At 46.5% G+C, this 72,089-nt stretch overlaps 1 protein-coding gene across 1 annotated transcript; it reads right to left on the bottom strand.

The window, feature by feature from the left end:
• Positions 1-29,825: 29,825 nt before the first annotated feature.
• On the bottom strand, positions 29,826-38,537 carry LOC123068780 (tryptophan aminotransferase-related protein 2). The gene is made up of 5 exons (XM_044491434.1): positions 37,600-38,537; positions 36,943-37,246; positions 30,919-31,196; positions 30,533-30,828; positions 29,826-30,438 (listed from the first exon to the last, which is right to left on the bottom strand). The coding sequence occupies exons 1-5, from the start codon at positions 38,070-38,072 to the stop codon at positions 30,254-30,256; spliced, it is 1,536 nt and encodes a 511-aa protein (XP_044347369.1). The 5' UTR covers positions 38,073-38,537; the 3' UTR covers positions 29,826-30,253.
• Positions 38,538-72,089: the final 33,552 nt, after the last annotated feature.

Raw genomic sequence — 72,089 nt, 5'->3', positions numbered from 1 at the left:
TTTCTAGCTTACAATCCTACTGAGAATATTCTGCGGCTCATTTTACCTGGTCATATACTAGACTAACGGGAATTTATTTTCCATCTGACCCTAAAGGTCCGACCCGGGCCATATGATTCGGATCAAGCTTGGTATACCGTGTTTTCACCATGGCCCAGGCCACTCGCACACCTTCCCGACAAGTCGGTATCTTCCATAATCGAAAACGCCGCCGCGCTCCCTTAAATAGTTGTACAAGCTCCTCCATACTTCCTGGAGGGGAGGCGGATGGCCATAAGGCCTTGGCAACGCCCTGCATCACCTACCGAGCTTGCTCATGCAGTTGCAACAGCTCTTGTAGCAGATCGCCTGAGAATCCGGACATCTCCTTTTCGGGACGACCAATCAGCATACCTACAGACATAACTCTCTCAGTTCCTTTCCTTGCCGAATTATACGGAGGTTAGTTTGAGCACATACTAAAAATGCCGCCTCGGAGCCTCTTATTTTCCTTCACGGAATTAGCCAGCTGGGCCCGAACATCTTTCAATTCTTGGCCCAGCTGGGTATTGGAATCCTGGAGTTTGTTTTTCTCCTACCTGACCCATGTAAGTACACGCTCGCCAGCGGCCAGTTGCCTTTGAGCTCCTTGATCACCCTCTGTTGCGACTTCTGGAGTCCCTCCCGGGTTATCTGATGATCCTATCGTCAGATAGGCAATGGAGTTAGTACTACTGGTATATATAATTCTGTTTTTTCTTGATGGAAGGACACATTACCAGGCGATGCCTTCTTAGATTTATCCAGTTCGGCAGTAGCAGTCGCTAGTTGGGTCCGACACTTTTCCAGCTCTTGAGACAACAAGTTGTTTTTCTCTATGACCACTTGCTTACACAATGATCCTTAAATCACTTGTACCAACTGTTTCAAGTCTCGGGGCTACTAGTATATATAATTATCAGATTTGTACAAATATGTACTTACCAGCATATCTTTCAGATATTGGTTGGTGGCTCTGGTAAGCCCACCTTGAGCAGCTCGGATGTATGCATCAGCTGAGCTGAAGGCGTTGAATGCCTCTTTTGAAAAGCTGGGGTCTCGAAGAACGGCCCGCCGGTGTCGATGATTCATGGAGCTTTCCACTTCAGAGTTTGTAATGGATACATCCTCTGAATCCTATGCAAAAGGACAATCCGGCGTCACTCCTGCGCCGTCCTCTGCCTTAGAGGCAGAATCTGGAATCCGGCTAGTGGAGGCGTGATCGGCAGGATCCCCGGACATAGTCCGGCGAATGTTCTTCCTAGAAATACACGACAGACAATGTCACACTTTAATGTGACAGTCAAGGAGCGTATTAAAAAAACCATACCTCTTTAATGAAGGCTCTGCCGTGTTTCCATTTGCCTTCCTCTTTGAAGGTCTGCCCAACATAGGTGCCGCTCTCTTGAGAATCGCCTCATATGCAGTATGGCACACCGAGCGCCTCCCCTTTGGAGCATGAGACAATGCGGTGGGTGAGGCGTAACGAGGAAGCTCTTTTTGAAGAAATGTCTCCTGATTACTTACGTGTGAGGCAGGGAGAAGACCGGGATAGTCAGCGGTGATGGCCACTTCCGTGCCGTCATGGCTCGCCTGGTAGAATACCCCATCCTCGAGCTCCACGAATATGTCCAGATCCTCTTTGCACCCAGGGTCGAGGTCACGGTTGTGGTCCTCTGGCTGTGGAGCGGGGCTCTTGAGCTCCTTGGTGATTTTTCGCCATTCCTGTTACAAATGGACGGATTAATGTCCATAAAAAGCGACTCAGGGAGTAGAATGAGAAGAGTAGTGGGATTCGAACTCATCCATCTAGGAGGATTGTACATGGAAAATCCATCTCGGTGCTTAATACGAGTGAACTCCTCTTTATCCCCTTTGTATAGTTCGGCCAGTATTTTGGCCAAAGCGGCAGGGGTATCCGGACCCTTCCGACCGCAGCGGGTGGCGTCATCTTCCCCATTGTAGTGCCACATGGGATTCCTTCTCTATTGGAGTGGCTGGACCCCTCTCACTATGGAGGTCGTTATTACCTCAACTATTGGTAATCCAGACTGAGCGGGCGTCTTTATCTTGCTCGTCAACTGAAGGACCTCCGCGCTATCTTCCTCCTTGAAGCTCCGAGGGCGCCATCTATGGCGTTTCTTCAACGGAATGCTTGAAAATTCAGGGAGACCCATTCGGACTGGATCGGGAAGGGCGGCGTCCTCGATATAAAACCATTTAGAAAGCCACTCTTCGGATGACTTCTTCGGCGTGCCGGACAGGTATTCGATCCCGGTGATACGCCATACTTCAGCTCCGCCCACTTCAAATATTCATCCCCCTTGGCTATGAGGGACGAGGCAGAATAGCTTCCTCCATAATTCAAAATGGGCCTCACAACCCAGGAATAACCCGCAAAGAGCAACGTAACCCGCAATGTGCAGAATGGAGGCAGAAGTGAAATAATGCAGCTGGAGGCCATAATACTCCAGAAGCCCTCAGAGGAATGGATGGATTGGAAATCCGACGCCTCTCCACAAGTAGGGAACGAAGCACACCCGTTCCCCCTGGATGGATTGGGGCAATTCTCCGCCTGAGTCCCGGCGTTGAAGGAAATCAATCCCGCTCGAACAGGGACTAAATCCATGGGGGGAAGAAATCCCTGTGTTTGTAGCTCCACTAGCTGACTATGGGATATGGAACACTTCTCCCAATCGCCTTTTTGGGTGCCGTGGGGATGGGAGGAAGAGTTGGGAGCGCTAGCCATGTTGGAATGGTTTCTCCTAGCAAGCTCTACCGATTCCTCGCTGGGTATGAAATGGATCTGAAAATCCCGATCTCTTTAAATAGATGTCTTTCTTACGCGGTCAGGGTGGTATGTGTAAAAATACCCCGACCACTCGTATTAGCTCAACACATGGAAGCTGAAGTCATGAAGGTGCGGAAGCTGATGGGCGTGACATTAAATGGAAAGCCGAATACAGCTCTTCAAGTCAGGTACTTTGAAATAACTTGTGGAGGAACCCACCTTGCAATGCCGAAGACAATCTGCGTGTCGGACACATCGTTATTGGAAGACTGGTTCGGGGGCTACTGAGGGAGTCCTGGATTAAGGGGTCCTCGGCCGTCCGGACTATGTGACGTCGGCCGGACTAATAGGCTATGAAGATACAAGACAGAAGACTTCTCTCCATGTCCAGATGGGACTCTACTTGGCATGGAAGGCAAGCTTGGCATTCGGATATGAAGATTCCTTTCTCTGTAACTGACTTTGTACAACCCTAGCCCCCTCCGGCGTCTATATAAACTGGAGAGCTTAGTCCGTAGGACACAATCATAATCATGTAGGCTAGACTTCTAGGGTTTATCCATTACGATCTCGTGGTAGATCAACTCTTGTAATACTCATATTCATCAAGATCAATCAAGCAGGAAGTAGGGTATTACCTCCATAGAGAGGGCCCGAACGTGGGTAAACATCGTGTCCCCCGTCCCCTGTTACCATCAACCTTAGACGCACAGTTCGGGACCCCCTACCCGAGATCCACCGGTTTTGACACCGACAGGGGGCACCCCATAGACACACAAGTTGATCAAGTTGATCTTTTAGCCATGTGCGGTGCCCCCTCCACAGATTTCCACCTTGGTCATATCATCATAGTGCTTAGGCGAAGCTCTACGCCAGTAACTTCATCATCACCATCACCACGCCGTCGTGCTGATGGAACTCTCCCTCGGCCTCAGCTGGATCTAGAGTTCGAGGGATGTCACCGAGCTAAACGCGTGCAGATCGCGGAGGTGCCGTGCGTTCGGTACTTGATCGGTTGGATCGCGAAGACGTTCGACTACATCAACCACATTACAGATCGCTTCCGCTTTCGGTCTACGAGGGTACGTGGACACACTCTCCCCCATTGATGTGCATCACCTAGATATATCTTGCGTGATCGTAGGAATTTTTTTGAAATTACTCCATTCCCCAACATAAAAGATATGATAAAAGAGACTTTGTTGCTAGAAAACACAATAAGGAAAGAGAACCATGGGTTCAAAAACCTATGCCCTTTCCAGCTAAGTCAACTAAAAATAAAGATGATGAAGAATTTGAACGCTTTGCTGAAATGCCGAGGCCAGTCTCTTTGCGTACTTGCTTGACTGATATCTTAAAAATGCCTCCTTATGCAAAGTACATGAAAGACATCATCACCAATAAGAGAAAAATACCGGAAGCTGAAATCTCCACCATGCTTGCTAATTATACTTTTAAAGATGGAGTAGCTAAAACTTGGAGATCCGGGAATACCAACTATACCTTGCTCCATAAAAATAAATTATGTGAAAACTTCTTTATGTGATTTGGGAGCTGGTGTTAGTGTTATGCCTTTCTCTTTATATAAAAGACTTGATTTGAATAAACTCACAACTACTGAAATATCTTTACAAATGACTGACAAATCAACTGCCATACCTATCAGTATTTGTGAGGATGTGCCCATTGTTGTTGCTAATGTTACTATTTTGACTGACTTTGTTATACTCGAGATGCCCGAGGACGACAACATGTCGGTCATCCTTGGTAGACCCTTCTTGAATACTACAGGGGCTATTATTGATTGCAATAAAAGCGAGGTCACTTTTCATATCAATGGTAATGAGCATACGGTGCACTTTCCAAAGAAACAATTCCAAGTGAATGGTATCAATGTTATTGAAAAATCTCCGACAATCACTATTGGAAGTTTTCAGCTACCTCTACCTACTATTAAAAATAAATATTAAATGCTTATTGTTGGGGACATTCATATCCCCGTTGAGGTAACTTAGTGATTTACGAAAGTTCTTCAGTTTCATGCTAATCGAAAGTGGTTGTTAATAAGACTTGATCAACCTTATTAATGGATCATTTTTTAGAGGTATGAAGTTGATGAATTTAGTGAGCACTGCCTTCTGTCCCTACCTTTTGTTTTCTATTTTTATTATTTAAATAAAATAAAATTCCATGTTTTATGTGTTTTCTAAAATTCCCTTACAATAAAAAATGACCCAAAAATAAAATTTCTCAGAATGCTCTGAAAATTTAATACGATTTTTTTTCTAAATATTTAAGAATTTTTGGTGCAAGTAACATCAAAGAGAGGTGCACCAGGTGGGCACAACCCACCTAGGCGTGCCCTGGTGGGTTGTGGTCCCCATGTGGGCCCCCTCACTTATCTCTTCATCCCACATCACCACCTACCTCGAGAAAAATCACCATTGCTCTCTCTCTGTCTCGTGTTCTTGCTCCCGAACCCGCGAATTTCAATCTCTTTGCTCGAAGCTCCATTTCTGAAATTGTTTCGGGGTTTTGTTGCTTTGGTATGTGACTCCTCCATTGGTCCAATTAGTTTTTGCTTAGTGGTTTATATTCTGAATAATTAGTTACTCTTGGTGCTGCTGTAGATGAGCTTGCATGTTGAATTCTTACAGTTCTAAGTAGTTTGAATACTTGCTATGGCCTCTATGCATCCCTATGAGTAGTTTCTATCAATCTTATAAGGTTTTGCTGACAAAAAATAATTGTGACCCGAAAATTTTCAAAAAATTGTGCGAATATGATGAACCTCTTTGGAAGGAGTTCCTCGAGGCGGAGGTCCTCAGAGGCATCTTCTAGTAGCAGCTCCATTCGTCGATCTTATGTTGAACCAAGTGAAAATTCCATTCAAGATGCCACCACCAAATCATGTTTATGGTCATGCAATGATTATATGGTGCGTGTGGGCATTAAAGAAGAATTTGAGCAATATTTTCACAATGCCGATCTCGGTCCCTACATTGCAGATAAGTGCAACCAACACCTCAGCCTCACTGAATCATTTACCAAATAATTTAAATTCCATCCTCGTGAATCTAGAGTATCATTTAAGCTATATGACAATTCATTTACTATACCTCTAGAGACATTTTCTAATCACTGCAAAATTCCATTTTGGGGTTCATTGGACGATCCACCAAGGTCGGAGTTTGAGATATTCTTAACTAGCCTTTGCTATGGTGAGACTAGAGGAGTGACTCAAGGTAGAATAAAGAGCATTCATTTTCCCTCAATCCAATACTTTGCACTATTTAATGGAAAATGCATTGTAGGAAAACAAGATTGTAGTACACTTTGTGCTCCAAACTTGAGCCTTATCCGCACCGCTCTCACCGGTGACAAAACTTGTAACCTTGGACCGATAGTGGCATGTAGATTGCAACACAACGCTGGTAGTGGATATTTTTATGGTGGAGTTTATGCCACATGCTTAGCAAGAGAGTTGGGTGTTTCACCCTGGCCTTATGACCCCATCCTACCCATGCAGTACCTTGACTTTGATGCTATGAAACGTCATAAGATCCTTAGTGGTGAACCCCATAATTTTACTTATAACATGTTTGTTTAATAAAAGGTCCATGGTGGACACCTTTTTTGCCTGCACCTGCTCTCTTTGATGTTCACAGCAAGGGAAGATATTATGTTCTTGAGAGCGAGGCTCGAGCAAATAACTGGGCAGTTGTGGCTGCACGGGGGGCTGAGGCATTCGCACCAAGAGCCTCCGTGAGCTATCACTCCGACAACTATGCAGGTCACTAACGGATTACCAAGTTAGGCCAAAAGCCTAAGCTTGGGGGAATACGTATTTCCACCGGCATTACATTCATGTTCATACATTTCATTCCAATTGTCGGTGTCCACACTTTTTCATTGTATTATCCATGCTAGATTTATTTTCTCGCCTTCTTCTTGTGTATTTGAAAAACTTTGAGAAAATACAAAAATATTTCATGTTTTTGTTCGGTTTTTCTTCCTAATTTAAATTTTTGTAGTACTCAAAAGACAACTCAAAAAGTTTTCATTGTTCTTCTTTTGCTTGTTGGGAGGTTTCCCATGTAAATAGTTTTTCTCGTTTTTATTCTTCCCTTTTATTTGCTCATTCAAGAAAAAACAAAAAACTCCAAAATATTTTAGTTGTTTCTCTGAATTTCTTTTCTTTCTGTTGAGTCATACCGAGGAGAAGACCACGATGAAAATGTTGAGTGGCCCTCATGTGCATCGTTGTTTATCTAATAAAGATCCCATATTACCTTGTCTTCTCCTTTTGAATAAAATGTTTGCAGATTCCAGCTTAGTCCACAGCACTCTTGCACTGTTATTATTTTCTCGTCGTTCGATCGTGCAAGTGAAAGGCAATAATGACGATATTTGATGAATTGGTTGTGGCAGAGAGAAACGGGTATGAACTCGACTTGTTCTGTTTTTGTAAATATGTTTAACCTAGTATCCATGATTCAGCCTATTATGATCAAACATGTTTGTAATGACAATTAGAGATTATAGTTTCTCATGCCATGCATAAGTAGCTAGGAGTGGATAATGATTTATCTTGGATGTCAACATTGCATTAAAATGATTGTGATGTAGTATGATATATGGTATCCTCCTCTGAAAGTTCGAGTGGCTTGACTTGGTACATGTTCATGCATGTAGTTGAATCAAAACCAACATAGCCTCTAAGATATTTATGTTCATGGTGTTCATATACTACTCATGCTAGTATCCAATGTTACTTATGCATAATGCATGTTCATGACCTTTTTCGCTCTCTAGTTGGCCGCTTCTCAACCTAATTGCTATCATTCGCCTATACTAAGCGGGAATTCTGCTTGTGCATCAAAACCATGAAACCCAAGTTATTCCAGATGAGTCCACCATACCTACCAATATGTGGTATTACCCTGTCGTCCTAAGTAAATTTGCAGGTGCCACCACTACTAGGGAAAAGCCTAGCAGTAGCGTGGGTCAAATGCTTAGCAGTAGCGCGGGTGGTCGTGCTACTGATACGGTGCTATAGCTAATGCTTATCAGTAGCGCGGGTTGACCCATGCTACTGCTATCTACGGATAGCAGTAGCATTCGTCTGTAACACGCGCTGCTGCAAATAGCTGTAGCGCCCTACTATAAAGAGCGCTACTGCTAAGACATCAATGCTGCTAAAGCCAAACCACGTGCTACTATTATTAGTTTCTGAATTTTTTTCAGGTCCATATTTTGTGCTGCTAAATTTTGTTTAGGGCGTTATACAATAATGTTTAGCATATCATACACATACAAATGTAATCATAACATATACATACAAATAGTCTCATCAAATCATGTCATCATCATAATCATCATCTCAAAGATAGAGATACAAGTCTCAAATACTTGCAACTACATCGTCATCCATCTAAACAATGATATACGCGAGAAGAGCTATCACTATGAGTGAGAGCGGAACTATGCAGTACATGAGGCGGCGGTTATGAGTCCTCTCTTGCGCTAGCGTGAACCTCAAGTAACTAGCTTATGCTTCTTGTTTGCTTTTGAAGCCTTTATGGCTGGCGCCCGAGACCCCCTCCACTTGCGCCTGACACTCAGGCCACTCGTAGTACACTCTTGGAACCTTCCCTTTGTACATGAGATAGCACTGCTTCTTTGCCATAAAGAATCTAGGTACCTGTTAGAGATGCATCTTCATCAAGAGAATGTACAATCACATATGCAACAAAATATGCTTGAGCAACACGGAAAATAAAGGGATATCAACTAGATGCAACATATAGTAAACATACAAATAATGAACATAGTTTCATTGTACACAAACTAATTAACTAGACATATGCAGGTCATGATACCCAAACTAACAAAGTAGCATTACACAAGTTCGGCAGGGACCGTGGACATCACAAAGTTTCACCGCTACAGAAATTATACAAGTTGAGCAGACACATATCATCATCATCGGCATCGAAATCACTAGAATTTCCATCCTTCCATATCATCGAGGATGGACCCTAGCTTCTTGAATAGTGTGAGGTCCTGATGTTTCATGCCTATGCGAGTTCGACGTCAGCTCGTGATATAGGGCCGTGGTGGAACATCCCCTTCTCATCGATGACTTCTTTCATGATGATCGTCGCAATGTCCCTCTGGATGCGAAAGAAGTCATCTCTAAGTTTATAATCCGCTTCTCCATGAGATTCTACCCACTCGTGGATATGATCATCGTTTCTGCTTGTCATGCGAAGCTTTTGGTGATCCATGGTCGTGCAGTCTCCTGAGATCCCCTTATAGTGCCTCTAGCAGTTTCGGCGGTAGCATCGGATCGTCCATGACATGGAACATGGCCGCACCTTTGACAGGTACACGCTCTTCAAAATCCATTGTCTGGCTGCTATGTGCTCTGGCTTGTTTATAGGCATCAGAGCCTCTCTTCCCCAGTCTCTTCTTCTTCTTTTGTTGGGGCTGCCCTTCCGGACCCTTCCTTAACCCCTTCCCTAGTGTTGTCGGGCTAAGCACTGTATGAAGCCCGACTAGTTGAGCCTGTGTTGAGGTGGCATCTTCAGGCGTGTCTTGTGAGGATTGCATCTTAACGCTAGTTGAGCCTGTGTTGAGGTGGCATTTTCGAGAGACTTCTTGCAATCCCGGCTAGGACGTTCCTGCCTGGGCAGATCATCCATATCCCCATCAGCATGCTGATAGCCCGAGTCATCATATGGCTAACTCATCATACCTAAGTGACCGTCATAGGAGCCTGTATTGAGGAACCGAAGAGGGTCCTCCTCCATCTCATCATCCATTCTTTGTTCTACGGGGGCGATTACATCAGCCACTATTGGACCCCCTTCATCATGTCATCCGCCGCTCTCACCCAACACTACAGGCACTGTTAATTGCGTAGGCAGGGTGGTGGTGTCCATACCTGCTTGTTTATGTGTGGTTATTGGTGTGCTCTCGGCCGGCTCTAGATGAAGAAGATTCTTTGGCCATAGCAGCATCCAACCCTTGCAGCTTCCAATCCGCGGCGGGGTGTCACCGTCCTCTCCCCCTAGCCGTACTAGAGGAGGCAAATCCTCGTGCCCCAATTTCACACTCGACAAGGTAACCCAAAAGTGCCCACGGGGCATCGGCTGGCTGCGGAACGTGAGTTCCAAGGGCTTCGTTATCGCCCCTTTCCCATGTCCACCTTCTGGCCTTTGATCAAGTAGAGTACGGTGCACGGGGTTTCGTCGGCCTGGAAACACATGTTTGTGGCGTAAAACATCCGAAAGGCAACGAAATGGAATATTCTAGATATATGTTGGTGCGACATGTAATTACCGTGTGGGCGTCATGCTCAACCAAAGACGAAGGCCCACCTAGCATGCCAGAGACTGAGAACGGGCTGCTATGAGCGGGTGCGGGTGTCGGTGCGGGTGCAGGAGCAGGCCCGGTTGCATGAGTAGGTGATGGTGCAGTGGTGTTGTTCACCGAGTTGCTCCCGATGAAACTGGGCATGGGGAAATCATCTACCATCTTGTCTAGATTTTCCTTCGTCCAGTTGATGATAGCCGGGATCAAGTTAGTAGCGAAATCATTTCTACAGGCATGTACAACTGCATCGACTGCCTACTGTAGCAACTCATTTTTCTCCTCGGCTGCTTCGTTCGCGTCCTCAGCTGCTTTTTTCTCGAAAGCAAGCTTCACCTTCTCATCGATGTCCGCCCGACTAAACTTCTTTTTCTGCTTCTTGGCCTCCGGGCCCTGGTTGTAAAAGACCTTCCATGTGGCACCGTCTCCAGCACCGTGCACATGTCCATATTGCGGGCACTGGTCCAAATGGAGTCCCTTAAGTTCGTTCAAGGCCCGGTTGAGAGGGTGTCCCACTTGGGCCTCATCGGCGAAGTAGGGCTTTCGGCTGCAAGCTGGTGTTGCTTCTCCTGCAGAAGGAACGTGAAGTCGACTTGATGAGAAGCTAAATGTAAAGTTGTAAAATAATAATTACCAGTATTCTAATCAATTTCCTCGTGATCTAGTCCATTTAAAAAACCTTATTTTCCTTGTCCCACTTGTAGCGGGCCCTAATGAAGTCACACTCCAAGGGGTTGGTGAACTTCGCGAAGGGGTCTGGGAGACCCGTGGCTTCACATTGCGCATCCTCCTTATCCCATATGGGCCTTTTGCCAAGGTAGCCACGACTTTCGAGGTGATGCTTCCCCGTGTTCCTTTGCTGAAGGCTCTTGAATTTCACAGCCTTAGCTTGGCTGCCTCGGTAGCGCAAGTGTCCTTGAACTTTTCGAACTCCTCTTCCGTAAGTGTCGTATTTTCCTCCAGAATCTTGGGCAGGGGTTCCTCAGCCTCAATAGCTCGCTTCACCCTCCCTTTCCAGGAGGCCAAATCATTGTTGTACATGCCCATGGTGTGATTGTTAATCGTTTTCATCTTCGGATCATCCCATGGTTGTTCTATGCTATCATCCCGGTCGGGGAACTTGAATCTCTTGTGCAACTTCGTCAGGAGCAACTGCCTCAAATGTTCTTTACTCCATAAGTCATCGTCGTTGATGCGCGCACATTCCCGTATGATGCATCCTACTTGGTTCCCATAGCACTTTCGAGGTTCTTCCGGCTCTAATGGCTCAAACTTTCTAGGGCCATATTTGTGATCTACTTAGGTTTTCGTATCCTATGCTTCTTCTGCTTCTTCTTTTTGGTAGCGGCATTGGCACCGGTACCTTCCCCGTCAGTATCTTCCCTGCCGGTCTCAGCGCCACCATCGGGGCCAGCGCCGTCGGTGTTGATGTTGGCGTCTATACCATCATCGAGGTCGACCTGCAAACCTTGACTGTGCTTAGCAGACAAAAAGTTGAGGTACTGTTATTCACCCTCATAATCCATCTCGTCTGCATCTTGGTCAGAAGGCCTGATTTCTTCGTTGTTCGACATGTTTCCTATGATTAAGTCTCCTCATTTAATTCCAAAACTATAAAAAAAATGAGAAATGACATAAAAAAGGATCTATGTATGCCGGAATGCCATTTTCCGGCAAATCCCGGCACTTGATATGCCTACTTTCTAGCACAAGTCATGCCAAAATTCACGGAAATATTTGGCATCACCTTTGCTAAAAAGTGGACATATTGAGTGCCTGGAATTCACCGGAACAGAAATGAATCACCATTCCGGTGAAACATAGGCCACTCGGATCATTTATCCTGCACATAATCATCATTTTCCAAATATGACATGTCCAAATATGACATGTCCAAATTCCAAATATGACATGTCCAAATCACATGTCCACTTCAAAATTGCATATAAAAGGAAGAAAGAGTGATTTGCAACTAAAAACATTCAGCCTACCTAAATTCGAAACTAAAAAATTCCAAATATTACATGTCCACATAACATAAGTCATTTTTCTTCACAATATTTGAAACTAAATTAAGCCTACCTAAATTTGAAACAAAAATATATATTTGAAACTAAATTCAACCAAATTAACCTACTAGTTTGATACCTAGCTAAATTCGTAACTAAATAGATAACCTAATTAACCTACTGCCCTAACTAAAACCTAACTAAATTAACCGAAGAAACCTAGCTAGCAGAGAGAGGAGGAGAGGTGGGGGGCTTACAGAGGGTGCAGCGGCGAGGAGGCAGGCCCAACGACGGTCGAGGTTGGGAGGTCGGGGCGAGGGCGAGGTCGCCAGGGTCGGGGGTCGGGGGCGACCGCCGGGGCCGGGGTCGGGGGCGAGGGCGAGGTCGCCGGGGTCAGAGCGAGGGGGCGAGGGCGCGGCGAGGGCAGGGCTCCGGTGCCAACAAGGGGGGAAGAGAGAGTGGGGATTTGGGGGGAAGAAGCAGAGGCGAGAAGAAGCAAAGAGTGGGGATTTGGGGGGTTAAGTTAGCATAGCAATAGTGTGTTTCCGCAAAACGTGCTATAGCTAACTTAGCTATAGAGCGTTTAGCCAAAAAGTGCTACTGCTATCACAGGTAGTTATAGCGTGTTTCTATAGACGGCGCTACTGCTAGTTTGACTAGCTATAGCTCTTTTTCAAAAAAAAGCGCTACTGCTATAACCAGTACCTATAGCAGTTTTCATGTTTGTTTCTTCTATTTTCTTTTCCTTTATTTTCTCTTCCATTTGTTTTCTTATTTTTCTTTTATTTTCTTTTCCTTTTCTACGAGAGCAGGAATGAAGGGAAGGTGATACATTGTATATAACTAAGGCGATATATATTGCATCATTTGATGGTTAAGTATGTATACAAAATAGGAACATATATATTACATCATTTGACACATGCATAACGGTTAAGTGTGTACACAAAATAGGAACATATATATATTACATCATTTGACCGATAACGGTTCCTCAGCGTCGATGTTTTCGTTTTTGAGTGAGCTTATTTCCCTTCTTGTTAGTTGAAGAATAATTGAGCCCCTCATTGTGACTTTTCCTTTTCCATGTAGTGTGATCTTTCTTAGGTAATGTAGTATTGATTCTTCTTTTGACGTATACTTCATCATCATTGTCTTCTGTTGACGTATACCTCAAATCCATGATATACATGCAACATGAAGGAAACTACGTTAATCTCATCATATGAACACATAGCAACACAAGAGGCATAAATTCATAGTGCATAACTGCATATGGACGTAGCATCACAGTTCATAGGTGAGGGAGTCTTGGATTAAGGGGTCCTCGGTCGTCCAGACTATGTGACGTGGGCCAGACTGATGGGCTATGAAGATACAAGACAGAAGACTTCTTCCCGTGTCCGGATGGGACTCTACTTGGCGTGGAAGGCAAACTTGGCGTTCGGATATGAAGATTCCTTTCTCTGTAACCGACTTCGTACAACCCTAGTCCCCTCCGGTGTCTATATAAACTGGAGGGCTTAGTCCGTAGGGCATAATCATAATCATATGGGCTAGACTTCTAGGGTTTTAGCCATTACGATCTCGTGGTAGATCAACTCTTGTAATACTCATATTCATCAAGATCAATCAAGCAGGAAGTGGGGTATTACCTCCATAGAGAGGGCCCGAACCTGGGTAAACATCGTGTCCCCTGCCTCCTATTACCATCGATCTTAGACGCACAGTTCGGGACCCCCTACCCAAGATCCGCCGGTTTTGATCCCAAGTTCGGACTTACGAACACTAGGGATTGCACCTAAATTTTTATTGTCAAACTCCTATGGCTAAGTGAGGGTGATAAAGCCATATAGTCTGATTGCCTGGTTCGTTGCGCTAAACACCCCTTAAAGGACCAAAACTTTGGATAAAGAGTGTTTAGATTCATCCCAAACACCCCGCACTGCCTACGTGGGGGTTGAAGCCGACGATTGGCCAACTCTCAGATTTAAAAAAAGGCCGCACAGGAGGTAAACTTTCGAATAACAGACATTATATTACATAACGGATCTGTTTCATAGTACATGATAGGATAACATGAATGTATTCATGGAAATATAATATCCTTAGCATATTGCTCTGCCACAATGCGGGATCCTTCCAAGACATTGTCAAAATACAGTTCGGGCGTGCGGTGCTCCTTGCTCGCGGGCGGTCCCTCGATCACATGCTTTGCGGCGTCCATATTCACCTAATGCATCTTGACTCGGGCGAAGGCCATTCGCGCGCCTTCGATGTAGACCGACCGCTTGATGGCATCAAGCTGAGGGCAGGCATTGACCAGCCGCTTCACGAGCCCGAAGTAGCTGCTGGGTATGGCTTCGGCAGGCCATATAACCAGATTATTAAATCCTACATGGCTAGTTCGGCCGCCCTATGCAGTTTGGCAAGCTGTTTTAGCTGATCGCTAAAGGGCACCAGATGTTCTGGCGCAAGGTATTGCGACCAAAACAGCTTCTCCGTGGAGCTCCCCTCTTCGGCTCGGAAAAATTCCGCAGCGTCTGAAACTCCGTGCGGCAAATCCGCAAACGCCCCTGGAGAACTCCAAATTCGGGTCAGGAAGAGGAACCTTTTCTTCACATATTTGGTCTGCATAATAAAGGCCTTACATGCCGCGATTTTTCTGGCCTCCTGGATTTCTTGGAGGGCGCCCTGGGGCCTCAACCCGGGCATCGTGTGTGCTTTGGCAAACCTTGGTAAGTTCGGACTCTTGATCCGTAATATTGCGCTCGAAGGACACGCATTTCTTCACAGCATCCTGGAGCTCCTGCTGAACCTCATTGACCCTAGCCTCGTGCTCCTCACGGGCGGCTAGTTCCTTGGCGGCTCTCTCCTCGGCCTCGGCCAACGCCTTCTTGAGGGTCTCCACCTCGGTCGCTGCTCCTAATCAATATCATGGCACTTTAGTCAGAACAAATCATTCATCCTTCTTGAATATAGACAAGGTTATAACATACCTTGGTTATCCTCCAGCTGTTTCTTCACGCGGCCGAGCTCTTCCTCGGTCCGCTCCAGACTCTGCTTCAGTCCGGAGACCTCAGCAGCATGAGAGGTCGCAGCCAGCAACGACGCCTGCTTGTTCACATTGACTCATCTGGTTAGTCTCCTGCGAAACTTCTTTGATCCTCTGTCCGGCTTTTCTTTTCGAACGCCGGATAGTGTCTCGGGGGCTACTGTCTATAATGTGACATTCTTTTTATATAATTGTGTTGCTTACCTCAAAGCCTTGTTAGAAGGCTTGTGCAGGCTTCGGTCAGTCCTCTTTTCGCAGACTAGATCCTCTCAACCACCGTACCCATAAGGGTACGGTGTTCCTCGACAATGGAAATGCCTCGCAGGGCTTCCATCAAAGTATCCGGTGCCTCTGGATGGACAGAGGTCACCAGTGGAATAGGCGCACCTCCTTCTCGTGAAAGAGGCTGCTTGCCTGATTCTCGAGCCGTATGGGTCTCCGGAATTGTATTCGGCTGGGGGCCGAATTGGATATGGCCCCCATCGTCAGCGTCCATGGGGGTTTGCTCCCCCATGTGTCCGGCGGCCAAGGTTTCACCCTCCGGCGCCGCCCTGATGGCCTCCTCAGTCTCTCCCTGGCCTGGGATCCTTCCGGAAAACACCTCGGTGTTATCCATGGCCTTGGGAGAGGAGGCTGCCGGAAGGGTTCCGCTGTCCATCGCCTCCGGGTCCAGCGAATCCCCCGATGAGGATCGCTCGAGGTTGGACCGAGCCGGACTGCAAATACATGATTCAACACATTAATACTAAAAAGTAGTGAGGTCGGATATATGAATGTGTCCGGGTTTTGGAGTACTCACGATTTGGCCAGGGGCTTGACCCTGGGATGCCATTCCGAGCTGCTGTCGGTGGCCGCGGTGGAGTCGTCCGGGAGGGAAGCTTTTGTTGGGGAACGTAGCAGAAATTCAAAATTTTCTACGCATCACCAAGATCAATCTATGGAGATTCTAGCAACAAGAGAGAGAGGGAGTGCATCTTCATACCCTTGACGATCACTAAGCGGAAGCGTTACAAGAACGCAGTTGATGGAGTCGTACTCGCGGTGATTCAAATCGCGAAAGATCCGATCTAGCGCCAAACGGACGGCGCCTCCGCGTTCAACACACGTACAGCCCGGTGACGTCTCCTCCTTCTTGATCCAGCAAGGTAAGAGGAGAAGTTGATGGAGAGCTTCGGCAGCACAACAGCATGGTGGTGGAGCTTGTGGTATTTCTGCAGGGCTTCGCCAAGCTCTACGGAGGAGGAGGAGGTGTTGGGGAGGGAGAGGTTGCGCCAGGGACAAGGGTGCAGCTACCATGCGCCTCCCCACTATATATAGGGGTGGAGGGGGCTTATTTCTTGCCCTCCAAGTCCATTGGGGCGTTGGCAAAGGTGGGAGGAAAGAAATCCCATCCTTTCCTTTCCCCATCGATTGTTATCCCCCCTTTTTAGGGATCTTGATCTTATCCCTTCGGGATATGATCTTATTCCTTCTAAGGGGGGATCTTGGTGCGGCTTGACCAGGGGTGTGGGGCCTTGCCCCCACTACACACGTTCATGTGGGTCCCCCTTGCAGGTGGGCCCCAGTCCGGAACCTTCTAGAAACTTCCCGGTACAATACCGAAAAATCCCGAACATTTTCCGGTGGCCAAAATAGGACTTCCCATATATAAAACTTTACCTCCGGACCATTCCGGAACTCCTCGTGACGTCCGGGATCTAATCCGAGACTCCGAACAACTTTCGGTAACCACATACAATTCCCATAACAACTCTAGCGTCACCGAACCTTAAGTGTGTAGACCCTATGGATTCGGGAACCATGCAGACATGACCAAGGCGTTTTCCGGTCAATAACCAATAGCGGGATCTGGATACCCATGTAGGCTCCCACATGTTCCACGATGATCTCATCGGATGAACCACGATGTCGGGGATTCAATCAATCTCGTATACAATTCCCTTTGTCAATCGGTATGTTACTTGCCCGAGATTCGATCGTCGGTATCCCAATACCTCGTTCAATCTCGTTACCGGCAAGTCACTTTACTCGTTCCGTAATGCATGATCCCGTGACTAACTACTTAGTCACATTGATCTCATTATGATGATGCATCACCGAGTGGGCCCAGAGATACGTCTCCGTCATACATAGTGACAAATCCCAGTCTTGATTCGTGCCAACCCAACAAACACATTCGGAGATACCTGTAGTGCACCTTTATAGTCACCCTGTTACGTTGTGACGTTTGGTACACCCAAAGCACTCCTACGGTATCCGGGAGTTACACAATCTCATAGTCTCAGGAAATGATACTTGACATTTAGAAAAGCTTTAGCAAACGAACTACACGATCTTGTGCTATGCTTAGGATTGGGTCTTGTCCATCACATCATTCTCCTAATGATGTGATCCCATTATCAATGACATCCAATGTCCATGGTCAGGAAACCATAACCATCTATTGATCAACGAGCTAGTCAATTGGAGGCTCACTAGGGACATGTTGTGGTCTATGTATTCACACATGTATTACGGTTTCTAGTTAATACAATTATAGCATGAACAATAGATAATTATCATGAACTAGGAAATATAATAATAACTATTTTATTATTGCCTCTAGGGCATATTTCCAACAGTCTCCCACTTGCACTAGAGTCAATAATCTAGTTCACATCACTATGTGATTGTAATGATTCCAACACCCATGGGGTTTGATCATATCTTGCTTGTGAGAGAGGTTATTAGTCAATGGGTCTGAACCTTTCAGATCCATGTGTGCTTTACAAATCTCTACGTCATCTCGTAGATGCAGCTACCATGCGCTATTTGGAACTATTCCAAATAACTATTCTACTATATGAATCTGGTTTACTACTCAGAGTCATCTAGATTAGTGTCAAAGTTTGCATCGACGTAACCCTTTACGACGAACTCTTTTACCACCTCCATAAACGAGAAAAAATTCCTTAGTCCACTAGTTACTAAGGATAACCTTGTCTGTTGTCCTGTGATCCATTCCTGGATCACTCTTGTACCCCTTGACTGACTCATGGCAAGACACACTTCAGGTGCGGTACACAACATAGCATACTGTAGAGCCTACATCTAAGGCATAGGGGATGACCTTCGTCCTTTCTCTCTTTTCTGCTGTGGTCAGGTCTTGAGTCTTACTCAATACTCATACCTTATAACACAGCCAAGAACTCCTTCTTTGCCGATCTATTTTGAACTCCTTCAAAATCTTTTCACGGTATGTATTCATTTGAAAGTATTATTAAGCATTTATGATCTATCCTTATAGATCTTGACGCTCAATGTTCAAGTAGCTTAATCCAGGTTTTTCATTGAAAAAACACTTTTCAAATAACCCTATATGCTCTCCAGAAATTCTACATCATTTCCGATCAACAATATGTCAACAACATATACTCATTAGAAATGCTATAGTCCTCCCACTCACTTCTTTGGAAATACAAGTTTCTCATAAACTTTGTATAAACCCAAAATCTTTGATCATCTCATCAAAGTGTATATTTCAACTCCGAGATGCTTACTCCAGTCCTTATAAGGATTGCTGGAGTTTTGCATACTTGTTAGCATCTTTTAGGATTGACAAAACTTTCTGGTTGTATCACATATAACCTTTCCTCAAAAAAATGTCGAGGAAACAATGTTTTTTTTTACATCCTATCTGCAAGATTTCATAAGTAATGCAGTAACTGCTAATATAATTCCAACAGACTCTTAGCATCGCTACGAGTGAGAAAGTCTCATCATAGTCAACTCCTTGAACTTGTCGGAAAACATCTTAGCGACAAGTCGAGCTTTCTTAATGGTGACAATTACCATCATTGTTCGTCTTTCTTCTAAAATCCATCTGTACCCAATAGCCTTACGACCATCAAGTAGTTCTTCCAAAGTCCACACTTTGTTTTCATACATGGATCCTCCCTCGGATTTTATGGCTTCTAGCCATTTGTCGGAATCTGGGCCCACCATCGCTTCTCCATAGCTCATAGGTTCATTGTTGTCTAGCAACATGACCTCCGAGACAGGATTACCGTACCACTCTAAAGTAGTACGCGTCCTTGTCGTCCTACGAGGTTTGGTAATGACTTGATCCGAAGTTTCATGATCACTATCATCAACTTCTACTTCAATTGGTGTAGGTGCCACAGGAACAACTTCCTGTGCCCTGCTACACACTGGTTGAAGTGATCCTCATCAAGTCTCCACCATCCTCCCACTCAATTCTTTCGAGAGAAACTATTCCTTGAGAAAGGACCCGTTTCTAGAAACAATCACTTTTGCTTCCGGGTCTGAATTAGGAGGTATACCCAACTGTTTTGGGTGTCCTATGAAGATGTATTTATCCGCTTTGGGTTCGAGCTTATCAGGATGAAACTTTTTCACATAAGCGTCGCAGCCCCAAACTTTCAAGAAACGACAGCTTAGGTTTCTCTAAACCATAATTCATACGGTGTCATCTCAACGGAATTATGTGGTGCCCTATTTAAAGTGAATGTGGTTGTCTCTAATGCCTAACCCATGAACGATAGTGGTAATTCGATAAGAGACATCATGGTATGCACCATATCCAATAGGGTGCAGCTATGATGTTCGGACACACCATCACTCTATGGTGTTCCAAGCAGTATTAGTTGTGAAACAATTTCCACAAGGTCTTAATTGTGTACCAAACTCGTAACTCAGATATTCATCTCTATGATCATATCATAGACATTTTATCCTCATGTCACGATGATGTTCAACTTCACTCTGAAATTACTTGAACCTTTCAATAATTCAGACTTATGTTTCATCAAGTAAATATACTCAGCATCTACTCAAATCATCTGTGAAGTAAGAACATAACAATATCAACTGCGTGCCTCGGCACTCATTGGACAACACACATCAAAATGTATTACTTCCAACAAGTTGCTCTCTTGTTCCATCTTTCTAAAAACGAGGCTTTTCAGTCATCTTGCCCATGTGGTATGATTTGCATGTCTCAAGTGATTTAGAATCAAGTGAGTCCAAATGATCCATCTGCATGGAGTTTTTTCATGCGCACATACCAATAGACATGGTTCGCATATCTCAAACTTTTCAAAAATGAGTGAGTCCAAAGATCCATCAACATGGAGCTTCTTCATGCGTTTTATACCAATATGACTCAAATGGCAGTGCCATAAGTATGTGGTACTATCATTACTATCTTATATCTTTTGGCATGAACATGTGTATCACTATGATTGAGATTCAATAAACCATTCATTTTAGGTGCAAGACCATTGAAGGTATTATTTAAATAAACAGAGTAACCATTATTCTCCTTAAATGAATAACCATATTGTGATAAACATAATCCAATCATGTCTATGCTCAACACAAACACCAAATAACCATTATTTAGGTTTAACACCAATCTCGATGGTAGAGGGAGCATGCGATGCTTGATCACATCAACCTTGGAAACACTTCCAACACATATCGTCATCTCGCCTTTAGCTAGTCTCTGTTTATCCGTAGCCTTTTATTTCGAGTTACTAACACTTAGCAACCGAACCGGTATCTATTACCCTGGTGCTACTAGGAGTACTAGTAAAGTACACATTAATATAATGTATATCCAATATACTTCTGTCAACCTTGCTTGCCTTCTTATCTACCAAGTATCTAGGGTAATTCTACTCCAGTGATCGTTCCCCTTATTACAGAAGCACTTAGTCTCGGGTTTGGGTTCAACCTTGGGTTTCTTCACTAGAGCAGCAACTGATTTGTTGTTTCATGAAGTATCCCTTCTTGCCCTTGCCCTTCTTGAAACTAGTGGTTTTAATAACCATCAACAATTCATGCTCCTACTCGATTTCTACTTTCGCGGTGTCAAACATCGCGAATTGCTCAAGGATCATCATGTCTATTCCCGATATGTTATAGTTCATCACGAAGCTCAAATAGCTTGGCGGTAGTGACTATGGAGAACCATCACTATCTCATCTGGAAGATTAACTCCCACTCGATTCAAGTGATTGTAGTACTCAGACAATCTGAGCACATGCTCAATGATTGGGCTTTCTCCCTTAGTTTGCAGGTTAAGAAACTTGTCGGAGGTCTCATACCTCTTGACGTGGGCACGAGCCTGAAATCCCAATTTCAGCTCTTGGAACATCTCATATGTTCTGCGACATTTCAAAAATGTCTTCGGTGCCTCAATTCTAAACCATTTAACATTACGCACTGAACTATCACGTAGTCATCAAAACGTGTATGTCAGATGTTCGCAACATCCACAGACGATGTTCGAGGTTCAGCACACTGAGCGGTGCATTAAGGACATAAGCCTTCTACGCAGCAATGAGGACAATCCTCAGTTTACGGACCCAGTCTGCATAATTGCTACTACCAACTTTCAACTACATTTTATCTAGGAACATATCTAAAACAGTAGAACTAAATCGCGAGCTACGACATAATTTGCAAAGACCTTTTGACTATGTTTAGGATAATTAAGTTCATATAATGAACTCCCACTCAGATAGACATCCCTCTAGTCATCTAAGTGATACATGATCCGAGTCAACTAGGTTGTGTCCGATCATCACGTGAGACAGACTAGTCATCATCGGTGAACATCTTCATGTTGATCGTATCTACTATACGACTCATGTTCGATGTTTCGGTCTCTTGTGTTCCGAGGCCATGTCTGTACATGCTAGGCTCGTCAAGTCAACCTAAGTGTTTTGCGTGTGTAAATCTGGCTTACACCCGTTGTATGTGAACGTTAGAATCTATCACACCCGATCATCACATGGTGCTTCGAAAGAACGAACTTTCGCAGCAGTGCACAGTTAGGGGGAACACTTTCTTGAAATTTTACTGAGGGATCATCTTATTTATGCTACCGTCGTTCTAAGCAAATAAGATGTAAAACTATGGTAAACATCACATGCAATCAAATAGTGACATGATATGGCCAATATCATTTTGCTCCTTTTGATCTCCATCTTCGGGGCGCCAGGATCATTATCGTCACCGGCATGACACCATGATCTCCATCATCATGATCTCCATCATCGCGTCTCCATGAAGTTGTCTCGCCAACTATTACTTCTACTACTATGGCTAACGGTTTAGCAATGGAGTAAAGTAATTACATGGAGTTATTCAGTGACACGCAGGTCATACAATAAACACAACTCCTATGGCTCGTGCCGGTTGTCATACTCATCGACATGCAAGTCGTGATTCCTATTACAAGAATATGATCGATCTCATACATCACATATATTTCATTCATCACATCTTTCTTGGCCATATCACATCACATAGCATACCCTGCAAAAACAAGTTAGACGTCCTCTAATTGTTGTTTGCATGTTTTATGTGGCTGCTATGGGTTTCTAGCAAGAACGTTTCTTACCTATGCAAGCCACAATGTGATATGCAAATTGCTATTTACCCTTCATAAGGACCCTTTTCATCGAATCCGATCCGACTAAAGTGGGAGAGACTGGCACCCGCTAGCCACCTTATGCAACAAGTGCATGTTAGTCGGTGGAACCTGTCTCACGTAAGTGTACGTGTAAGGTCGGTCCGGGCCGCTTCATCCCACAATACCGTCGAAATAAGATAGGACTAGTAACGGTAAGCATATTGAACAAAATCAACGCCCACAACAACTTGTGTTCTACTCGTGCATAGAATCTATGGAATAGACCTAGCTCATGATGCCACTATTGAGGAACGTAGCAGAAATTCAAAATTTTCTACGCATCACCAACATCAATCTATGGAGATTCTAGCAACAAGAGAGAGGGGGAGTGCATCTTCATACCCTTGAAGATCACTAAGCGGAAGCATTATAAGAACACGGTTGATGGAGTCGTACTCGCGGTGATTCAAATCGCGGAAGATCTGATCTAGCGCCAAACGGACGGCGCCTCCGCGTTCAACACACGTACAGCCCGGTGGCGTCTCCTCCTTCTTGATCCAGCAAGGTAAGAGGAGAAGTTGAGGGAGAGCTCCGGCAGCACGACGGCATGGTGGTGGAGCTTGTGGTATTTCTGCAGGGCTTCGCCAAGCTCTACGGAGGAGGGGGAGGTGTTGGGGAGGAAGAGGCTGCGCCAGGGACAAGGGTGCAGCTCCCATGCGCCTCCCCACTATATATACGGGTGGAGGGGGCTTATTTCTTGCCCTCCAAGTCCATTGGGGTGTTGGCAAAGGAGGGAGGAAAGAAATCCCATCCTTTCCTTTCCCCACCGATTGTTATCCCCCCTTTTTAGGGATCTTGATCTTATCCCTTCGGGATATGATCTTATTTCTTCTAAGGGGAGATCTTGGTGTGCCTTGACCAGGGGTGTGGGGCCTTGCCCCCACTACACATGTTCATGTGGGTCCCCCCTTGCAGGTGGGCCCCAGTCCGGAACCTTCTAGAAACTTCCCGGTACAATACCGAAAAGTCCCGAACATTTTCCGGTGGACAAAATTGGACTTCCCATATATAAATCTTTACCTACGGACCATTCCGGAACTCCTCGTGACGTCCGGGATCTCATCCGAGACTCCAAACAACTTTCGGTAACCACATACAATTCCCATAACAACTCTAGCGTCACCGAACCTTAAGTGTGTAGTCCCTACGGGTTCAGGAACCATGTAGACATGACCAAGACGTTCTCCGGTCAATAACCAACAGCGGGATCTGGATACCCATGTTGGCTCCCACATGTTCCACGATGATCTCATCGGATGAACCACGATGTCGGGGATTCAATCAATCCCGTATACAATTCCCTTTGTCAATCGGTACGTTACTTGCCCGAGATTCGATCGTCGGTATCCCAATACCTCGTTCAATCTCGTTACCGGCAAGTCACTTTACTCGTTCCGTAATGCATGATCCCGTGACTAACTACTTAGTCACATTGAGCTCATTATGATGATGCATCACCGAGTGGGCCCAGAGATACCTCTCCGTCATACTGAGTGACAAATCCCAGTCTCGATTCGTGCCAACCCAATAAACACTTTCGGAGATACCTGTAGTGCACCTTTATAGTCACCAGTTACGTTGTGACATTTGGTACACCCAAAGAACTCCTACGGTATCCGGGAGTTACACGATCTCATGGTCTAAGGAAATGATACTTGACATTTAGAAAAGCTTTAGCAAACGAACTACACAATCTTGTGCTATGCTTAGGATTGGGTCTTGTCCATCACATCATTCTCCTAATGATGTGATCCCGTTATCAATGACATCTAATGTCCATGGTCAGGAAACCATAACCATCTATTGATCAACGAGCTAGTCAACTAGAGGCTCACTAGGGACATGTTGTGGTCTATGTATTCACACATGTATTATGGTTTCCAGTTAATACAATTATAGCATGAACAATAGATAATTATCATGAACTAGGAAATATAATAATAACTATTTTATTATTGCCTCTATGGCATATTTCCAACAGATTTCCCCTTCTTGGACGCTTTGGCCTCTAGGTGCATGAGGTCATCCTTTTCTTCCTCCCCCTTCAGGGGGGAATTGATTTCTTCTTCTTCTGCCTCTTCCTCGTCGTCCTCGGCGGCGGAGGAATGAGTCTCGGCGTCTTCGGATGTCACGTCTGAAGTGCCCTTGCGATGAAGACCACCCCTGGTCCCCTTGGCCTTCTTCTCCGGCGCTTGATAGGGCGCCGGAACCAGCATCTTCATCAGAAGCGGGATTTCTGGGTCTTCGGGCAGCGGAGCCGGACAGTGAATCCACTCCGCTTTCTTTGTCCAGGCCTGAGAAAATCAATAGGGAGGCTTAGGCGTCTTCCTCGAGTATGCAAGTAAAGGATACACCTTGAAAATATGAAATAACTTACCGGACTAGCAGGATGGGCCAAGTCGTGCCCACGGTCCCCGGTGGTGTCCGGCCATGTCTTGCTGGACTTGAATATCACCTTCCAGTTGTCTTCTTGTTTAGAGCCGAAGAACTGCAGCAAAGTCTGGTGCTTCGCCGGATTGTACTCCCACAGATGGAACATCCGGCTGTGGCACGGAAGGATCCATCGAATGAGCATCACCTGGATCACATTGACAAGCTTGATGTTCTTGTCCATCATGCTCCTGATGTGCGTCTGAAGCACTGTCAGCTCATCCGACAAAGACCTGTCCAGGCCCTTTTCTGACCAGGAGGTGAGCCGCATCGGGGGTCCGGACCGGAATGCGGGAGCCGCGACCCAGGTGGAGCCGCGCGGCTCAGTGATATAGAACCATGATTTCTGCCACCCCTTGACTGTCTCCACGAAGGAGCCTTCGGGCCATGTGACGTTGGGCATCTTGCTCACCATGGCGCCTCCGCAGTCTGCGTGTTGGCCACTCACCACCTTCGGCTTGACATTGAAGGTCTTTAGCCATAGTCTAAAGTAGGATGGGATGCGGAGGAAGGCCTCGCACATGACAATGAATGCCGAGATGTTGAGGGAATAATTTGGGGCTAGATCATGGAAATCTAGACCGTAGTAGAACATGAGTCCGCGGACGAACGGGTGGAGAGGAAATCCCACCCTACGGACGAAGTGTGGGAGGAACACCACCCTCTCACGGGGCTCCGGGGTAGGGATGATCTGTCCCTTGGCTGGGAGCCGATGGGCGTTTTCCTTGGCCAGATACCCAGCCTCCCGGAGCTTGGTAATGTCCTTCTCCTTGATGGTGGAGGCCATCCACTTGCCCTGCGCTCTGGATCTGGACATGGTGGGAGTGCTTTATTGGGGCAGAAAAGGTGAGAACTTGGGCGCTGGAGCTTGAGAATGGGAAGGCTGAGAGAGAGAAGTCGTGGGTGAAAAGGGGTGAATCCTTATCTCCTTATAAAGGCAGCAAATATCAAGCGCCTCCCCACTCACCTTAAAACTCGCCTATTCTACAAGGGTCATGCGAACGGCACGGTTAGGTTACCCACGCCCGTATTGATGAGATTCCCGCGATAAGGGGACATGATCTCTGCTTTGACAAGACATGCCAATGAAACCGCATCTCGAAATATGGAGCGGCAGGCTAAAAAACGGTTCGAATAATGCCCAGGCAACGACGATGTCACGCTATGAAAAGTTGTCAGTGGATTGGACTCGTGAAATATTATACTCTCTGCGGTTGTGTGTGGTATTTGTTTTGCAGAGCCGGACACGTTTTCTGTATTTGAAGGAAGCTTTGGAGTATTCAGAGGAGGAACCCGCCTTGCAATGTCGAAGACAATCTGCGCGCCGGACACCTCGTCATTGAAGCCTGGTTCAGGGGCTATTGAGGGAGTCCTGGATTAAGGGGTCCTCGGCCGTCTGGACTATGAGACGTGGGCCGGACTGATGGACTATGAAGATACAAGACAGAAGACTTCTTTCCGTGTCCGGATGGGACTCTACTTGGCGTGGAAGGCAAGCTTGGCGTTCAGATATGAAGATTCCTTTCTCTGTAACCGACTTTGTACAACCCTAGTCCCCTCCGGTGTCTATAAAAAACGAAGGGTTTAGTCCGTAGGGCATAATCATAATCATACATGCTAGACTTCTAGGGGTTTAGCCATTACGATCTCGTGGTAGATCAACTCTTGTAATACCCATATTCATCAAGAGCAATCAAGCAGGAAGTAGGGTATTACCTCCATAGAGAGGGCCCGAACCTGGGTAAACTTCGTGTCCCCCGCCTCCTGTTACCATCGACCTTAGACGCACAGTTCGGGACCCCCTACCCAAGATCCACCGGTTTTGACACCGACAATAGGACCAGAATAGGTAGTTCAATGCCACAAACAAACACAGACTTAAACTAAATTAGCGAAATACTAAAATGAAACTAAAGAGAGCATCAAAAATCACTATTTCCTTGTCGGTCCCATCCACTTGCGGTCGCTGGTGGTGCGGTTGTACCCCTCCATGTAGGCCATCGGCGACGGGAGGGGCGGATTCATCGGAGTCGAGGTCGGAGTCGAAGGAGATGATGACGGCCAACCGACGAATCGTGCGTTCTTGCTCTTTCGCCAGCCACGGGTCTTGGCTTTGGTCACCGCATCCACCGCCGCCTCGCGCTCCGACTACTCGATGGCGAGCCGGAGCACCTTGGCATTCTGCGGCGGATACGCCGCGCATTGGTCTCCGTCGTGGTGAGCGACCGATGAAGCACCTATGTGAGGAGCTAGTCGTCCGGATCTACCGGCGTGCCCACACGGGATCAGCGGGAGGGCATCACTTTCGCCGCACCGCCCTCTCCCTCTCCTGCCACCTCTAGCGGTTAGTTCCTCGGATTCGGGCATGAGGACCAGCGGTGGCCGGGGACCCGAGATGGAGCAGGTGTGGGAGGCCTCTGAGAGGATCGGCAGATAGAGAGGGGCAATGAGCGTTCGGAGCTGCGCTTACGCGACATGTCGATGCCTCGTCAGCACTGCGTCGCTAGGCGACGGGGGACGACGCGGAGCCAGAGCTTCCTCTTCCCCCCATGTCTAGCTGCAACTGGCACAACACAATGCGTACATCGAGCTCCTCATCATCATACAGATCTTCCTTGCGCCGGAGCGAGTCCTAGTGGGCGGGGTCGTCGTCGCTGAACTGCGCTGCTGCCGGAGCTCGGAAGGAGATTGGACTGGAAGATGAGGAGACGGAGAGTGGAGTGGAGTCTGGTTTGACTAGGTCTGGGGTTCATCCAAGTGGAGATATTTGTGGGGTCCAGAGGTGTAGGGTGGGCCAGTCCGATGTGGCGGACGAGCCTAGGCCTCCCCATACCCGCCCAAGATTTTGGTTAGGTTTGAAGGGTGTCGGTCAACCGGGCATCTTGATCGGTTGAGAAAGGACGGTTCGGTCACGCTTTACTGACCATGTCATCCGCCCAGTTAATTTGAGCAGCCCGGTTGTAGATCTCTCATCAAGGAGTTGTTGCCGAACCTCTCGCATCTCTCTCTCTCTTCCTCCCTCTAAGGCCGAATCCAATGCGCTAATGCATTTGGTCTGTATGTGTTCGTTTGGGTCGAAACAAACATAAACGACAACCGAATGCACTAACGAATCCATAAATTGTGTCCGCTCGCCCGTCCGTTTGGATGCATTTCTACACGAAACTTGCAGCAGATTTGCGTCAACACGGACATGAGATGGATGCCCACATGGCCGCTAGCTGTCCAACGTTGGTCCACTCTTTGACCATCCACCTACCGCTGCTCCGTCTTACTAAATGGACACGTGTGTGCATGGGCTAGCCGGGGGGACGACTGGTGCAGTCCAGTTCTCCCCCATTCGCCCGACAACCATCAATTCCTAGTTGTCAATAGGTTTTTCCAACCGCAAAGCCAAGCCCGGCCGCGACAAGCATGACCGCAAGGCATCATCGTCCTTGGGTAGGCTTCCGACGAACTTCATCATCGCGCCGTCACCTTCGGGGCCACACCAACCTCAGTGCCCGCGCGTGCGGTTCTACCTCCTAATCCACCAGCGCGTCTACCACTAGCAGAGCCGCATTCTGGCGCCGTGGTCGGATGTGAACCTTCCGCATGGCTAGTGCCTCAACCCCGACAGGGTGCCGGTATCGGCGGTGCCACAGTCGACCGGCGTGCGATGGAGGAGATCCTCTGCCACTGTGCTGCACTAGATTCCAAACTGCATGACCACCCGGACTACACCGAAGACTCCTCCTATTGTGACGCGTAGTTCGCCAGCGAACACGTGGCTTGCTGCCGCCGGGGCTTAGGTCTGTCGGCTACAATGGCTACTCCACCCCCGTCGTTGGTGGTGAAACGGGAGGAGGACGAGGAAGTCGTGTACTTGGCCACCCTCGATGAGGCCAACCAGTGGCAATACGAGGAGTCCGTTCAGCAGGAGTAGGCGCAGTGGCCTGGCCACGCGAAAGCACTGCCCGAAAGTGGTGCCAGCATGGCCGACTGAAGGCATTGTGTGCCGCCGCCACACTACCCACGCCCGGCGTGGAGTCCTTCGTGCCGCCGCCACCACCACCCGCGCCCGGCGTGGAGCACACCTACCAATGGACGACCAATATGCCCGTCTACGTCTCATGCCCGCCTGTTTGGGTGGGCGCGACGGAGGAGGACCGCTGGCACTTCTTGGAGTGGGAGGCACGGCGATGGCTAGGGAGCAGGCGAAAGCGGAGCGACTGATGCAAGTAGAGCGCCACGAGGAGGAGCCGCGCGAGCTCGCGGAGGAGGCAGCGCGCAGCAGGCATCCGATGCGGCCAACAAGTGATGACGATGGCTGCCTATCAACAAGCCTTTTTCTGGGCGCAGGCGCCGGAGTACGTCGACCTCACCAATGAGGACGGGGACGACTAAGCCTAGATGCGCCCTAGACACCCTGCAGCCGTAGTTTCAGTTTTATCATGTTTTTATTTTACGTTACTATTAATGTGTAAGTGGACTTTGGCCTATGTCTGAACTACAAAGTTTATTTATTTTAGGTGTTTATTTAGATTTAGTTTCTTTTCATCTATAGTTTGAGATGCTTGGCCGCGTTGGACGCACGTACGTCGGCCCGGCCAAAACAGAACACGCTCTTCGCTCGGCCAACCTAAACAAATAGAAAGCGGATAAAAACTGGACGCAATTTTCTGCAATAATAACAACACCGGCTAGAGTTGCTCTTATTAAGTTCACATAAAAAAACTTATTTTATATCGAAATATAAATAAGAACTGAACTTGAGACAACAAGACCAACGCTCACTAACAGACCACGGTTCAGTTTCAAAAAAAAAAAACAAGCAGAGCGCGGATCGAAAACCAAAACAAATCATTTGTCCTCTTCTTCCTACCCGGACTATTCTACTACTACCACTGATGCTCAGCCTCAGGACCGGCATGACGAAGGATGCCGCGGCGAGCCACCGTCGTAGACGTCGCGGCGGCGGTCTCCATTTGCCATTCGAAACTGCTCCACGGACGACGCTAGAGTTGCTCTTCGGTCATATGCATCTCCGGCTGGATCTACTTTTCGCGTGTGAATCGTGCATTTTTTGCCGTGTGCATGGCACGGCTCTGTCATTTGAGAGAGGCGAGGCGGCTGATGAAGATGTCGTAGGCGTCGTCCCTGTCGAGCATGCTGACCCGGACGTACCTGGGGTCCGCCCCGAACTGGTTCCCGCTCCTCGTCAGGATCTTGTGCCCGCGGAGGAACCCCGCGCAGTCCTCCACGTCCTCCCTGTCGCACCGCAGCCACGCGAACGCTGCGAAAAGAGATCAAACAATGGCGCGATGCGAGTGAGAACCGAGACCACGCGACGCGAGACATCGGCGCCATGGCATGAGCGTACGACGTACCAGGGTTATTGGCGGCCGTCTCGTTGGCGAAGTTGCAGCGGCCGGAGGTCTCCTCGGGCAGGCTGAAGGCGCCGGAGGCGGCGGCGGCCTCGCGCAGCATCCTCCAGCGCTCCACCATCTTGCGCCGCCCGAAGTCGAACAGCCGGTGGCGCGAGGCGCCGCCGTCGTACCCGTCGGAGACCGCGCTGAGCACCTTGGCGGCGCGTAGCTGCGAGTCCTTGGACACGCCGATGGTGTTGAGCTCCACGAACTTGGTCATCCTCCGCGCCACCTCCCGGTCCTTCACCAGCGCCCACCTGCATGCGGAACCGTCGCATTTCGGTTCAGGTTCGGGTGGCGTCGCAAATCAGAGTAGCATTCTTGCCTGAGGCAGTGAAGCTGCATACCCGATCCTCGTGCCGGCGTGGCCGGTGCTCTTGGACACGGTGAAGAGCATGATGTCGTGGTCGGCCCGTCGGGTGATGGGCGTGTACTGCGGCCAGTAGTAGGCGAGGTCATGGACGGCCTTCCCGGCGCCGGAGCTCAGCACGGCGTCGCGGATGGCGCCGTCGGGGTTGTTCGGGGAGCACACCAGCTCGATGTAGGAGTCGCCGACGAACGAGTTGGCGTCCCCGGCCCACCGGAAGAGCCCGGACCGGAGGAAGTCCGTCACGGCAGGGTACGACTGCATCCATGATCCATGATCAGATTCTTTCAGTGATTTTTATGTGAACTTATCCGCTGAAAGCAGATCGAGCCAGTGAACTGATGATTCGCTCACATTATCATAGTTCAGATTCAGACCAAGAAAATAAACTATGTCTTGGACGATAGCTAGTTTTTAGAGAACCGGTTCTGTTTAAACAACACAAAAGCTGTTATGAATCTAAAAAGTCGTTTGGGTTATCCAACTAAGTTTGGCAGCACCGTCTTTAAGAAAACCGAAGTATTCAAAAACCAAAAATATTTTTATGTGTGGGCAACAAATACTCTGGTTTTTAAAAATAGTTTTTCCTGTTTTGTCAAGTCCACCGAAATGTTTGGCTGGTTGTTTTGCTGCAGTTTCTGAGTATTCAGAGGCGTGCTATTGATCTGGACACTTTCTGCCCGGTATGCAGGCGATTGAACGAAGATGGAGCCCATACCTTCGTTCACTGCAAAAATGTTAGAGCTGTGTGGAGAAGAATGGGACTGGAACAAGTCAGAGTGGGAGATGGTGCGCGGCCAGATCCACTACTCCGCCGTTCTCTCATCGCGACTCCACCGGCCAGCCACGACCACCTCGCAGACGAACTCACCGGCCAGCTCGACCCGCCTCTCACCTTCACCTCACCAGCCAGCCCGATCCGCCTCACACCTACACCTCACGGGCCAGCTTCCGCCCCGCAGTTCCTCGGTCTTCCTCCTCCAATCCTCGCCGCCGAGCGGCACGGCTGCCCCCTAGTCCTCTCCACCGATGCGAACCCCGGGCGACGCTGCGCCATCGTGGCATCAGCAGGTCGAGCGCGGAGCGCCCGATCCTCAACGGCGTTTTGTCCTTCGCTAGGCTCCCCCATCGACTGAATCAGCTGCATTCCGGGTTGCACGGCCGGCCGGAGAATAGGTATTTATTTTGATTGCAAAATTTCCGCCCTATTTGAAGTGCCCCATCTCCAAATTGAAGGTTTGCGCACTTCATCCGTTGCCCCGGATTTGGGCGTTTGTAATTTTTGCAACGGAATGTTCTGTGTAATTCATCCGGCTGCCGGATTATAATTGTTATTTATGTTCATTGTCTGCCTAGTAGGAGTTTTTGTTTTGAATATTCATTTGTTTCAGTATTTCCCGATCCTCGGGATCAATTTGACAAATGGTATGAAGATTTTATTTCAATGCTTCCTGCAATGCATCCTGTATACAGAGCTTCCAAGTATACGCACCCATAGTTTGGCAGTAAGTTTGTTATGTTTTCATTTTTCAGAATCCCATGCTTCCACCTAAGACTAAAATTGCACCCTTCGCATTTTTTACAGCTTCATACACAAATGCTTCTAAATTGTTCCCTTTTTTATACCATCATCTGGAAAAATGCTTCCATGCCAAAGTCTCCAACAGATGCATCCTCATCATGGCATTAAACTTACCAGTGCCAATGTCATGTGCATCAAACTTACTAGTGCCAATTGCCAATGTCATGTGCTGTATTATTGAGTGTCAATATTTTGTGCTTCCTACATTCATGTTGTCATCAGTCAACAAATATATATTTTTAGTTCTAATATATTGCCTCCATAAAACTAATTCCACCACACAGCGAATCACTTCATTCCTTATAAAACTTTTTTCCAGAAATGCTAACACATTGCATTGCTTCAGAACATTCGTGCTTCCAATTCACCTATAAAGATCATTGCTTAGAAATTCATGCTACCTAGGTGCTTCTTTGATGCTTTCTCATGTACATACAGAATTATAGTCGTGTGTCTTGATTTTACTATATTTCTTTCTAGTGTGTGTGGAGATTTATATATAATTTTAAACAAACACACTTCCTTATAATTCATCACCTGTGTGATTTCTCTTGCTTTCAATGCCTCCTTCAATTTTTGTAAGTAGCCTTTTCTAATATAATAGTAATGCATATATATTCAACTGTCGATGCCTGCTTGCATATTTATTTTTCGTTCTCTATCTCTCCTCAAGTGCTATCTTTGTTGTCGTTTGCAACACTATGCGCCCATGCTTAACAACATTAAGATGAGATAATTACCAAGCCATTTGCTAGTATATCTAATTTTTTGCTTCCATCCTACTTTACTATTGCTTCAAAATGGCAAGTTATATGCTTCAGACATATTGTTGTTCTTCCACACTGGTTTACCAAACATACATTTGGATCAAATCTTTTATTTCTTCGGTTGGAATGATGATTTGCTTCAAAATGGCAAGTTATATGCTTCGGACATATTGTTGTTCTTCCACACTGGTTTACCAAACATACCTTGGATCAAACCTTTTATTTCTTCGGTTGGAATGATGATTTGCTTCAAAATGGCAAGTTATATGCTTCAGACGTATTGTTGTTCTTCCACACTGGTTTACCAAACATACCTTGGATCAAACCTTTTATTTCTTCGGTTGGAATGATGATTTGCTTCAAAATGGCAAGTTATATGCTTCGGACACATTGTTGTTCTTCCACACTGGTTTACCAAACATACCTTGGATCAAACCTTTTATTTCTTCGGTTGGAATGAGGATTTACTTCAAGCAATTCAGCTGTGATTTGGCAACTTTGGAAGCACCACCTCATCGGAAGAAAATTTTACTGATGTTTGAAGCACCATCGCATGGACGAGTGGCTTCTGTGGATGGAAGCAAATCGGTGTGTTCCTCGTGCACTAGAATAATGTGCGCCTTGAGGTGCTACACTAAATGCAGCAACTTGACGGCCGTATTGTCACATCTTGTATAGCAGCAAGTTGGAAGCTAGAAGGAGCAATTACCAGTTTGTTTGAGCATGTATTCAACGTAAATTGTATGTCCATGGGACTATGGAAGCATAAGTTTTTGTCCATGTAAGCAAAGTGAGCACATCTGTACAATTGTATTCCGAGGAAACACGTCCCTGTTGTGTTTGAAGCATGTATACTCATGATAATGATTCTCTTCTACGGAAACATCTTATCAGTTAGAAAAATATAGCTAGTTGACGGAAGCAATATTTTCATTTTTCTGACGTGTGGTTTATATGAAATCCGCCATGTTTGTATGAATTTTCTTTGATTAGTTCAAACGGGGTTGAAATGTATGTGGGCAGCGTTGGATGGTCGATTCCCGCATCCTTGTACGAGGACTGGCCCTGTCCGCGGACAAATGACAAAGCAAATTTGCATGTCAACGTTGGAGATGCCCTAATTGAGCAACACCTAAAAGGGAAGATATCAGGTGATGTTGTGATGCGGGTTCCTAGGAGTCATTAGATCAGACGGCTCTCGGAAGCTCTTGAACATTTTGCCAAAATGTCATCCGAGAGTCTCAAAATTTTGTATAGATACAATATATTTCGAGGAGTCGTGGAGCCCTTCGGCCCAAGAGCCCGTATCACGATATCATTTAAGGGTGTGTTGGGGAGCCTCCGGCTCCTCAACTCCTCGACTCCAAGTCGGGAGCCGAGCCGAATGCTTCAAATCATGACAATGGGAGTGAGAAGCTGGCTATTAGCTACGCACAATTTTTTTTTTTTTGAAGAAGCTACGCACAAATTTGCCGGAGTCGTGGAGCTGGATATTTGCTACTCCTAGATAAAACGAAGGAGTTGAGTTGGCAGTTTTTACGGTCGGCTGCCACCGCTCGAGTGACTTGGATCGAACCGGTACTTTTTTTTTTGAGACAAAGAAACAGCCACGAGATCTAATGGCTCTTCACAGCCACCCACCCACCCGGGCCTATAGCCCATGCCTATTTTACAAGTCACTTGGGCTATCAGCCCACTCCAAACGGGCAGAATATGCACTTTTCGGCCTTTTGGCCTTGCCGATCGCTGGCTGCCATCGCTCCAGGAGGAGTTCAGCTGGCAAGCTGGCTGCTGGAGTCGAGTATTTTGCAACCATGGCCTACTACCGAACACTTCCTACGTGCTGGTAGCACCTGATATTTTTCCACACCTAAAAAGCAACACGGCAGGAAGGATTAGGATTAATCCAGCGTGTGCCACTGTACGACTGGATTAATCATCTGCAGCTACATGGCCATGCACGAGGTCAGTCTCCTATAGTCCCGTGTACGAGTGTGCTCCAACAAGCTAGCTTGGTTGATGGACGTGCACGGCGACGTCAACAGGCTAAGCTCCCCCCGAAGATTTGTTCAGTAGTAAAATAAGTGGTCCAGTCCTATTTTTTAGATATTGCAGAAAAACTTCAGCATAAGAGATACAATAATTTTTCCGGAATCCGTGAACTTTTCTCACTATTTATTTTTCTTTTTTTCATGTTTGTTTTTTTCTTATTTGTTTTTTTTTCATTTTCCCATTTTCGTTTCTTATGTCTTTTTCAAAAAATAATCGCGCTTTTTAAATGTTTTCAAAAAAATTCGAAAAATTGTTCGCCTTTCGAATTGTGTTAAAAAAACAAAATTTCACATTTTACAAGAGTTTACTGATATTTCGAAAAAATGTTTCATGTCTTTCAAAATTACTCATAATGTCAAAACATGAACATCTTTTTAAAAGAGCAAACAAAAGGTTGAACATGAATATTTTTTTGATTTTTTTGAATATTTATGAAAAACACTAAAGATTTGGAATTTCGTAAAAAGTTCACAAATTTGATTTTTTTTATTTTAAAGTTCACATGTTTGAAAAAAGAGAAAAATTGAAAAAGAAAAAGAAAAGGTAGAAAATGAAAATAAAATCAAGAATAAAACCTGGTTTAAAAAAACTCGACAAAAACCAGCCTGATTCACGAAGTTAGATTTGCCACATAAGAAGCGAAGAAGAAAGCAAGTGGACATACCAAGTAACCTGTCTTGATTGTTTAATAGAACTTGAAGTAAACCCTTTTTTAAGATTAAAAAGAAAGAGAAAAACAAGCTGAGTGCGACAAATATGGTCTATGTTGATGCGTTTAGGGGGTTGTACTGAAGTAGAAGTGATCAGACCGTTAAGCAATTAATGGCAGGAAAATAAACTATGGGCTGGACACTGGCACCCGATGACTGAGCTGAGCTGAGCTGAGCTGACCTGAACTGAGCACATGATCAATCACCTGATGTGGAACACACACATGACAATGGAATCTTAACAACAGAGTGCCCTGCACTTGCCTGTTTTCCCAGGTTAAGTAGGCAGATCAATCATGCCACATGACTACATGAGGTTAAACAGAAGCCGCAGACGGCGGCGCCGCCACGCCATGTGTTAGCCATACTCTCATCATGAGCACATGCCGACGGAATTCCGCGGGGACAAGGAGTTCGGAGTTCCATCTCTGCTCTGCTGCCCTAATAACATGCTAAAACTCCCCGGAACTGAGATTCAGATCTGGTTCTAGAAGCCCATGCCCATGATTGTCTACAGGGACACTCGTCGGTCGGCTCACCTGCAAATCGCCGTGATGCCTTGCCGGCCCTACGAGAAGTCTCATCACGCCATATGGTTAACCACCATGTGGACAGGAAAATGGGGACAGAGAGAAATCGGTGGCACCATCGGGTGTCCCCCGCTGTCCTAATCTCTCTGCCCCATCTCCTCATCATTTTTAGTGGGGAATGATACGATATTGACAGGCCTTGCCGTCCTTGTCACCCAACATTTCATCTCCCCGATGGACTCGCCATTGGTTTATGCCGCCCAAGATCCGTTGTGTCTTTTTATGCCACCCAAGATCGTTGTGTCTTTGTGTTTGTAAATCTGAACTTGAGAGGAATTTTTTTGGGTGATATATCGCACTTACCGAGTAGTAGGGCGCCGTGGAGACGACGCTGGTGGGCTGGTTGGCGTCGGCGGGCGACAGGGCGTAGAGCGCCGCCATGAAGAGCTGCGTGGAGCCGGTGCCGACGAGGACGTGGTAGCCGTCCACGGCGGCGTTGCCGACGGTGCGGTGGAGCCGGCGCACCTGCTGGTCGAACAGAGGCTCCATGAACCAGCATACGTTACCCACGTCTGAGAAGTAGCTCATGGTTTGCCACCCCGGGATGACCAGCTCCGCCGCGTCGCCGGTCTCCCGCCAGAAGGCCTCAAACATGGTCGGGTCCCCGCTGCAGCCGACAGAACGAATGTCAAACGCGTTTGTAAACTGAGATGGAATTGATTCGGAAGTGTTTTTTTTTAGAAAAAAAGAGGTGAGAATAGATTCGTGCTCATGTGGAGCTGCATCGATGGCGAAAATAGACTAGTTGCGAAAGTGAGAGCAAAATCATGGCGACAGGTACATGCACCGCGGATGAATCTGGCATCGATCGCCCCTAGATCGGCGTTCATTCCTCCTTGACACTGACACTGAACAGGGACATGCTCCGCCGGGAAGAACACTCATTGCCGGCTCTTCAAATTGCAGATATTTTAATGCAAAAATTTACCACAGAAAAAATTACGAGGAACAGGGACTTACTGGTCTAGATTAATGACCGAATCAGTAGTTACGGCCGGCTTCCCGGTCGACGGCGCACTGGCCGCCGCGCCGCTCGTGCCCGGCTGCGGGGCGTAGGCGTGGTGCTGCTGCTGATCAGGAGAGACGACACCGGGATGGTGCGGGTGGCTGACGATGTACTGGTGGAGTAGGAGCGGGAGTGCGGCGACATTCAATGCGACAGACGCAAAGATGAAGACTCGCCATAGTGGCATGCGCCCCGCCGGCCGCCTCCTGCCGGAGACCTTGGTGGCGGAGCATGCGCTGCTGCCGCCTCTTTGCTTCCCTCCCCGGTGCGCCGGACCGCCGCCGTTCGTGGTCACCGCGTGGTCCTCCCGGCTGGGCGCACCACCGCCGCTGCCGCCGCGGGAAGAAGCGATCACGTGCGCCGACGGCGGCATTAGGCCGCCGTTCACTTGGAGCTCCGCCGACGTGCGCCGTCGGGGCGCCGCCATGACGCCCAGAGGAATCGAGGCTTTTCTGGTGTGCACCAGCCCAGCAAAAATCAAAAAAACAACTGTCTTTTGGCGAGAAAAGGGCTCTCCGACCGGCTGGAATCAGCCGGGTTTTTGGGAAGAAAGATTCAGCGGGAAGAACCGAAAGTCCGAAACCAACGGCTTCAGCTCGGACCTCGGACCTCGGAGCTGCTTTACTTTGAGCAAGTAATGATGAACCGCTCTCCCACCTGTTTCTCTCTCTCCAGCGCTGAGGCTGACTTCGCTGTCGCACAGGCCACTCGCTCTCCTGTTGGCCTGTGACTTTGAGCAGCTGAAGCACTGGAGGAGTGATGAGGACGAGAGAGGAGGTGGGGCGAGGAGAGAGAAGAGGCGTCTGTGCGATGGGAGCGGTCGATGGAGAGGCAGAGTGTGCAGCTGCAGCGCCTGCCGTTCTGCCTTCTGGGTGGCGCAGAGGTAGGGGGAGGAGTGGCAGCGTGCCTTCACTGCACGGCTTTATTTATATTCCTTCTGTTTACAGGTCCACCGAGCAACAGCCAGGAATTGTCAAATGTAGTGCCGTAATAGTTCAAAAGTTATTAAACCTTATAAACTTTGATCATATATACAACAACAACAAAGCCTTTAGGGCATCTCCAAAGAAAACCCTTAGAGCATCTATGACCGGACCTCTCAAACCCGCCTCATGCGACTGGGCGGTGTCGTGGTTTTGTCACGACAGATGCCCTTGTGAAAGGACTTGGGTGTGGAGCCATCGCAATGTAGGTTAGCTTGAAGAGGTTGAACGGGACAAAGGGCACAAGGTTTACCTAGATTCGGCCCCTCTCAACTAGATAAAAGCCTATTCCTACTTTTGTTGACTATTGCTTGGGTATTGATTACAAGGGAGTGGAATCACTTAACCTAGCTATTGATCAATTGTTTTTTGAGTTAACCCACCGCAGGGTCTCGTCTTTATATACGCAGGTCGATGCCCTGGGCTTACAAGAGTCCAAGCCGGATCACACAACGCGACCAACTCAGTTTCTAAGTCGCCTTGCTTTACTAGGCAAGTCACCATCGGGCGGCTCACATCTCCGGGTCTTGGGCCTTCAACAGGCCCACCTCTTAAGCTGCCTTCAGTTTTCATGTCTTCTCAAGCCCATTTAAGCCTTTTATTCTTGAGTCGCCAACAGATAAACCCGGCCCCTCCTGGGCAGGTCACTCTGCGGGGCTATATCCCCAACATTAGGCCCCACATTGAAATGAACAAGTTCAAATCAATCTTCGCTGCTTCCGGTTGGCGAGTCTTCTTTTCCAACACTTAATCTTGAATGAATCGTTGTAACCCGCCATGACGTCATGCGAGATAAATCCAGAAAAACCTATGACATCACAACTAATCTTTTTTGCATTAATTGGTCATCCGACAATCGAGGCGCCTCTAGTATTGAGATAATCATGGCATCTCCTCGATTTTCGCGCCTACCATTTTACTGTTTCACTTTTTCCCTTATAAATAAGGACGGGGGGCTTCTTTTCTCACTTTTACCCTCATCGCCCTTCTTCTTCCTCGCGTCGTCCACCGCTGCTAGAGCTCTGTCGCCTCAGTCCGGCTGGCGCCCCTCAGTCCGGCTGGCCCTCCATCCGGCTTCCCGGTGCGGATCGACTGGGCACGGCAACACGGCGGGCCGGCATGCCGTGTGCCAGCTGGCAGAGGGTGAGCGGCCATCCCATCCGGCCGTACAACAAGACAACCCTCCCACGACAGGAGAGTGTGGCTACAGTGCGGCTATATCCACTGACTCGGGCAGCCGGCATCAGCATGGCCCGCCACTTCAGCCCCATGATGCCAACCACTCTATGACACGAGACGAGACGGGCAACAGTGCCATGCAGCCGACGGGACCCGCACATAGAGGAGCCCGTGACCCGGCGGACCCCACCACCATCTCCATACGATGACACCAGGGCCCCGCTGAAGGAAATATGCCCTAGAGGCAATAATAAAGTTATTATTTATTTCCTCATATCATGATAAATGTTTATTATTCATGCTAGAATTGTATTAACCGGAAACAATGATACATGTGTGAATACATAGACAAACATATAGTCACTAGTATGCCTCTACTAGACTAGCTCGTTTATCAAAGATGGTTATGTTTCCTAGCCATGGACAAAAGAGTTGTCATTTGATTAACGGGATCACATCATTAGGAGAATGATGCGATTGACATGACCCATTCCGTTAGCCTAGCACTTGATCGTTTAGTATGTTGTTATTGCTTTCTTCATAACTTATACATGTTCCTGTAACTATGAGATTATGCAACTCCCGTTTACCGGAGGAACACTTTGTGTGCTACCAAACGTCACAACGTAACCGGGTGATTATAAAGGTGCTCTACAGGTGTCTCCAAAGGTACATGTTGAGTTGGCATAATTCAAGATTAGGTTTTGTCACTCCGATTGTCAGAGAGGTATCTCTGGGCCCTCTCGGTAATACACATCACTTAAGCCTTGCAAGCATTGTAACTAATGAGCTAGTTATGAAATGATGTATTACGGAACGAGTAAAGAGACTTGCCGGTAACGAGATTGAACTAGGTATTGGATACCGACGATCGAATCTCGGGCAAATAACATACCGATGACAAAGGGAACAACGTATGTTGTTATGCGGTTTGACCGATAAAGATCTTCGTAGAATATGTAGGAACCAATATGAACATCCAGGTTCCGCTATTGGTTATTGACCGAGAATAGTTCTAGGTCATGTCCACATAGTTCTCGAACCCGTAGGGTCCGCACGCTTAACGTTATGAGTTTATAAGTTTTGATGTACCAAAGTTTGTTCGGAGTCCCGGATGTGATCACGGACATGACGAGAAGTCTCGAAATGGTCGAGACATAAAGATTGATATATTGGACGGATATATTTGGATACCTGAAAGGTTCCAGATGAGATTGGGAATATACCGGAGCTCCGGGAGGTTACCGGAACCCCCCGGTAAGTATATGGGCCTTATTGGGCCTTAGTGGAAAGGAGGGAGAAGGGGCAAAGGAGGGGGCGCCCCCCCCCCAAGCCCAATCCGAATTGGGAGAGGGGCCGCCCCCCCCCTTTCCTTCTTCCCTCCCCTCTCTTCCTTACCTCTCCTACTCCTAATAGGAAAGGGGGGGCCAAACCTACTTGGAGTAGGATTGCCCCCCCTAGGGCGCGCCTCTCCCCTTGGCCGGCCCCCTCCTCCTCTCCCCCTTTATATACGGGGGAGGGGGGCACCCCTAGTACACACAAGTCGATCTACGGATCGTTTCTTAGCCGTGTGCGGTGCCCCCCTCCACCATATTCCACCTCGGTCATATCGTCGCGGAGTTTAGGCGAAGCCCTGCGCCGGAAGTACATCATCATCATCACCACGCCGTCGTGCTGACGGAACTCATCCCCGATGCTTTGCTGGATTGGAGCCCAGGAACATCATCGAGCTGAACGTGTGCTGAACACGGAGGTGCCGTACGTTCGGTACTTGGATCGGTCGGATTGTGAAGACGTACGACTACATCAACCGTGTTGTCATAACGCTTCCGCTTACGGTCTACGAGGGTATGTGGACAACACTCTCCCCTCTCGTTGCTATACCATCACCATGATCTTGCGTGTGCGTAGGAATTTTTTTGAAATTACTACGTTTCCCAACAGTGGCATCCGAGCCTAGGTTTTACGCGTTGATGTTATATGCACGAGTAGAACACAAGTGAGTTGTGGGCGATACAAGTCATACTGCTTACCAGCATGTCATACTTTGGTTCAGCGGTATTGTTGGATGAAGCATCCCGGACCGACATTACGCGTACGCTTACGCGAGACTGGTTTTACCGCCGTGCTTTGCACACAAGTGACTAGCGGGTGTCTGTTTCTCCAACTTTAGTTGAACCGAGTGTGGCTACGCCCGGTCCTTGCGAAGGTTAAAACAGCACTAACTTGACAAACTATCGTTGTGGTTTTGATGCGTAGGTAAGAACGGTTCTTGCTCAGCCCGTAGCAGCCACATAAAACTTGCAAGAACAAAATAGAGGACGTCTAACTTGTTTTTGCAGGGCATGTTGTGATGTGATATGGTCAAGACGTGATGCTATATTTTATTGTATGAGATGATCATGTTTTGTAACCGAAGTTATCGGCAACTGGCAGGAGCCATATGGTTGTCGCTTTATTGTATGAAATGCAAACGCCCTGTAATTGATTTACTTTATCACTAAGCGATAGCGATAGTCGTAGAAGCAATAGATGGCGTAAACAACAACGATGCTACGATGGAGATCAAGATGTCGCGCCGGTGATGATGGTGATCACGATGGTGCTTCGGAGATGGAGATCACAAGCACAAGATGATGATGGCCATATCATATCACTTATATTGATTGCATGTGATGTTTATCCTTTATGCATCTTATCTTGCTTTGATTGACGGTAGCATTTTAAGATGATCTCTCACTAATTATCAAGAAGTGTTCTCCCTGAGTATGCACCGTTGCGAAAGTTCTTCGTGCTGAGACCCCACATGATGATCGAGTGTGATAGGCTCTACGTTCAAATACAACGGGTGCAAAATAGTTGCACACGCGGAATACTCAGGTTAAACTTGACGAGCCTAGCATATACAGATATGGCCTCGGAACACGGAGACCGAAAGGTCGAGCATGAATCATATATTAGATATGATCAACATAGTGATGTTCACCATTGAAAACTACTCCATCTCACGTGATGATCGGACATGGTTTAGTTGATTTGGATCACGTAATCACTTAGATGACTAGAGAGATGTCTGTCTAAGTGGGAGTTCTTAAGTAATATGATTAATTGAACTTAAATTTATCATGAACTTAGTACCTGATAGTATTTTGCTTGTCTATGTTTGTTGTAGATAGATGGCTTGTGTTGTTGTTCCGTTGAATTTTAATGCGTTCCTTGAGAAAGCAAAGTTGAAAGATGATGGTAGCAATTACACGGACTGGGTCCGTAACCTGAGGATTATCCTCATTGCTGCACAGAAGAATTACGTCCTGGAAGCACCACTGGGTGCCAGGCCTGCTGCTGATGCAACTAACGATGTTAAGAACGTTTGGCAGAGCAAAGCTGATGACTACTCGATAGTTCAGTGTGCCATGCTTTACGGCTTAGAACCGGGTCTTCAACGACGTTTTGAACGTCATGGAGCATATGAGATGTTCCAGGAGTTGAAGTTAATATTTCAAGCAAATGCCCGGATTGAGAGATATGAAGTCTCCAATAAGTTCTATAGCTGCAAGATGGAGGAGAATAGTTATGTCAGTGAACACATACTCAAAATGTCTGGGTATAATAATCACTTGATTCAACTAGGAGTTAATCTTCCTGATGATAGTGTCATTGACAGAATTCTTCAATCACTGCCACCAAGCTACAAGAGCTTCGTGATGAACTATAATATGCAAGGGATGGACAAGACTATTCCCGAGCTCTTCGCAATGCCAAAAGCCGCGGAGGTAGAAATTAAGAAGGAGCATCAAGTGTTGATGGTTAACAAGACCACCAGTTTCAAGAAAAAGGCAAAGGGAAGAAGAAGGGGAACTTCAAGAAGAACAGCAAACAAGTTGCTGCTCAAGAGAAGAAACCCAAGTCTGGACCTAAGCCTGAAACTGAGTGCTTCTACTGCAAGCAGACTGGACACTGGAAGCGGAACTGCCCCAAGTGTTTGGCAGATAAGAAGGATGGCAAAGTGAACAAAGGTATATGTGATATACATGTTATTGATGTGTACCTTACTAATGCTCGCAGTAGTACCTGGGTATTTGATACTGGTTCTGTTGCTAATATTTGCAACTCGAAATAGGGACTACGGATTAAGCGAAGATTAGCTAAGGACGAGGTGTCGATGCGCGTGGGAAATGGTTCTAAAGTCGATGTGATCGCGGTCGGCACGCTACCTCTACATCTACCATCGGGATTAGTTTTAGACCTAAATAATTATTATTTGGTGCCAGCGTTGAGCATGAACATTATATCTGGATCTTGTTTGATGCGAGACGGTTATTCATTTAAATCAGAGAATAATGGTTGTTCTATTTATATGAGTAATATCTTTTATGGTCATGCACCCTTGAAGAGTGGTCTATTTTTATTGAATCTCGATACTAGTGATACACATATTCATAGTGTTGAAACCAAAAGATGCAGAGTTGATAATGATAGTGCAACTTATTTGTGGCACTGCCGTTTAGGTCATATCGGTATAAAGCGCATGAAGAAACGCCATACTGATTGGCTTTTGGAATCACTTGATTATGAATCACTTGGTACTTGCGAACTGTGCCTCATGGGCAAGATGACTAAAACGCCGTTCTCCGGAACTATGGAGCGAGCAACTGATTTGTTGGAAATCATACATACTGATGTTTGTGGTCCAATGAATGTTGAAGCTCGCGGCGGGTATCGTTATTTTCTCACCTTCACAGATGATTTGAGCAGATATGGGTATATCTACTTAATGAAACACAAGTATGAAACATTTGAAAAGTTCAAAGAATTTCCGAGTGAAGTGGAAAATCATCGTAACAAGAAAATAAAGTTTCTATGATCTGATCGTGGAGGAGAATATTTGAGTTACGAGTTTGGTTTACATTTAAAACAATGTGGAATAGTTTCACAACTCACGCCACCCGGAACACCACAACGTAATGATGTGTCCGAACGTCGTAATCGTACTTTACTAGATATGGTGCGATCTATGATGTCTCTTACTGATTTGCCGCTATTGTTCTGTGGTTATGCTTTAGAGACGACCGCATTCACGTTGAATAGGGCACCATCAAAATCCATTGAGACGACGCCTTATGAACTGTGGTTTGGCAAGAAACCAAAGTTGTCGTTTCTTAAAGTTTGGGGCTGCGATGCTTATGTGAAGAAACTTCAACCAGATAAGCTCGAACCTAAATCGGAGAAATGTGTCTTCATAGGATACCCAAAAGAAACTATTGGGTACACCTTCTATCACAGATCTGAGGGCAAGATTTTCGTTGCTAAATTCGGATCCTTTCTAGAGAAGGAGTTTCTCTCGAAAGAAGTGAGTGGGAGGAAAGTAGAACTTGATGAGGTAACAGTACCTGCTCCCTTATTGGAAGGTAGTTCATCACAAGAACCGGTTCTTGTGACAACTACACCAATTGGTGAGGAAACTAATGATATTGATCATGAAACTTCAGATCAAGTTTCTACTGAACCTCGTAGGTCTACCAGAGTAAGATCCGCACCAGAGTGGTACGGTAATCCTATTCTGGAAGTCATGTTACTTGACCATGATGAACCTACGAACTATGAGGAAGCGATGATGAGCCCAGATTCCGCAAAATGGCTAGAGGCCATGAAATCTGAGATGGGATCCATGTATGAGAACAAAGTATGGACTTTGGTTGACTTGCCCGATAATCGGCAAGCCATTGAGAATAAATGGATCTTTAAGAAGAAGACTGACGCTGACGGTAATGTAACTGTCTATAAAGCTCGACTTGTTGCGAAAGGTTTTCGACAAGTTCAAGGGGTTGACTACGATGAGACCTTCTCACCAGTAGCGATGCTTAAGTCTGTCCGAATCATGTTAGCAATTGCCGCATTTTATGATTATGAAATATGGCAAATGGATGTCAAAACTGCATTCCTGAATGGATTTCTGGAAGAAGAGTTGTATATGATGCAACCGGAAGGTTTTGTCGATCCTAAGGGAGCTAACAAAGTGTGCAAGCTCCAGCGATCAATCTATGGTCTGGTGCAAGCCTCTCGGAGTTGGAATAAACGCTTTGATAGTGTGATCAAAGCATATGGTTTTATACAGACTTTTGGAGAAGCCTGTATTTACAAGAAAGTGAGTGGGAGCTCTGTAGCATTTCTAATATTATATGTGGACGACATATTGTTGATTGGAAATGATATAGAATTTCTGGATAGCATAAAAGGATACTTGAATAAAAGTTTTTCAATGAAAGACCTCGGTGAAGCTGCTTACATATTGGGCATCAAGATCTATAGAGATAGATCAAGACGCTTGATTGGACTTTCACAATGCACGTACCTTGATAAAGTGTTGAAAAGGTTCAATATGGATCAGGCAAAGAAAGGGTTCTTGCCTGTATTACAAGGTATAAAATTGAGTCAGACTCAATGCCCGACCACTGCAAAAGATAGAGAGAAAATGAAGGGAGTTCCCTATGCTTCAGCCATAGGCTCTATCATGTATGCAATGCTGTGTACCAGACCTGATGTGTGCCTTGCTATTAGTTTGGCAGGGAGGTACCAAAGTAATCCAGGAGTGGATCACTGGACAGCGGTCAAGAACATCCTGAAATACCTGAAAAGGACTAAGGATATGTTTCTCGTATATGGAGGTGACAAAGAGCTAGTCGTAAATGGTTACGTCGATGCAAGCTTTGACACTGATCCGGACGATTCTAAATCGCAAACCGGATACGTATTTTTATTAAACGGTGGAGCTGTAAGTTGGTGCAGTTCTAAACAAAGCGTCGTGGCGGGATCTACATGTGAAGCGGAGTACATAGCTGCTTCGGAAGCAGCAAATGAAGGAGTCTGGATGAAGGAGTTCATTACCGATCTAGGTGTTATACCTAGTGCATCGGGACCAATGAAGATCTTCTGTGACAATACTGGTGCAATTGCCTTGGCAAAGGAATCCAGATTTCACAAGAGGACCAAGCACATCAAGAGACGCTTCAATTCCATCCGGGACCAAGTCCAAGTGGGAGACATAGAGATTTGCAAGATACATACGGATCTGAATGTTGCAGACCCGTTGACTAAGCCTCTCTCACGAGCAAAACATGATCAACACCAAGACTCCATGGGTGTTAGAATCATTACTATGTAATCTAGATTATTGACTCTAGTGCAAGTGGGAGACTGAAGGAAATATGCCCTAGAGGCAATAATAAAGTTATTATTTATTTCCTCATATCATGATAAATGTTTATTATTCATGCTAGAATTGTATTAACCGGAAACAATGATACATGTGTGAATACATAGACAAACATATAGTCACTAGTATGCCTCTACTTGACTAGCTCATTTATCAAAGATGGTTATGTTTCCTAGCCATGGACAAAAGAGTTGTCATTTGATTAACGGGATCACATCATTAGGAGAATGATGTGATTGACATGACCCATTCCATTAGCCTAGCACTTGATCGTTTAGTATGTTGCTATTGCTTTCTTCATAACTTACACATGTTCCTGTAACTATGAGATTATGCAACTCCCGTTTACCGGAGGAACACTTGGTGTGCTACCAAACGTCACAACGTAACTGGGTGATTACAAAGGTGCTCTACAGGTGTCTCCAAAGGTACATGTTGAGTTGGCATAATTCAATATTAGGTTTTGTCACTCCGATTGTCGGAGAGGTATCTTTGGGCCCTCTCGGTAATACACATCACTTAACCCTTGCAAGCATTGTAACTAATGAGCTAGTTATGAAATTATGTATTACGAAACGAGTAAAGAGACTTGCCGGTAATGAGATTGAACTAGGTATTGGATACCGACGATCGAATCTCGGGCAAATAACATACCGATGACAAAGGGAACAACGTATGTTGTTATGCGGTTTGACCGATAAAGATCTTCGTAGAATATCTAGGAACCAATATGAACATCCAGGTTCCGCTATTGGTTATTGACCGAGAATAGTTCTAGGTCATGTGTACATAGTTCTCGAACCCGTAGGGTCCGCACGCTTAATGTTACGATGATAGTTTTATTATGAGTTTATAAGTTTTGATGTACCGAAGTTTGTTCGGAGTCCCGGATGTGATCACGGACATGACGAGGAGTCTCGAAATGGTCGAGACATAAATATTGATATATTGGACGGATATATTTGGATACCTGAAAGGTTCCGGATGAGATTGGGAATATACCGGAGCTCCGGGAGGTTACCGGAACCCCCCGGTAAGTATATGGGCCTTATTGGGCCTTAGTGGAAAGGAGGGAGAAGGGGAAAAGGAGGGGGCGCGCCCCCCCAAGCCCAATCCAAATTGGGAGAGGGGTCGGCCCCCCTTTCCTTCTTCCCTCCCCTCTCTTCCTTCCCTCTCCTACTCCTAATAGGAAAGGGGGGGCCAAACCTACTTGGAGTAGGATTGCCCCCCCTAGGGCGCGCCTCTCCCCTTGGACGGCCCCCTCCTCCTCTTCCCCTTTATATACGGGGGAGGGAGGCACCCCTAGTACACACAAGTTGATCTACGGATCGTTCCTTAGCCGTGTGCGGTGCCCCCCTCCACCATATTCCACCTCGGTCATATCGTCGCAGAGTTTAGGCGAAGCCCTGCGCCGGAAGAACATCATCATCGTCACCACACCGTCGTGCTGACGGAACTCATCCCCGACGCTTTGCTGGATTGGAGCCCGGGGAACATCATCGAGCTGAACGTGTGCTGAACATGGAGGTGCCGTACGTTCGGTACTTGGATCGGTCGGATCGTGAAGACGTACGACTACATCAACCGCGTTGTCATAACGCTTCCGCTTACGGTCTACGAGGGTACGTGGACAACACTCTCCCCTCTCGTTGCTATACCATCACGATGATCTTGCGTGTGCGTAGGAATTTTTTTGAAATTACTAGGTTTCCCAACACCCGCGCCCATGTATCTTTACCATTGTATCCCTGGGCGGGTCATCCTATAAGACCCCTCAGGCACCCTCCATGCAGAGGGCCTTGGACTCTTGCCTTATCACACACCCACACACACGGACATGAGAGGTAGAATGGAGAGCTAGCTCCTTCTTCCTCCTCCACCAAACAGCTCCAGGATCGCCATTGTAGCCCTCGTGCATATCATACCATTTCGGCAGGACTAGAGGTGTTACCTCCCCCGGAGGGCCCCGAACTTGGGTATGTCTTGTGTCTCATACTCGCGCGTGTCGACCTCACCTCCGAAACCCACCTGCATCCTCATGCAGCCCCCCACTTTTAGCCATTATTGGTGGATAAGTATCCCTTATATGATTACTGAATTTTCAATTTGATATAGGTTCTAGATTTGTTGAAGCGAAGCAAAAATGCATGTTCTTTTGAACAACTTCATGCCTTTTAACATTTGAACTATTCTTCATTGACTTTTAGCCCAAATATGACCACCATATCCAACTGAATATAAATTTTTGTGAAACCATTACCCTTTTAGACTTTTCAGAAGTAAAATTATCTAGCTTCCTCTTAGTGATGCTCCTCACATAACATACAATTTCAGCTCTTTCAATCTGCAGTTCAGTAAAAATATGGTATTCTTGTTAGTTACAACAACATTTATGTTGATCGAGTAATTGAAAAACTCACTACATACCATGCATGCATCATACATTGTGAGTCCATCTCTTGTTTTCTTACAAGCTGAAATCATAAGATTTATGTGCCGCTTATCATAGTCTATAATCCTAGGCAGTTTCATGTGTCTCCTCGGTACAGTTGGCTAATGATTATCAAGATAGAATATCTGCATACATAATGCGTATGATTAACATATGTTATTGTAAATAAGATGCAGATGATAACTCACTCTTGTAGAAATAAGTGACAACCATACAGATATATGGCAGGGCTATTTGACTGAATCTGTTATTGTGCCTTTGTAATAGCATCCGGTAGATAATTCATTGCATACTCACACCAGTTATATTCTCCTATATAATCACTCCTACATAGAGCTTTCCAATAATCAACAGTAGTGTAGTCATGTTTAATAGATGGTGTCCGCAAATTGCCCATAATAAATAAAACACATGCTACCTTAAAGCATTCCTTTTTTAGCTTCACTTGATAATCCAATTATATCTCTGGCTAACAAATTGTCTGTTGGCTTCAAACTATGAGAATCATTCCCTACCATACCTATATTTTTCTTCAAGAAGCCCATAAAGAGAAGTTGTCTCAGCGTGAATAACATCAACATCTCTAGGTCCACAAGGAAACCCAAAAAGTTTGTGCATATCTGCAACATAAAATTTTAGTTACCAATCTCGAGACAACTTAAGGCATTGTTCTCTCACATCTTTGACTTACCAGAAATGTACCAGACTTAAGATGAACCTTTTTAATTGCAGGCAAGTTCAATGATAACCCATAAGTATAGGGGATCAATTGTAGCCTCTTTCGATAAAATTTACTTGTTTAGTAGACAATATTTTTATAACACACGAGAATGATTTGTCCCTAGGCAATCGATAACTAGACGGTAATCATTATTGAAATTTTATATGAGGGACAGGCATGAGCTAACATTTTTTCCGTATGGATCATATGCACTTATGATTGGAACTCTAGCAAGCATCCGCAAATACCAAAGATCATTAAGGTAAAACCCAACCATAGCATTAAGTATCAAGTCCCCTTTACTCCCATACAAAATAACCCCCTTACTCGGGTGTAAGCTTCTGTCACCCTATCCACCCACTATAAGCGAATTATGAACCTATTGCAACACCCTACAGAGGTAATCCCACACGCTTGCGCTACATGGTGGGTGAAGGAAATATGCCCTAGAGGCAATAATAAAGTTATTATTTATTTCCTTAATTCATGATAAATGTTTACTATTCATGCTAGAATTGTATTAACCAGAAACTTAGTACATGGGTGAATACATAGACAAAACATATAGTCCCTAGTACGCCTCTACTTGACTAGCTCGTTAATCAAAGATGGTTATGTTTCCTAACCATAGACATGTGTTGTCATTTGATGAACGGGATCACATCACTAGGGGAATGATGTGATGGACATGACCCATCTGTTAGGTTAGCATTATGATCGTGTCAGTTTCATTGCTACTGTTTTCTTCATGACTTATACAAGTTCCTCGGACTATGAGATTATGCAACTCCCGAATACCGGAGGAACACTTTGTGTTCTACCAAACATCACAATGTAAATTGGTGATTATAAAGGTGCTCTATAGGTGTCTCCGAAGGTGTTTGTTGGGTTGGCATAGATCGAGATTAGGATTTGTCACTCCGTATTTCGGAGAGGTATCTCTGGGCCCTCTTGGTAATACTCATCACTATAAGCCTTGCAAGCATTTTGACTGATGAGTTGGTTGCGGGATGAAGTATTACGGAACAATTAAAGAGACTTGCCGGTAACGAGATTGAACTAGGTATGATGATACCGGCGATCGAATCTCGGGAAAGTAACATACCGATGACAAAGGGAACAACGTATGTTGTTATGCGGTTTGACCGATAAAGATCTTAGTAGAATATGTAGGAACCAATATGAGCATCCAGGTTCCGCCATTGGTTATTGACCGGAAGTGAGTCTCAGTCATGTCTATATAGTTCTCGAAACCGTAGGGTCCGCATGCTTACCGTTCGGTGATGATTGGTATTATGAGTTTATGTGTTTTGATTTACCGAAGGTAGTTCGGAGTCCCGGATGTGAACACGGACATGACGAGAAGTCTCGAAATGGTCGAGACATGAAGATTGATATATTGGAAGGTTATGTTTGGACACCGGAATAGTTTCTGATGAGCTCGGGCATTTGCGAGAGTACCGGGAGGTTATTGGAACCCCTCGGGGGGTCAATGGGCCTTCATGGGCCTTAGTGGAAATAGAGGGCAGCAAGGGAGCTGTGGGGTACCCCCCTAGGCCCAAACCGAATTGGTTTAGGGCTTGGGGGGCCGGCCCCCTCTTTCCTTATCCCCTCCTCCTCTTTCCTTCCCCTCCTAGTTGGACTAGGAAAGGGGGAACCTACTCCTAGTAGGAGTAGGATTCCCCCTTGGGGCGCACCCTATGAGGCCGCCGGCTCCTTCCCCTTGCTCCTTTATATACGGGGAAGGGGGCACCCCTATGACACACAAGTTGATCAAGTTGATCTTTTAGCCGTGTGTGGTGCCCCCTCCACAGATTTCCACTCGGTCATATTGTCGTAGTGCTTAGGCGAAGCCCTGCGCCGGTAACTTCATCATCACCGTCACCACGCTGTTGTGCTGACGAAACTCTCCCTCGACCTTAGCTAGATCTAGAGTTCGTGGGACGTCACCGAGCTGAACGTGTGCAGATCGCGGAGGTGCCATATCTTTGGTGCTAGGATCGGTCGAATCATGAAGGCGTACGACTACATCAACCGCGCTGTCATAACACTTCCACTTTTGGTCTATGAGGGTACGTAGACACACTCTCCCCTCTCGTTGATATGCATCTCCTAGATAGATCTTGTGTGATCATAGGATTTTTTTTGAAATTACCGTGTTCCCCAACAATGGGCACCATAGGACAACAACAAAATAAAACATACTACTCAAACTAATCACGATCATCAATCAATCCATAGGACAAAACAAATCTACTCAAACATCATAGGATGGCAACACATCATTGTATAATAGTATGAAGCACCATGTTTAAGTAGAGATTACAGTGGGTAGCGGAGGAGTTACATTGCTACATAGAGGGGGAGAGAGTTGGTAATGACGGCAACGAAGTTGTTGGTTTAGATCAATGTCACGATGGTTGCCCTGGCGGTGTTCCGGCGCCACCGAGTGAGAGGGGGAGAGATCCCCCTTCTTCTTCCTTCGTCTCCCCATAAGATGGGAGGAGAGTTCCCCCTCTGGTCCATGGCCACCATGGCTCCCGTAGGGCGGGAGCCCTCCGAGATTGGATATATCTCTCTGTTTCTCTTATGTTTCACGTTCCTATTTTCTGTCCATTCACCGTTTCTTAAATTCCCGGAGATCTGTAACTCCGATTGGGCTAAAATTTTAACTTGATTTTCTTCCAGATATTATCTTTCTTGCGGCGAAAGAAGGGCACCAACCGCCTTGCAGGCGGGCCACAAGCCTGCCAGGCGCACCCTATGTAGGGGGCGCGCCCCATGGGCTTGTGGGTCCCTCGGGCATCGCCTCGCGTTGATTATTTTCCTAAAAATCACATATATTCCAAAATAAATCACATATATCGCATCGCCTCATTTCCACTACAGCAGTAGATAACATAAATTCAAACTTAAATATACACTCTTTCTATATGTAACCTTCTTGTTAAGTTTCTATATATTTTCCTTAAAGTTAAATAACCTTTCATATACATATACAAGTACATATATTTGGTTTTAGATATAATAATGCATATTCTAAATTTACATTGTACAAATACCGAAGAAGTCGTGTTGATATTTCTTCTAAAGGTACAAGAGAGTACATGTGTACTATAAGTTTTTTGTCTAATTAACTAACGCAATTGCATAAGTTTCAATGTCCTGAACGCACCTACTTCCCAAGTTTCTAACATTTAATTTTAGATATATACAATCACGACCTAGATTTGTAAACCTCATACCTACCATATTATTTTTGTTCTAATATCTATACCATTTTTTCCAACAAAATTGGCCAAGCCAAAGCTTTGAGTTATTGAAGGAGGACAACGTAATAGAACGGAGTTAAAGAAGAAACGATCAAATAGCCAACAACCATATGCCAACACCGTGCTTACAAAAACACTGGAAGAACCACTGGTACGCGTCGGTGATATACAAACGGTTTTTAACCCTTTCCGCGACGGCACTTGGAACCGTTGTCAAGTGAGTGTGGGCGATAGGGGGGTCATTCCCACACGACCCAGAAACCGTTGCGGATATGCCCTCCTGGCACACACGCTCGGCAAAATGAGGTCGTGTACGACCGGCGAGCGAGCAAATACGGTTATACATATAGTAGTGCTAAAAAAATACAATTATATAGGCGAAATCGTTTCTGGTCGTAAGTACATCCCACACAATCAGTCCCCACTAAACGTTTTCGTTCGTATATACATCCCACACAGTCGCTTCAAGGAAAAACGTTTCCGTTCATAGGTACATCACACACAATTTTCCCTGTTAAATCGTTTGTGATAGCGTTGACATCACACACAATATTAACAATTTTATCGTTTGCATTATTGAATGCATCACACACGGTGCATAGAAGAAACTGTGTGGTAAAGGTTGTCCATCATACACAGTTTTTATCCGGTAAACATTTGCGGAAGGTGGCCTAACGCAAACAGTTTGGAAGAGAATATCGTGTGTGATTGTTCATCAATCCAACACGGTTTATTCCTAGACATTGTGTGTGTTGCCTTATGTCATCGCCCACGGTATTTTCTCAATAACCGTTTGCAATAGAAAAAACCAATTAGCATGCTAATTGCCCTATTATTAATAATCCATTTATTAATCTAATTGACATTCATGTTAAAAACATAATATATTTCATTCTCATATTAAGGAAGCAGGATTTCATAATTGAAATACATCAGAGTACAACATGATATAGCTTTAGCACTCAGCTACCCCATTACAAGCACCAGCACCAAGTTTCACATGCAACATCTAGAACCTTTTGAAATTAGCTTCATAAACGGTACATAGACAAATGCATCTCATCCGGAAAACTGCTGAAGCGGAAGGCGAATATTGAGCCTTCATTTATGTTGAAGGTCTTTGCAACTTTAGGCCAGTGCCTGTCGATGATTGACCGTCCATCCTTCGTCCTCTTCAGGAACACTTCAATATTGAACCATGGATGTTGTATGAAAACTTTCCTCGCCTCCTGACCATAGAGGTGGTTTGAGAGGTAATCATCGGTGAACTGTTTTGGAAAGGCCTGAAAACCAGGATCTTCAGAAATATCTTCTCTATATTGGAAATGGGGTAAATGAATAAAAAAACGCAAGTTATAATAGTTAGTACCATCCTGTAGTGAACTGATGTCTTCTTCATTGTGCAAACAAAGATCTTGTTGTTTTTTGTCGCTAATTTCTTTATCCTAACAATCTTTCTGAGTTTCTTGACTTGACTAATATTCATGGACAAATCATTTCCCCATATGCAAAAAGGGTCGAACAGTGGGTCAAAACCTCTGATAGCAGGACCTACATGTGCAAGACCAAATTGTTTAAAACTTAAGTATTAGAATGGTTCTTGCAATTGCACAATAATGTGTTATTAGACAAAGGACCTTGCATGTGCAAACCTCGATTGTAAACCTCAGTGCTTCCCATTGTTTCCCTCCAATACATATAAGGTAGTGTCATCAAGTTAAGTAAGGGTTCGCATGCTATCAGTACTAGTAGATTGTACATGCTTTGCACGTCATTTAAATATATATAAAAAGCATGGGAAAATACATTTGAATATATATTTCCTTTTCTAGAATCATATTGGACAAGCTCCAACTTGGTTCTTACCTCTCTAGAATCCATATTGTTCTAGCCTCTTTTTATTAGAGTATCGGATACGCATGTGGATAGATACTTCTAGAACACATGAGATGGTAGAGTTGAGTTTTCAATTAGAAGGCCACGTGGCAGTATCCTATGAGTTAAAAACTATATCCAACGGATGATAATGCTCGGATTTGCCATCTCTTGACCGTTGGATGGGAAAATCCAACGACTAATATTTGAAGCTATTGGCACACTATATAGTGGTATAGAAAATATATTGATGAAAATAAGCACATTGCAGATTCATCAGATTAATTCAAGCCACATGGAAAACTCATTATCCAAACCAAGCATGATTAAGAACTAGGAAATATAGCACTTGTATATGTTTCTCATGTATTAAGTGCAGCCAAATTCGATTTATTCCTCACATGGTATACAATAACATAATGCAACCACAACAATTAAACATCGCATTGCAGAATTGAGCCAAGCAGTTAACTAAACACCATAACAAATGAACCAAACGTTAACTGAGCACCACATTGCACAGTATAACATACTCCTAATAGAAGATCAGACAGTTAACCAAACCAAGCATGCTTAACAACTTGGAAATATAGCAATTGTATTTGTTTCTCATGTATTTAGTACATCCAAATTGGATTTATTTCTCACATGGTATACAATAACAGAATGCACACACAACAATTGAACATCACATTGCAGAATTGAACCAAACAGTTAACTGAACACCACAACAAATGAACCAAACGTTAACTAAGCACCACATTGCACAATATAACATACTCCTAATAGAAGATCAGACAGTTAACCAAACCAAGCATGCTTAACAACTTGGAAATATAGTAATTGTATTTGTTTCTCATGTATTTAGGACAGCAAAATTCAATTTATTTCTCATATGGTATACAATAACAGAATGCACACACAACAATTGAACATCGCATTGCAGAATTGAACCAAACAGTTAACTAAACACCACAACAAATGAACCAAATGTTAACTGAGCACCACATTGCACAATATAACATACTCCTAATAGAATATCAGACAGTTAAACAAACCAAGCATGCTTGACAACTTGGAAAAGTGCACCCTAAAGAATTGAACATCACATTTGCAGAATTGAACCAAACAGTTAACTGAACACCACATTACACGACATATAAAACATATACACTAGAGCAGAAGATTGCATGATAAAAGTAGATAGCACAATTCACTAGAATTTGTTAAGGAAAGGCAGTAGCTAGCAAACTAAACATGGGTCCTTATAGTGAGCTAATAAGACAAGCTACTCATTGTCGGAGATATTGATGACGATTGAAACCTTGGACATGGAAGAGGGCGAGGCCTCCACATCATGGGTGCCCTCATTGTAATGGTGAGTTGCCTGAGCCGCTCTGGGCACCAACCTGCTGGCTCTCGAGATGAGGTAAGCACGTGCACACTGAGAAAACACCACGTAGTCTTTGTCGAAGGCACCGACGGTGGCCTCAAGAAAACGCCATGAACTGTCATTTAAAGCAGCCAACCGCGTTTTGGCGTCGGCGCGCGAGGCATCGACGGTGGCCTCGACGGCAAGGTGCTCCTCCAAGATCTAGGGGTCGACACGAATGGCAGCCATCATAACCTCATACGCGCGTGCGGATGCGATTTGCTTCTCCGCTGCCAAATGCTCCTTGATATCTTGGCTATACTGCGTGTACCATGGCTTACGGCGGCACTTATTTGGTGGAGGGGTCGATTATTTGGGTGGAAGGTGTCGCGCTCGCGCCAGCGATCGGGGCATGTGGAATGTAAAAGGAGGAGGAGGATGGGGGTCGGGTGTGGATTACCTGCCTGGATAGGCGAGGCCGAGCAGCGTGAAGGAGGGTCGCCGATAAGGGGGGCGGCGCTGCAAGCAAGGAGTGAAGGTTTCAGTTTGGAAAGGAAGGCAGAAACAGGGAAAATGTGGCTTTTGGTAGGGGGCGGGGAGGTAGATATTTTCGCGGAAGCCAAAATTTGAAATCGCTTCAGCGAAAAAACTAGTGCGCAAAGTGTCATCAGACACGGTCCCTTATTCAGAACTGTGTACGATATGTGAACATCACAAATGATTCAGATAGCTTAACCCGTGTGTGATAAGTTTGAACATTAAAAATTTTGGTTCCAATTTTCCTATAGCCGATGCACCTTATCGCGTAAGCCATAGGCGTACTATACACCAACGGTGCTCCAAGATATTTTGTACTGCGTCTCACACGGTTGGTGATAATAAAGTGTGTGGGATCTACTTGATTTTTCATCTTGATTTGAATTACATAATGGGGTCACAACTACAAAGGATGGTGTTTTAATTGCTAGAGCTTCTATCTATAGTGAACATGCAACTGTAGGTGTGTCGTCAATTTTTTTGGAATTATTCATGGTTCGTTTGGACATTTTTATACGGTAACTTGGTTTTCTAGGCATTTCAGGTGCATAATTCATAATTAAACCACATGCACATGCTCCGGTGCACTAAAATGGGTTGTAAAATGATATATGTGTCCATGGGTTGATGCTTACGTCCCATTCAAGAAATGGGGATGAATTTCAAACACCACGACACCGTGGTTCTACAACAAATGTTAAGGTGCTTGCTTTTGTAATTCTAGTAAATACAAAACTCGTCTGAAATTCATGAACCTTGGCATGCTATCATCGAATGGCATCAAGATGCTGGGGTAAAACAATATTGTCCCATTTGGGCCAGGTTCTGGTATAAGCTTCTTGCAAACCAGAGCTTCTCTCACAACAAGCGTGATGGTTTCAGTAGAGAATGTTTCACCTTTCTGGACGAAGAGATATGCGTTGCCTCTTCTCGATTTCAATTTTTTTCCAAGTGTCAACATAGAACAACATGAGTGTTGTGTCACTTTTCGGGATTTTTCAGGGTTCACTCGGACATTTTTATACATTAATTGAGTTTTCTATGCATTCATGTGCATAATTAAAATTTGAACTACATGCACATGCTCTAATGCATATAAATTAGTTGAAAATTCAAATCGGTGTCCTTGGTTGCATGCTTATTAGGTCCCATGCAAGAAATGGGAACAAATGTCAAACACCCTCCCACCGTCACTCGTCCGCAAACATTGGGATACCTAGTTTCTAAATTCTAGTAAAACCAAAGCTCGTATGAAATTCATGAAACTTGGCATGCTATCATGGAGCGGCATCAATATGTCGTGGTAAATTTTTTGTCCCATTTAGAGTAGGTTTGGGGATACGCTTCTCATAAACCAGAGCTTCTCACAACAAGCCCGATGGTTTCGGTACGAAACGTTTCATCTTTCTGGACGAAATGGTATCCATCGCCTCTTCTCGATTTCAATTTTTTTCCTAGTGTCAACATAGAACAACAGGAGTGTTGTGTGAATTTTTGGGATTTTTGGGGGTTCGCTTGGACATTTTTATACATTAACTGAGTTTCTATGCATTCATGTGCATAATTCAAATGTGAATTACAGGCACACACTACTAGGGAAAAGCCTATACACAGGATATTACCTGCAGCGCGTTCTAAAATATGGTGTCGCTGCAATATAGCAGTAGCGCACTCCAGCAAAACACATTGCTGAAATAAAAGTAGCAGTAGCGTGCCTGCACTAAGCCGCGCTACTACTATAATTCCCACAACCCCGCCACGAAGCTAGTTATAGCATCAACGCGTTAAATTGAAATGCACTACTGCTAGGTAGTTTAGCAGTAGCGCCTTTACCTATAGCGCGCTACTGCTAAAACTAGCTATCTCCCACCACCCACGCTCTCCTCTATCCGATCCACACTCACACTCACACTCACACTCACTCCATCTCCCCCTCAACCCCCCCCCCCACGCCAGTCCTCCCTCGCCGGTCGTCGGCGCCCCTGCCAGCCATCGTCGCCTACCCCTCTTCCCTCTGCGCCGCCGTCACCTCCTCCTCCTTGCTGGACTCAGTACCGCCCTCCTCCTCCGTCCTTCCTCGACTCGCCGTCGGCCGGCCCCTCCTCGCTCCGCCCTTCCTCCTCCGTCCTACTCTTTCCTCCCTCCTCCAGTCGCCCCTCCTTCTCCCTCCTCCCTCCTCCATCCACAACCCCTCCTCCCTGCTACATTTTGATTTAGTAGGCTAGTTCATATGCAACATTTTGATTTAGTTCATATGATTTAGTTGATTTAGTAGGCTAGTTGATTTAGTTGATTTAGAACATTTTGATTTAGTTGATTTAGTAGGCAAGTTGATTTAGTAGGCTAGTTGATTTAGTTGATTTATAGAACATTTTGATTTAGTTGATTTAGTAGGCAAGTTGATTTAATAGGCTAGTTGATTTAGTTGATTTATAGAACATTTTGATTTAGTTGATTTAGTAGGCAAGTTGATTTAATAGGCTAGTTGATTTAGTTGATTTATAGAACATTTTGATTTAGTTGATTTAGTAGGCAAGTTGATTTAATAGGCTAGTTGATTTAGTTGATTTAATAGTGAAGTGGATCATTAATCCTTTGCTCATATTGCTTTAGGAAAATGGCGCCACCACCACCACCACCATGTCGATTGTGCAAGTCAAGATGAGCCAGCAGCCTTGCAACTCGCAAGTTGTTCGACGTCTACTTCCAGCCGAGTTTTCGTCATACGACGGTAAGAAATTATATGAAATGTAACAACTATTTTATTTTTAGTGTTGGCATTACTGCGTTGTGTCATTTTGTTTTTTTACAAAGATCGTCCCATGCAATGTGAGGTTGAAATTCAAAAAGCTGACAGGAGATACTGTGACATTTGAGGCTCCTGGGGGGGCGTACACTATGGAGGTCAAGAAAGGATGCAATATGTCGCAGATTGGAGGAGATGGATGGGCCCGTTTCCTCGCCCGCATGTGTCTTACTGGTGGTGAGTTGATCAGCTTCTCCTTCAGAGCAGAAAGACCCAAGCTGGCTGTCATTTATATCAACCTGGTGGAAGATGATGAAGATGACGAAAATGATGAAGATAATGAGGACCCACTCAATGAAGATGATGAGGACCCACTTCATGAAGCCATCATAGCTCAAAGAATGAGGCTGAGCGAGGAGGAGGTGTGCAACCTATGGGACATAATTCCGCCACGTGCTAACTTTGTCGGGGTGCCATTCGTGACCCGCCTGACAAGTACCATGGTTGATCGACATGATATGGTATGTTATACTTACAAATGCAAATTATCCGATGATATGCTTAGTGTAGAGTCCAATGATATGTTGTGTGGAATCTAGTCGATGATATGCTTTAGTGTAGAGTTCGATCACATGCTTATTTGTGTAGAATATAAGGAACTATTAATAGTGTAGATAATCCATATATACCTATTTGCAAGAGTATGTGTGAGGCTATTTATTAATTGATATGTTTTTCTTATTCAGAAATTGGCAAAGAGCCTATCTGTGAGTTATGGTATCGAGCCTGATGAAGAAGGCTCAGCTGGACTACGCCTTACCGCAAGGGGCTCCGTCACAATCTGTACTTACCACGTGGACACGAATAGTCGCACACGCTTAAACTCGGTTGGGCGGAAGAGATTCCTCGATGGCAAGAATCTTCGTGTTGGACATGCCATCCTAATTACTATCAGGAACACCCACCGTGATGATCATCTTCGATATCATCTAGAACTATATATGTGTGTGTGGCTATATCATCTAGAACTACATATGATGATCGTCATTGGTATCATCTAGAACTACATATGATGATCATCGTCGATATGACCTTGTACTGCTTGAGAATGCATGTTGACTATACATGAAATTCTTATCTAGTACTCCCTTCATTCCAAATTACTCGTCGTGGTTTGAACTAAAACCATGACGAGTAATTTGGAACGGAGGGAGTACTACCTAGTACCTATAATGCTTTATGAAATTGATATCTAGTAGTACCTAGTATCTGGAAATTGCAGTTTATTGAAACCGAAATGGGGTAGGAAGCGGGCAAAAATGATGAAAGATATAGCGGTAGCGAGGGGCTAGGAAATCTCTATAGCTAACTAATAGTAGCGCATTCTGAAAAGCGCTGCTGATATAGTCAACAGTAGTAGCGCGGGTGTGGACCGCGCTACTACTAACAGTTAGCTGTAGCATCATAGTAGTAGCGCGGCTGCCCGCGCTGCTGCTAGCCTCAAAACCCGCGCTACTACTAGGGTTTTCCCTAGTAGTGAAATGCTCTAATGCATATAGATTGGTTGAAAATTCAAATCTGTGTCCTTGGTTGCATGCTTAATTAGGTCAGATGCAAGAAATGGGAATGAATGTCAAACACCCTGCCACCGTCACTCGGCCGCAAACATTGAGATACCTGGTTTTTAAATTCTAGTAAATGAAAAACTCGTCTGAAATTCATGAAACTTGGCATTCTATCATGGAGCGGCATCAACATGCCGTGGTAGAGTTTTTGTCCCATTTGGGGCAGATTTGGGGATATGCTTCTCACAAACCAGAACTTCTCACAAGAAGCCTGATGGTTTTGGTAGGGAACGTCCCACCTTTGGGGACGAAACGATATCCGCTGCCTCTTATTGCTTTCAAAAAAATTCTAGTGTGAACATAGAACAACACGAGTGTTGTGTCAATTTTTAGGATTTTTCGGGGTTCGTTTGGACATTTTTATGCATTAACTGAGTTTTCTATGCATTCATGTGCATAATTCAAATTTGAACTATAGGCACATGCTCTAATGCATATAAATTGGTTGAAAATTCAAATCTGTGTCCTTGGTTGCATGCTTAGGTCCCATGCAGGAAATGGGAATGAATGTCAAACACCCTGCCACCGTCACTCGGCCGCAGACATTGATATTCCTTGTTTTTAAATTCTAGTAAATCCAAAACTTGTCTGAAATTCATGAAACTTGGCATACTATCATGGAGCGGCATCAACATGCCATGGTAAATTTTTTGTCCCATTTGGGGCAGATTTGGATATATGCTTCTCACAAACTAGAGCTTCTCATAACAAGCCAGATGGTTTCGGTAGGGAACGTCCCACATTTGGGGACGAAACAATATCCGCTGCTTCTTATTGCTATCAAAAAAAATTCTAGTGTTAACATAGAACAATTGGGATTTTTTGGGGTTAGTTTGGACATTTTTATGCATTAATTGAGTTCTCGATGCATTTATAATTCAAATTTGAACTACATGCACATGCTCCAGTGCATATTGTCGGTGTCAAAACCAGCGGATCTCGGTTAGGGGGTCCCGGACTGTGTGTCTAGGCGGATGGTAACATGAGACAAGGGACACGATGTTTTTACCTAGGTTCGGGCCCTCTCGATGGAGGTAAAACCCTACTCCTGCTTGATTAATATTGATGATATGGGTAGTACAAGAGTCGATCTACCTCGAGATCAGAGAGGCTAAACCCTAGAAGCTAGCCTATGGTATGATTGTTGTTCGTCCTACGGACTAAAACCCTCCGGTTTATAAAGACACCGGAGAGGGCTAGGGTTACACAGAGTCGGTTACAATGAGAGGAGATCTACATATCGTATCGCCAAACTTGCCTTCCACGCCAAGGAAAGTCCCATCCGGAGACGGGACGAAGTCTTCAATCTTGTATCTTCATAGTCCAGGAGTCCGGCCAAAGGTTATAGTCTGGCTATCCGGACACCCCCTAATCCGGGACTCCCTCAGTAGCCCCTGAACCAGGCTTCAATGACGACGAGTCCGGCACGCAGATTGTCTTCGGCATTGCAAGGCGGGTTCCTCCTCCGAATACTTCATAGAAGATTTTGAACACAAGGATAGTGTCCTCCTCTGCAAAATAAGTTCCACATACCACCGTAGAGAGAATAATATTTGTATAAATCTAATCTTCTAACGTATTCCACAGCGTGACATCATGCCATGGCCAAGCCTTTATTCGAATCATTTTACTGTCCGGCCTCAGCACGTTTAGCGAGGGGGTTTCCTTGGCACATCTTGTCAAAGAAGAGATCGTGTCCCCTTATTCCGGGATTCTCATCAATACGGGCGTGGGTAACCCAACCGTGCCATTAATCACGGCGCTTGGGAGATAAGCGAGTTCTACCAGGCTGGTGGGGGTACATAGTTTCGTCCGCCCATATAAGGGGATAAGGATCCACCCTTTCCATCTACGCCTTCTTCCTCCTTCGCTTATCCATTTCCGCACACTCGAGCTCCAGCGCCAAAGCCCGCACTTCCCACCTCAACCCTCTCCAGCCATGTCCGGAGCGGGAGGCAGGTGGATGGCCTCCTCCGTCACGGAGGGGCACATCAAAAAGTTGAGGAAGTCCAGATACTTGTCAAACGACATTGCGCACCGGCTTCCAGACGAGGGGCAGCTCATCCCCACCCCCAGGCCTCATGAGAGGGTGGTGTTCCTCCCCCATTCCTCCACGGACTGGGCTTCCCACTCCACCCATTTGTCCGGGGGCTCATGTTCTACTACGGCTTGGATTTCCACAATCTGGCCTCAAACTTTATCCTCAACATCTCGGAGTTTGTCGTCGTGTGCGAGGTCTTCCTCCGCATCAAGCCCCACTTCGGCTTGTGGCTGAAGACCTTCAATGTCAAGCCGAAGGTAGTGGGCGGCCAGCAAGCGGAGTGCGGAGGCTCCATGGTGGGCAAGATGCCCAACATCATATGGCTCGAGGGCTCCTTTGTGGAAACCATCAAAGGGTGGCAATCGGGGTGGTTCTACATCACCGAGCCGCGTGACCCTGAATGGGCAGTGGCCCCCGAATTCCGATCTGGCATCCCTACATGGCTCACCTCCTGGAAAGAGATGGGCATGTCGTGGGGTAATTCGGGAGAGCTGACCGGACTCCAAACCTGTGTCCAAAACCTGGTGGACAAGAAGTTTAAACTTGTGAGCGTAGTCCAGGTCATGCTCTTCCGCCGGATCCTCCCGTGTCAATGACGGGCTTTTAACTTGTGGGAGTTCGACTCGGCCCAGCACCAAAATTTGTCCAGGCTCTTTGACACAACGCACGAAGATTCCTGGAAGGTGCTATTCAAGGGCACCGAGGTTCCCCCTCCCATTACTGAGGATCGCGGATTCTGCGCGAAATGCCAAGCCAGCGTGGTAAGCTTGTTTTACCCTTTACAGGATACTTGTTTTTCATAGTTTGACTCTATGCGGGATCTAAGCTCCCATTCCTTTGACAGGACTGGCAGAAGAAGGCCGGATAGATCGACTGTCCGGCTCCTTTGCCCGAAGGCCCAGCAGATGCCCGCTTGGCGAAGCTGCTGGTCCCGGCACCTCACGTGGTGCCGGAGAAGAAGGCCAAGAAGAAGGCCACGGGAACTTGAAAGAGTTCCCGGCGCCTGGTGGTGTCGGATTCTTCGCCCGACGATTCCGAAGTGCACTCCTCCCCCGAAGACGAGGAGGAGGAAGAAGAAGCCTCTCCCCCTCCAACGGGGGGAGGAAAGAAAAGGAAGGCCGCCCCAACCAGGGTGGCCGGAGGGTCCAAGAAGGGAAAGACCCTTCCTCCGGACTACTCCACCAACGCCGACGACGGCGAAGAGGAGTGGCCATCCAGGGCCAAGCCCCTGTCAAAATCGTAAGTATCCGGATACCAGAATAACTCATGGCGTTCCTTTATTGCACAGTATCTTCTGACGCCGAATATAATCATGCAGTCCGCCTAAGGCCCGGCTCGACTCTTCGTCGAGTGGCTCCCTGAATTCGTCGGATGTGAATAGCCTTTCACTCCCGACTGCTACCTCCCCTCGCCCTATGGACGATGCCGAGGTGGAGTCCCAAAAGGGGCCAGGCCAGGAGGAGGTGGTCCTGGAGGCACCGCAAGGCGACCTCCCGGACTCCAGGCGCCAAGGGGATTAAACCCCAAGGGGATTAAACCCCAAGGGGCTCTAAGTCCGGCCCGGGGCCGGACACCGCACCGGAACCTTCAGTGGTTCCGGCGTCCAGCAGGCAGCCCCCTCGTAAGAAGGGCAAGCCTACGACGCCGGTGACCTCCGTCCAACCGGAGGCACCGGATAATTTGCTGGAGGTACTTAAAGGCGCCTCCATCGACGAGGAGCACCGCACTATTATGAGTGCGGTGATCCAGAAGGTTCAGTCTGCCAAGAGCGGGCTGACAGAAGCCTGTGCCAGCCTTCTATCAGGTTTTGAGGTATGTATTTAAGACATGTAAAAATATTACCGCATAGATAGTAGCCCCTGATGCTCAGTTTGGTGTTCGGAAAGAAAAGCCGGACTGAGGATCTAAAAAGATATGCGCAGGAGTCTAACATAAGTATGTCAATATGGGAATGCAGGCTGCGCTGCTGACCTCTGCCGCACTGACTGCGGAGGTCGATGCATTGAAGCAGAGCCTCGAGCGGTACGAGAACGAGCTCGGCCTTGCCAAGAAGCAGCTCGAGGACAAGGAAGGTAAGTAGTACCTTATGTAAGTATATAAAAATACCTGGTTGCAAATAGTGACAGAAGCAACGTGAGTGTTACAGGGGCCACAACCGAGGTGGCGACCCTGAAGGAAGCGTTGTCCAAGGCCGAAGACAATGCGGCGGTGGAGCGCACCGAGCGAGAAAAGCAGGAGGCACGGGCGGAGGGGGTGTGGCAAGAGCTCCACGCTCTTGTGAAAAAACACGAGAGTTCAGAGCTTGACTCAAATACTCAAGAGTCCGAGCTTGCCTCGGCCCTTGAGAGCGCCAAATCTGCCAAGGCCGAAGCCCAAAAAGCCCTCCAGGAAATTGAGGCGATGAAGAAGATAGCGGCGGGCAAGGCATTCTTTATGCAAAGCAAGCACGTGAAAGTGAATTACTTGTTACTTACCCGAGTCCGGAGCTCTCCAGGAGCATTCGCAGATCTGCCCCGCAGTGTGTCCGACGCTGCCGCATTCTACCGAGCCGAGGAAGGGAGCTCGACAGAGAAGGTGTTCTGGTCCCAGTATGTTGAGGCCGGACACCCGGTGCCCTTGAGCGACCAGCTGAAGCAGCTGGTCGAGCTCCATAAGGTAGCCGAACAGGCCATGAAGGGCCTTATAGGCCGGCTATGGCCTGGGGAGGTCCTGCTTGGGAGCTACTTTGGGCTGGTGAGGCGGCTGGTGGATGCCTGTCCATGGCTTGAAATCATCAAGCGCTCTATATGCATCGAAGGCGCCCGTAGGGCCCTTGCCCGTGTTAAACTACACTGGGGCAATATGGATGCTGAGAAGCTGATGACTGATGGGCCACCGAAGGGGAAGGAGCATCGCAAGCCTGAGTTGTATTATGAGGGCGTCCTGAAGGGTGCCTGCCTTGTGGCGAATGAGTGTTCCAAGGATGTAATTTTTGAGTAAACTCGCTCGTGTTATCCTGTGCGCTGAAAACTTGTTCATATGCGCTAAGCAATGTTTTTTGAATTTAAAATATTACCTTCTGTGCGGCCGTTTATTAAATCTGAGAGATGCGAGTCGTCGGCTTCTACCCCCATGCCACGAGTGCTGGGGTGTTCGAGATAAACCTGAGCGCTCTTGTTCCCATTCTTGGGTCCTTCGAGGGAGGCACTCAGCACAACGAACAAGGCAATCAGACTATAATGCTTTATCACTCTCACTTAGCCATAGAATTCTATAATTTTAAATTTCGGCGAAGCCCCTAGTATTCGGAAGACCGAGTTCGGGGCGCTATCCACGCCTAGGCCGGACAAAGCCAGCTCCTCGCTCTAAGCGGCATAAGTCTTTAGGGACTCGAAAACCTCTCGAACAGCGACCGGCTCTCGCCCTATCATGACGGTCAGTTTTAGCTTTCTCTACTGAGGTGCTTAACCCAGCTCAACTGGGGCACAATCGCAGTAGTTCTCCCAGCGCTACCTTAGCCGATATAACGGAACGTAAGGTACCAAAACATGGGAGCCGGGCAAACCCAACTATTGACCCAAGACATGATTCGAAGCCGATGCATATAATGCTATAAGTTCGGGGTGCCGCACTCGTGAGAGTGTTCGGACTTCTCACACCATATTCTGGGGTACTTAAGCCCCTGGTGTATTGGCCGTACCGAAGTGTATGGTTGCATAATGTCATAACTGAACATATTTACATAAAAAAATGAATGCAATAATAGACAAGAGCTATGTAATGTTTATTAAAAGGCTGTTGTGAAAGCAGAACGATACAAATAGTGCGATAAGCAAGAGATGGGATTATTTGACATGTCCCCCTCCAGGGGCAAGCTGCGAGACTTTATGTAAGACATGTATTTAGCTCGTTATAGAGACCACCTGGACATTCGACGTAGCTTGCTGCCTCCCTGGCTGTTGCATCATGTGTTCGGCTATTGTACTGCCGGACAGGCCTTCCGGAGAGTGGAGTCCTGAAAGTAAGAAAAAAAAGGAATGACCAAATCGGGAGCCCCTAGTGCGGTTGAGCCGCATTTTGGGCGTGCCGTGGTTGTGCCCCTCCCCTTATGCCCATGGTATTTCCAGAGCGTAATTATGTACGCGTGGTACTGGTTTCACAATTTCGCGAGGGCTGGGGTTGGGGCCGCACTGCTACGCTTGCGCAGAACGTGCCAGGCGGTCTTGTTGTAGGTTACTCCGGGTGCGCTTGACGGTGTCCGGACGTTTAATAGCCGGACTGGAGAATTGCCTTGAGAGGCTACTTTGTACTTCCGCCGCGAGGGCCGCCGTATGCTCCTCCATTCGGAGAGAGCATTCGGTGTTTCCATTGACCGTGATGACTCCTCGAGGGCCTGGCATCTTGAGCTTGAGGTATGCGTAGTGCGGCACCGCATTGAATTTTGCAAATGCGGTTCGTCCAAGCAGGGCGTGATAGCCACTGCAGAACGGGACTATGTCAAAGATTAATTCCTTGCTTCGGAAATTATCTGGGGATCCGAAGACCACTTCGAGTGTAATTGAGCCTGTACAGTTGGCCTCTACACCTGGTATGACGCCTTTAAAGGTTGTCTTTGTGGGTTTAATCCTTGAGGGATCTATGCCCATTTTTCGCACTGTATCCTGGTAAAGCAGGTTCAGGCTGCTGCCGCCGTCCATGAGCACTCTAGTGAGGTGAAATACGTCAATGATTGGGTCTAGAACCAATGCGGCGAATCCGCCGTGGCGGATGCTAGTGGGGTGGTCCCTTCGATCAAAAGTGATCGGGCAGGAAGACCACGGGTTGAACTTTGGTGTGACTGGCTCCAACGCATATACGTCCCTGAGTGCACGCTTCCGCTCCCTTTTGGGGATGTGGGTTGCGTATATCATGTTCACCGTCCGCACTTGTGGGGGAAAGCCCTTCTGTCCCCTATTGTTCGGCGGCCGGGGCTCCTCCTCGTCATCGCTATGCAGCCCCTTGTCTCTGTTTTCAGCACTTAACGTGCCTGCCTGCTTGAACACCTAACAATCCCTGTTGGTGTGATTGGCTGGTGTTTCGGGGGTGCCGTGTATCTGGCATGAGCGATCGAGTATTCGGTCCAAACTGGACGAGCCCGGAGTATTTCTTTTGAATGGCTTTTTCCGCTGACCGGGTTTAGTGCCTCTGAATCCGACATTAACTGCCGTATCCTCAGCATTGTCGCCGTTAATGCGACACTTGTGCTTGTTGCGACGCAACCTGCCATTGTTGTCCTTGGTATCTGAATTACCAGGGCTCTTGGTCATGTTATTACTACGAGCTAGCTAGCTGTCTTCTCCCGCGCAAAAGCGGGTCATGAGTGTTGTGAGGGCTGCCATGGATTTCGGCTTTTCCTGTCCTAGGTGCCGGGCAAGCCATTCGTCTCGGATGTTATATTTGAAGGCTTCAAGGGCCTCTGTGTCCGGACAGTCGACTATTTGATTTTTCTTGGTTAGGAACCGTGTCCAGAATTGTCTGTCCGATTCCTCTGGCTGCTGAATTATGTGGCTTAGGTCATCGGCGTCTGGTGGTCGCACATAGGTGCCCTGGAAATTGTCGAGGAATGCGGCTTCCAGGTTCTCCCAGCAACCAATTGACTCTGCTCGCAAGCTGTTAAGCCAATGCCGAGCTAGTCCTTTAATCTTGAGTGGGAGGTATTTGATAGCGTGTAGATCATCACCGCGGGCCATGTGGATATGAAGGAGATAATCCTCGATCCATACCGCAGGATCTATTGTGCCATCGTATGATTCGATGTTTACGGGCTTAAAATCCTCGGGGATTTGATGATCCATTACTTCATCTGTGAAGCATAGTGGGTGTGTGGCGCCTCTGTACTGGGCTATATCACGACGTAGCCCAAATGAGCTTTGTCTGCTGTGTTCGGCCTGGCCATATTTGCCATATTTGGCATGACGGTTATCGTCACATGCCGTGGGGCGCCCATGCGATCTGTAGATCGATCTTGTTTGCCTTGCCTTGTCCTCCAATATGTCTTGCTAGTCTGGCGCATTTCCCCGTGCCGTGGTATTTTTTGAGTGACGCCGGGGTGCGGCTTGAGTGGATGGCTGAGAGACCTCTCTGTCGCGGCCATGAGGTGGCCGGTCGACCGCGTCGTGCGCTGGTGATGTAGGTTTAGGTGCTTCCTCCTCTAATCAGGGTAGTAGCCTGCGCTTTGGGTAGCTCTTGTACGGGCGTTCGAGTTCGTACTCTTCGGCCGCAAGGACTTCAGTCCATCTGTCGGCTAGCAAGTCTTGGTCAGCTCTAAGCTACTACTGTTTTTTCTTGAGGCTGCTCGCCGTGGCCATAAGCCTGCGTTTGAAACGCTCTTGTTCGACGGGATCCTCAGACATGACAAATTTGTCGTCGTCGAGGCTTGCCTCATCTTCGGAGGGAGGCATGTAATTATCGTCCTCTACCTCTCTGTCTGCCGCTCTCTCATGAGGGCTGGCTTCTCCATCCTCCTGTGCTGAATCCTGCTGGAGGGGGTTGTCTTCGGCACTTTCCGGGGTGTTATTATCTCCCGTGCCGGAATCGCCGTTTTTGCTTTGGCATGATTTAGAGCGGCGCCGCTGACGCCGGCGCTTAGACTGCTTCTTGGAGGGGTCATCCTCTGTTGTTCCGTCGCCATTCCCTTCTTTTGGGGTGTCCACCATGTATATGTCGTATGACGAGGTGGCTTTCCAGTGCCCTATAGGCACTGGTTCTTGGTCGTCGCGTTCATACCGTCGATGTCTTCGGAGTCGAAGTCAAGCATGTCGGTTAAATCATCGATAGTGGCTATGAAGTGGGTGGTGGGTGGGCTTTGAATTTCTTCGTCGTCCGCATCCCAACCTTGCTGACCATAGTCCGGCCAGGCCTCTCCTGATAAAGAGAGAGACTTTAATGAATCTAGAATGTTGCCGAAGGGCGAGTGCTGAAAGATGTCCGCAGCGGCGAACTCCATGATCGGCGCCCAATCGGGATCGATTGGCAGGGGCGCGGAAGGTTCGGAGTCCGGAAAGGAGTCCGGCACCTTGGAGTCACGAGCTTCGCAAAGGACAAGGCTGGTGTTCGGCTCGATCGCCGTGGAGATTGCAGCCCCCGAGGCGGTGTCCAACCACCCGTCCTCGATTGGCGCAGTCGGCTCCGAGCTAAGGGTCGGAGCGGACACTGGGGCGGCCTCCTGGGCACTGTCCAGCAGCAGAGCTAGATCATGCCCATCGTGACAATGCGGCGCGCTCGGCTGCGGCTCGAACCCGTCGAAGATCAAGTCTCCGCGGATGTCAGCCGTGTAGTTCAAACTTCCAAACCTGACCTGATGGCCAGGGGCGTAGCTTTTCTGCTCCAAATGGCCAAGCGAATTGGCCCGCAGTGCAAAGCCGCCGAATATGAAGATCTGTCCGGGGAGAAAAGTCTCACCCTGGACTGCATCGTTGTTGATGATCGGAGGAGCCATCGGGCCTAAAGGTGACGACATAGAGGAACTCTCAATGAAAGCACCAATGTCGGTGTCAAAACCGGCGGATCTTGGGTAGGGGGTCCCGAACTGTGCGTCTAGGCGGATGGTAACATGAGACAAGGGACATGATGTTTTTACCCAGGTTCGGGCCCTCTCGATGGAGGTAAAACCCTACTCCTGCTTGATTAATATTGATGATATGGGTAGTACAAGAGTCGATCTACCACGAGATCAGAGAGGCTAAACTCTAGAAGCTAGCCTATGGTATGATTGTTGTTCGTCCTACGGACTAAAACCCTCTGGTTTATATAGACACCGGGGAGGGCTAGGGTTACACAGAGTCGGTTACAATGGGAGGAGATCTACATATTGTATCGCCAAGCTTGCCTTCCACGCCAAGGAAAGTCCCATCCGGACACGGGACGAAGTCTTCAATCTTGTATCTTCATAGTCCAGGAGTCCGGCCAAAGGTTATAGTCCGGCTATCCGAACACCCCCTAATCCGGGACTCCCTCACATATAAATTGGTTCAAAAATCAAATATGTGTCCTTGGGTGCATGCTTAGGCCCCATGCAAGAAATGGGAATGAATTTCAAACACCAGGGCACCGTTCATTGCCAGTAAAACATTGAAATACTTTGTTTTTAAATTCTAGTAAATCCAAAACTTGTTTGAAATTCATGAAACTTGACATGCTATCATGGAATGGCACCCGACATGCTGTGGTGTTTTTGGTGTCCATTTTGAGAGAAGGCGCACTCGAATAACAGCCAACAAAGGCATTTTGAAACAAATAGCTGCCACTTTAATATCTCAAATGTTTGTATAATTCAAATCATGTGCGTTCTGTTAACCATTTACGTGATGCCACGTGTCTTGGTTTTAATGTCTATAGGAGGTGTCGTGTGGAAAGTTGCTTGACTGAATATGAGGCGTGCGAGCGCAGTCCTGTGCGCAGGCTGACCGAG

This window comes from Triticum aestivum, chromosome 3B (genome assembly GCF_018294505.1).
Source record: "Triticum aestivum cultivar Chinese Spring chromosome 3B, IWGSC CS RefSeq v2.1, whole genome shotgun sequence".
Classification (NCBI taxonomy): Eukaryota; Viridiplantae; Streptophyta; class Magnoliopsida; order Poales; family Poaceae; genus Triticum; species Triticum aestivum.
This window is presented reverse-complemented; position numbering and strand designations above follow the sequence as displayed.

What these genes read in the sequence shown, in the direction of transcription:
- LOC123068780 (XM_044491434.1), bottom strand. Translation starts at nt 38,072, where the DNA reads ATGGCGGCGCCCCGACGGCGCACGTCGGCGGAGCTCCAAGTGAACGGC. An exon ending in TCGGTCATTAATCTAGACCA is followed by an intron (nt 37,247 to 37,599) that starts GTAAGTCCCTGT and finishes TGTCGGCTGCAG; the next exon opens with CGGGGACCCGACCATGTTTG. An exon ending in CACGCCGGCACGAGGATCGG is followed by an intron (nt 30,829 to 30,918) that starts GTATGCAGCTTC and finishes TTCCGCATGCAG; the next exon opens with GTGGGCGCTGGTGAAGGACC.